The sequence below is a fragment of the Eptesicus fuscus genome, chromosome 4 (genome assembly GCF_027574615.1).
Source record: "Eptesicus fuscus isolate TK198812 chromosome 4, DD_ASM_mEF_20220401, whole genome shotgun sequence".
Taxonomy (NCBI): domain Eukaryota; kingdom Metazoa; phylum Chordata; class Mammalia; order Chiroptera; family Vespertilionidae; genus Eptesicus; species Eptesicus fuscus.
In genome coordinates this window covers 56,969,400-57,041,488 of record NC_072476.1, presented here as the reverse complement: position 1 = coordinate 57,041,488, position 72,089 = coordinate 56,969,400, and the positions used below count along the sequence as shown (strand labels likewise).

At 39.4% G+C, this 72,089-nt stretch overlaps 1 long non-coding RNA gene across 1 annotated transcript; it reads right to left on the bottom strand.

Annotated features, from left to right (window-relative positions):
* Positions 1-12,890: 12,890 nt before the first annotated feature.
* LOC114232614 (uncharacterized) lies at positions 12,891-70,818 on the bottom strand. Its single transcript, XR_003618700.2, has 5 exons — positions 70,722-70,818; positions 68,409-68,498; positions 65,954-66,022; positions 40,434-40,603; positions 12,891-13,176 (listed from the first exon to the last, which is right to left on the bottom strand). It is a non-coding gene; the product is annotated as an uncharacterized LOC114232614 (long non-coding RNA).
* Between the last annotated feature and the right edge of the window lie 1,271 nt (positions 70,819-72,089).

Sequence of the window (72,089 nt, the reverse complement as noted above, 5' to 3'; positions counted from 1 at the left end):
GTCCCTCTCCCACGCTATGATTACTAACATTTGGCTTTTAGCTCTTCAGACTTTTTATTTCTTACTTATAAGGATATGTATATGCATGTAGATGTATGTAAAAGCACATGTTACTAAGTAACATACTCATAAATACTTTACAAAATTTGACCACATTGTACCTAAAATTTTCACTGTAAATAGCACTAAAAAAATATCCTAGACATATTGTTATAGAAAAATATGTAAACTTACCTCATTTAACAGCTACATAATGCTATATAATAAAGAGGTAACATGCAAATTGACCATCACTCCAACACACAAGATGGCCACCCCCATGTGGTCAAAGATGGCCACCCCCATGTGGACACAAGATGGCCACCACAAGATGGCCAGCAGGGGAGGACAGTTGTGGGTGATCAGGCCAGCGGGGGAGGGCAGTTGGGAGGGACCAGGCCTGCAAGGGAGGACAGTTAGGGGTGACCATGTGGGCAGGGGAGGGCAGTTGGGGACAATCGGGCCAGCAGGGGAGCAGTTAGGTGTCGATCAGGCTGACAGGGGGAGTGGCTAGGGGGTGATCAGGCTGGCAGGCAGAAGCGGGGCAGGCAGGCAGGCAGGCAGGCAGGCAGTGAGCAGTTGGGAGCCAGCAGTCCTGGATTGTGAGAGGGATGTCCGACTGCCCATTTAGGTGGGATCGGGCCTAAATGGGCAGTTGGACATCCCTCGAGGGGTCCCAGATTGGAGAGGGTGCAGGCTGGGCTGAAGAACACCCTCCTTCCATGCCCCCCCACCCCCATGCACAAATTTCGTCCACCAGGCCTCTAGTATTATATAGTGTTTTTAAACATTCTTCTACTGATTGTTTGATCCTAAATCTTGCCATTACAAATGCTGTGTATTTATAGATAGATAATCTTTGTGCATAGTTGCATATTACTCTAGGATCAAATCCCAGAACAAAAAATAAAATAAATAAAAATGTGTGTCAAAGGGTTTATGCCTTTTAAATTTTCCACGGGTGCTCCCCAATAGTCCTCAGTTCCTACCAGCAGGAGTGTGTGAGAGTACCTCCTCTTCCTCCATACTTATTGCTGAATATACCAATCTTTACAATTTATACTAAAACTGGTAGAGAGGAATTTTATTTTGTTTTGGTAGGTTTTCCTCTAACTTAGTGGTTTAACATTTAATCATATGTTGAGTAATCTTTTATATTTTCTTTTCTATGAATTGCCTGTTCAAATTTTGCCTCCTATTATCATTATTGCATCTGCATCTATTTGCATTTATCTTCTATTATTATTTTATAGATATTGTTTATATATTATGAGCCCTTTTCTTGCTAAAGATGTTATAAATATTTTCTGAGTCTGCTTTTTGTCAAATTTATTTAAGGTATATTTCATCCCGAAATTTTTAAATTCATTGTCTTTAAGCATATAGATTTTCTGAGTTTTGTAGTTTTATATCTTGTTTAGGAAGACCATTTTTAATTTTAAAAAAGTATAAAATATTTCTTATATTTTCTATGTTTTTTAAAGTTCACATTTTTTTATGCACCTGTTGTTTGTGTGTGTAATGAGTTACACAGGCATCTAAATCTATTTTATTTAAAATATATTGCTCATTATAGTAGGTTTTTAAGACTGAGAAACATTTTCTAGGACAAGTTTCCTACAATTATTTTCCACTTTTAAAATCAAATTTTATTTCACCTCTCGAGATCCTACCCTCCAAACACACACACACAGACACACACACACACACACACACACACATACACACCACCCTATAGATTAATTCTAAATGCAATTTTTAAAAATGCTTATATCAAATGAGGGTAACTTAATATATTTATAATATTAAGTCCTCTCTTTCAAAATTTGGTAGATTTTCCTATTAACTAAATTTTTATTTTATGCCTATCATAATTTCTTCAAATAGGTCAGATATATTGACAAGAGATGTTAGTGTATTCAAGCTGTCTCATAATATTATCAGAAATGGGGAAGGCGGCCGAAACCGGTTTGGCTCAGTGGATAGAGCGTCGGCCTGCGGACTCAAGGGTCCCAGGTTCGATTCCAGTCAAAGGCACGTACCTTGGTTGCGGCACATCCCCAGTAGGGAGTGTGCAGTAGGCAGCTGATCGATGTTTCTCTCTCATCGATGTTTCTAACTCTCTATCCCTCTCCCTTCCTCTCTGTAAGAAATCAATAAAATATATTAAAAAAAAAAAAAGAAATGGGGAAGGCGGCTTGGAAACTTAAAAACAGAAATTACGCAGAAAATGTCTATAGCATTGACTATCAGGCCTGAGAATTTTTAAAAGTATGACTGTTGAAAGATTTTCTTTAATAATTAGATAGAAAAATGCAACTACTTAATGCTAAGAGAAGGAAAGTGAAAATTACAGGGAGTAAGTTACAGCCGTGTTGAGTTAATAAAACTCTTAACCAATTGCTATGGATAGTTACTTTCAGTTTTTAAGTAACAACCCACATAGTGTTCCGTTGCCCCTCACATATATGCTATGACTGTCCACATGGAAACCACCACCTGGGTGTAAAGTCTCCTGGCACCCACTCAGGACCAAAAGTAGATACTTCTATTCAGTTCATCCTACTGACCCCTAGTTCCAACTTCTGCACAGAGCACCAACTAATAAACTAATTTTTCGAACACCTGGAACCGATTTGGTCTTCTAATTACTTACAATGTTTTAGGCATTTAGCTTTCGGTTTCCAGGAATCGAAAGAGTGAAGAAAGGTTTGACTACAGAAAGGTACTAGTAACCAGGCATGAGAAGCCAATGGGCTTGCTGAGTAGCAGTACCTGGGGAGCCCTGAAAACACACACCTCTCTTCACATAGACAATTCCCATACACAAAAAATTACCTGTTTTGTGTGATTTTCACAAAAGTTTTCACAAGGGATTATGTTCATCATTCTAAGAAGGAAAATGTGCTTTAAATTATTCAGTATTTTCTTCTCCACTAAACCTTGTCAGGAAGACATGTTAGTCACCATATCAGATGTTTCATCCAATGCGATCGCATGAGTTTTTTAGAAACCTAAACAAAGTAAATATTTGCACAAATAAAAATCTTATATTGGCTTTCTTTTTTTAAAATCTTATATTGGTTTTACATATTTTATATACAAAAGACAAACTGTGGTATATCCACACAATGGAATATTATTCAGTGATAAAAAGGAATGCATTGTCAAGCCATGGGAATGCATATTACAAAGTGAAAGAAGGCACTCATACTGTATGATTCCAACTATATAACATTCTGGAAAAGGAAAAACTATAGATATAGTAAAAAGATCAGTGGTTGCCAGGAGTGTGGGGGCAGGGGGGGCAGGGGGGGCAGGAATGATTAATAATGAGAAGCATGAGATCTTTAGGGCAGTGTCACTCTTCTGTATGATACTATAATGGTGGATGCAGGGCATTATGCATTTGTCCAAACCTAACAAATGTACAACACAAAGAGTGAATTCCTAGGTAAACTATGAATTTCAGTTAATAACAACCTCTAAATGGTGGCTCTTCAATTATAACAAATATACCACACTAATGCAAGATATTAATAAGGGAAACTCTGGGTGTGTGTGTGTGTGTGTGTGTGTGTGTGTGTGTGTGTGTGTGTGTGTGTGTGTTGGGGGGTGGAAGGCCAGGGGCAGAGTAATATGGGAACTCTCTATGCTTTTTTGGCCCAATTTTTATGTAGCTCTAAAACTACTCTAAAAAGTAAAGTCTATTGATTTAGAAAATTTCAAAAATAAAAAGGAAGACAGCCTGAAGGTGAAGTGCTACATTCCCTCAAGCACATTGTGCACTAGAATTTGTGATAAATAAATTCATAACCATATTTAGTATTCTTCAATTGAATGGACTGATGACCTATTTTCTACCAAGTTTTCTACAGTAATTTATTAAATAATTCCCTTTTGATTCTATTTTGAAGGGAAAAAAAAAAAAAAAAAAACAGAGGAAAATTGTGTCTGAATGAACTCACAAAATTGGCCAAAGTTTGGGAAGCTCTGAAGGGACAGGAGCAGGAAATAGATTGTGCTTGTGAAGAGATGCCTTAAATTGTGTTTAGGTTGTTTCTCACTTTAGGCTTGTTGGTGTAAGCTTTGTTCCATTTATATCATAAATGTCAAACCAGGTTGTCCAGTTCAAAGTCTGCTTGATGCAGCCCCAACACCCAGGCAGACCGCATATAGGTAATCTCTTTGCCTCTCAAGGCTGAGAGCTGGAATCTGGATGGTAATGACTGGTCTCAGGCAAGTCTGAGCTGGTGTCAGAAAAAGGGGTTGGGATCCCAGAGTGCATCTTTATATAAATAAACTTCACAGGAGATGTGAGCCAGGGATAAGATACTGGAAATGAACTTCAGCATAGGTTTCATTTCATTTAAGAGAGCTGTCAAGCTAGGGATTGAGTCTATGCAGTACCGAGACGTATGCTCCCAAAAATGTCCCCTGCTCCAAACCACTCAAAAATAATGAGGAGAATCTTCTTCCCATACATTCCTGCAAGCAGCAGAGCTCCAAAAGAATGGCTGCTTTTAAAAATACATTTTCCCATTCACACCGATTCTATGTGGTAAAAGGCTATATTCCAGAGGCTTTTATCTTCATAATATCACCCTGTGTGCAATTTCCTAGCTGGGGTAATAAAACAGACAAAATATTTTTTTAATTAGCAAGGAAAGCTGTACTATTTTTCTGTGCTAAAAATCAATTTTTAATTTAACTCTTGTAGTATTTTGCTCTCTTATCTAAGTTGTTGTTTTTTTTTTTATATGAAATGGCTTTGCAAATGGTAGAATTGTGCTGTCTCAGCACTTGGGACATGTGCTTCAAGGGGATGGAAATTAAGATGACCAGATATTGTCATCATTATAATAGCAGTGACACTTAGATTTCTGTCCATTAACGTGGGGAACCTCTCTATTGGATCGTAAATTAGGGTTGCTGTTTTTTAAAAATTCCTGAAAATATTAGACCCAATGTATTCTGTTACAATCATATATACAAAGATTCACACAATTTTAAGGGGCACTCAGATTTTTTTTCAATCATATCCAGAGTGAACTTAATTCCTCTGTACATCCAAAATAAATACTTTTTTAAAAATTCCAGACTTAAAAAAAAATCTCAGACTCTTAAGTGTTGGCACAGATTTCAGGGGTTAGTTTAAATCTGAGCAGTTCCCTCTAAACCAGAGTTTCTTACCTTTGGCGACACTATTGACATTTTAGCTGGGTAACTCTATGTTGTGGGGGCTGTCCTGTGCATGGTAGGATGTTTATTTAGCAGAAATCCCCACTTGATGCCATTAGCATTCCCCCACTAGTGTTACAACCAAAAATGTCGCCACACATTGCAGAATTTCCCCTGAGGTGGGGTGATCACTGGAGTGGAGAACTGCTGTTCTAAAGCTTCCCCGAGTGCTTTTTATCCAGAATCTACTTGAACACACCTAAGTGATGGGGACATTGCTATCAAGTGAGGGGTCCAATTAAGCATTTGTAACTTTAAGTTGCACTCAAATCAAAGTGACTGACATGTTTGGATCACAGCCCTTGCTTATTCAGTACCATCTACTGCCACCTGGAATCAAACCACTTATCTTTCAAGACTCAGATCAAAAGTCCTGTCTTCACTGAAGCCCTTCCTGACCTCTCCTCAAATATGACAGTGACCCTCTGTGCCAAGTGTCTCTCCTGAGTCCCCTTCTCCCCTCCTTTCTTCCACTTTCTCTCCTTCTTTCATTTATTTAAAAAAGGAATAAACTCCCGCTATGTGCCAAACACTCTTCTAGATTCTAAAGTAGTAAACACAACAGACCCCCCAAAAATCCCTGCCTCATAGATTTTGCCGTCTATAATATGAAGATAGAGAATGACAATTATTAAGATGTCATAAAATAAAATAGGACAAAATAAAATAGGAAATGAGATCACCGAAACGCTGTAGAGAGTCATAGAGGTCTCACGGAGCAGGTGCTGTTTTGAGAAAAGACAGGAAGGAGGTGTGGGGTGAGTCACACAACGATGGGTCGGAAATCATGCCCGCCTGAAGGAAGCCTAGATGGATGCAACTGGAAGGCTTCCCTGTGTTCCTCTCCTCATGTTTGTAAAGTCTTTACAAACATGAGGAGAGACAAAGGGATGAGTTTTGATTATCTTTACACCTCTTGGGATATACTCAATGCTTAACCCTTTGCACTCGCTTGCTTTTTTTCTCAATTCCTTTATTCTAATGCTAACTGTGTCGAGTCACACTCGACATCCGAGTGCAAAAGGTTAATATATTTTTTCAGTTAACACAGACATTTCTAAGTACATATTTATTCCAAAAAGACATATCCTAACTGTAAGAATAGGAAGGTGCTACTCAATTCAGACTTCTTTAATTTGGGACTGTATCAAAATGTCATAACATGTGATATGAAATGCTTATGGAATTCATTAGCTCTCTATTTGTGTATCTCTATCATCTATCTCTATAGCAATTTACCTAAAGCAAACTTATGTATAACAAACCAAAATGGCATATGATAGGATTCTGGTATCAAGTGTGAGGATTTGGGTGGGGGGTTCTACTTAAAACTGATGAGGACTCTCAATCAGCTGTTACCACGCATGGTCTTTCTTCTGGCCCAGGCTTCTCTTCCTCCTGGGCCACTCTGCTCTGCTGTGAGATTTTGCATCTTGCCACTTAGAGCATGAACTGACCTGATGTGGGCTGTTTCTTCTTTGTTTTGAGGGACTTTTGACCATTTGTGGGAAATCCTCAGCCTCTTCCACTGTGGTTTGTTCACTCTAGAAATTGGTAACCTTTCTGAGGTGATTCGCTCTGTATGGGTGCACACAAATCCCGCTCCACCCTGAGACTGGCTTTCCTTCCCTCTCTGGGATCCTGTGAGACTCTACTCTGCTTTCAGTGCTCCAACCTGGGCGTTGCTGTTGTCCATCCACCTGCCCCATGACAATGCGAGGGGAATCATATACTGTGCCTTCTGGTCAGGAAGAGGAAGTTCCTGGATGTTGGCTGAGACAGAGGCTGTAACTCCAGCATCCTTGCTGTCAGCACAATATCCATCCTTCCCTGCTGTAGCATCCCAGGGGTTTGTATTCCCAGTGAGTTAGGATCCCAGCAGGAAACGGATGCCACAGGGCCTGGAATAATTTGCAATGACTCTAATAAAGGAACTACTTGCAAAAATACAGTCAGAGAGTAAGGGAATCAGAAAGAGGAGCGTATACAAAAAGTCTAATAGCATGGGCCAGAGGAGAGAGCAGTTACTGTCGCTTAGAGGACTGACTGATAGGCCTATAGCCTTTAGTCACATGGCCAGCCTGTCCTAATAACCTGCAGGGAGGAGACAGGGAGAATACATAGTCCAACCCCACTCTTCATCCCTCCCTCCCTCCTGTCTTTGCTACAAGATCTCGGGAGCCTATTGATGCAGTGCACACAGACTGCAGCACCTGGAGCACAGCAGTACAGAGGGATGGAGTGTGACCAACAAATGGAAAATATCCACACATATGTCACAGCATTTCACCCCCTTATCCTCTGGTCAACATTCACATCTCGCAGATGTATTTTCCCAATTCAAAATATTCATAAAATAGTGAATATTATAAACTATTGAAACTAAGATCTTAATAATCAATCATTTAGTTAGAAAAACCTCCAAGCACATGAAGAAATTGAATGCTTGTCCATTGTACTGTGCCAGATCTAAGACATGAAACCAGACTCCTAATCTTCAATCCAATGTGAAATGATTTCATTTCAGAGGGAAACATGAATTTAAATGGCAAATGCAACATAGGCTTTCACTTTCATGCAATATGTGATGTGTGTGTGTGTGTGTGTGTGTGCATGTGTGTGACTTCGTGTGTGTGAGATAGATGATAGGTAGAGAGAGAGAGATAAATAAATATATATACACCAAAGCTAGAGTGGTTGGAAAGCATAGATAACATGTCAGTAGGTGCCACCAAAATATACAGGCAGATTTCAAAAGTTTAGTCCAGTTCTATTTAATTCATCCCAGGTACTAGACTTGACAATATCACATAATGATTTCAGGAAATAGAGGTATTTTTGTTTGTTCATATCTTTGAATATCATTATACTTCAATTTCAATACATGCTCCAATAATTTTCTCTCTTCATAACTTTTAAAGCAATAGTATTATCACATCCTTATTTCTAGCCCATCAAAAAATTTTTTGATTTGAATATAATTGCATATAACCTTTAAAAGTCTGCATTGTTTGCAGAACTGCAATAGGTCTTATTTGCAACTATTGGAGAACTATTGTTGCTATGTAAATACACTTTTTAGATAACTTAAAAATTGTCATATTAAGCAATGTGTTTTTATAAGTTTAAATGCTTGGCATGGAAGCATTTATAAACAATATTGAAACGTACCTTGTCTATTTAAAAAACACTTTAAACAGTATTACTTTTACTTGGCAACCTACAGATGTTACTATAAATATGTTATTGAACTAAACTATAATGAGATTCTCCTTGAAGTAGAAGGGGAAGGGCCATTTTTCTCTATATGAAAATAGTATTGTGCTTTGTGAGTGCTCATTTCTACTCTCTGAAATCAACAAAAATATTTTAAGATTTGGTGCTTCCTTAAGCACTTCCAGGCCATGAGCTATCAAGTCTTAGGATCAAGCTACCTGATTCTTGTGTCATCTTCACAAATTAATTTCACCCAATCCAATTATGCATTTGTTCAACAATATTTATTGAATGTCATCTAAGGAAACTTCAAGGATACAAATTGACTTGACATAATGAGTTTTCTAACAAAATTATCCATAGATAAAATAAACTGACTCAAAATATAGTAAATTTCCCATCATTGAAGTACAGGGGTGGGCAAAAATAGGTTTACCATTGTGAGTAAAAGAAACACAAAGATTAATCTATATTATATTATATTATATTATATTATATTATTTGCATATTTCCATATGAATAACTGTAAACCTACTTTTGCCCACCCCATATTTAAGTACATGCTAGCAGACCATCAGAAGGGATGTTGAAACATATTTTTAGTATCAAAAACGTGTATTATCAGAGGCAAATTTGTGATATTTGCCAAAGGTGAGATGCTCTATTTCTAGCTATAATTGTCACAAGGTCTATTCTTTCTTATTGCTGTAGCTTTAGCTCACTATACAATCTTTTACATTGGAATTATGCCTAAAATAGAACGCTGAAATTGTTTATTTCTTGGTTTTCAGTTATTTCAAGGAGGAATGGTTTACAAGTTACCACTGTGTTCATAATAAAAGTAATAATACATGTTATTTCTTTAAGAAATGTTTCATATTCCCTTACTCAATAAGTCTTAATTAGTTTATTCAATATTCAATATCACACACAAAAAAAAGAATCATGAAAATAATGTGTTGCCCGGCTGGCATGGTTCAGTGGTTGAACATCAACCTATGAACTAGAAGGTCACAATTTGATTCCGGGTCAGGACACGTGCCTGGGTTGCAGGCTCCATCCCCAGTAGGGTGCGTGCAGGAGGCAGCTGATCAATGATTCTCTCCCTCTCTAAAATCAACAAAAATATTTTTAAAAATAATAATGTGTTTTTCCTTGATTCAAACTTAAACTCTCCAAGAATCCTCCAATTCATCAAATCACAGTTCAGAACTTCCATCAAACCTTGACTCTCTAGAAGTAGGCCTTTAACCTCCATTGTCTCTGCTTGTTGAACAATGCAACTTCCTTTCCCACAGTTTCCTTATTCAATATCTTGTCAAAGTTGATAGATACATGTCTAGCCCTAAGAGTGAAAATAAGGCATCATTTAAAATTGGAGCTTGACTTAATATAAGAAGCTATGAAACCACATGTTGAACTCAGAATAAAATCTTCCACTTCATAAATATTTATGGATTATCTATCCTACCCCAGGAACACTTCTAGCATAGAAGATGCATCATGAACAAAATAGGCAAAAAGTTATTCTCTTGATGAGTCTGAATTTCAGTGTTAAGGAAGGGGGTCAGAAAAAAAAAGGGTACTCATTTTTAGTGTGTATTATCCTATATAATAATAGACAAATATGCAAATTGACCATACCTCCGACACACCCAGAAGCCATGCCCACAAGCCACGCCCACCATCTAATCAGAGCGAGTATGCAAATTAACCCAAACCAAGATGGCTACAGCCACAGAGAGCAAGGTTCCCTAGGTAACAGAGGAAGCCAAGCTTTCTGCCAGCCGTTGCAGGCCTAAGCCTCCACTCAAGCTACAAAGTTTCAATTATAGAAGGTAAACAAATTCAAACAAATGGCAGCAGAATGGAGCTTGAGAGCAGGCCAGGGTTGCTGCTGGCAACAGGGGAAACAAAGCTTTCTGCACACCCTGGCCGGGCCCACCCGCTTAAGGCAACAAAGTTTCAATTATAACCCCAACACAAATGGATTCAGGCCTCAGAGGGAGCCCCAGGCTTGGCTCTGCTCCAGGCTACAAAGTTTCAGTTGTAGAAGGAAAATAAATTCCAGATACCAGGGTCTCCGCTTGCGTCCCAGGGGGCGTGGCCCACCTGCAAACCACCACAGGCCCCTCGCTCAGGCCGCCCCATGCCCCAAGGGAACCCCACCTTGATCAGGGACACCCTTCAGGGCAAACCAGCTGGCCCCCACCCATGTACCAGGCCTCTATCCTATCTAATAAAAGAGAACTATGCAGATTGATCATCACTGCAACACACAATATAGCTGCCCCCATGTGGTCAAAGATCCTGCCCCCATGTGGACACAAGATGGCTACCACAAGATGGCCAGCAGGAGAGGGCAGTTGGGAGGCACCCGGCCTGCAAGGGAGGGCAGTTGGGAGGCACCCTGCCTGCAAGGGAGGGCAGTTGAGAGGGACCAGGCTTGCAAGGGAGGGCAGTTGAGAGGGATCAGGCCTGCAAGGAAGGGTAGTTGGAGGTGATCAACCCTGCAGGAGAGGGCAGTTAGGGGTGACCAGGCCAGCAGAGGAGGGAAGTTGGGGGCAAACAGGCTGGCAGCAGAGTGGTTAGGGGGTGATCAGGCTGGCAGGCAGAAGCAGTTAGGGGCAATCAGGAAGGCAGACAGGCAAGCAGTTGGGAGCCAGCAGTCCTGGATTATGAGAGGGATGTCCGACTGCCCGTTTAGGCCCGATCCCTGGGATCGGGCCTAAACGGGCAGTCGGACATCCTTTGAGGGGTCCGAGATTGGAGAGGGTACAGGCTGGGCTGAGGGACAACCCTCCTCCGTGCACAAATTTCGTGCACCGGGCCTCTAGTATACTAATAATTGCTAGAGGGAAAAACATAAAGCTGAGAAAGAGAATAAGTATGTGTGTATGCGTGTATGTGTTCATGTTTAGGAGTATGGCAAATTTTAGTCTGCCTGGCCAGGGTAGATCTCACCCAAAGAATGACTTTTGAGTAGAGACTGATTAAATGAATGAGGTAGCCTTGCTGGATATCTGGGAAAGACGAGTTTGAGCATAAAGACTGTGTGAAGCCCCTGAGACAGGCCTGCCTGGAAGAATATTTGAAGAAGAGCGAGGAGGTCAGGGTGACTGGAGCACAGGTATTAAGGGAGCATGGTAGGACACGTGGTCGGATCATGTAAAGCTTCATAGGTCAGAGTATGAACATTTGCTTTTACACAGTGTGAGATAAGCCGCTGGGGACTTAGGAGTGGAGGAAAGACATAATCTGGTTTATGTTTTCATAGAATCACTCTGACTACTCTATTGAAAACAGACTAAAGGGGTATGAAAGGGAAGAAAGGATACTAGTCAGTGCATACAGTAATGACTCATGGACTGGATAATGGTACTTGGATCCAGAGGATGGCAATGGAGGTGGTGAGAAGTGGTAGAATTATTCCAGACATATTTTAAAAGCACTGCTGACAGATCCAATGTGAAGGATGAGTGCTACTGAGGGTTCAAAGAAGACACCAAGATTTTTGACTGGAGCAAGTATAAGGATAGAGTTGTCATTAACTGAGAGAATACATTGAGACCTAAACTTAATTCGGTTGACATTAAATTGTCAGGCCCCAAGATCCTACCAAACTGAGAATAACTCAAAATACATGTCAGCATGCTATCTGTTTTATTTTATTTAAAAAGTTGCAGTGTAGACTCTTTGAATACAGAGGGTAGTACATATTCAACAGCAAGAAGTAGAGAAGACAATGGCTACAGGGAGGATTTGAAAAGAAGCAATATGACTAGTTACTTTTAATCACTAACTGTAATTTTAAACATTGCCACTTACGCATACTAACACATTTGGTTAAAATTAGCGATATTATTTCCAGTTATTTCCCCATCGGTTGGACTTTTTCTACTGTCCATTTCTCAGTATTCCATAACTGCCTAGCAACTATTAACAAAATACACTTTACTGAATCTTTGCATGTGCTCTAGATCATATTATGGAAAGAAAAAAAAAAAACCCATCCCACTATGCAATTCTTGGCCTACACTGAAGGTTAACTCTGAGGAGATCTCATAACTAAAACAGTCACTTTTCTGATTGTATGACTTATGACAAACCTTTTAAATTGTACATATAAAGTAAAGTAAAATCACTTGCAGAGTGGCTTAGACTGTAATTCGGTAGCTGCAAAGTATTGAGAAGCGTTGGGTGAAAAGGTACGTTGGGAGAGCAACTTGCGCTCCTTTTATCCCACTGCCTAAATTAAGCTCTGCAGCAGCGCCTGGTGCTGCTTCCTATTTCCTGTCTCTGGTGAAGATTTATCGCAGTGAATCTGCTGAGATAATCCCTGGAATAATCATAGTCGTTATGAAGCAATTTCATGATTCCTTTTTGTTGCCGACAAACATATGAGTCTTTAATTGACAAAAGGAGAGTAACACATTTCTCCTAGATCCCCTCAGCACAGCCTGTTCTGATTGGGGGGAGGGAATGTTCCAAATGTTCCATGATGTCATGCTTCACTGGAACACAATGCTGGAAACACTGAGGTGCAGGGCTCTTCCCCGTCCCAGGAGATCTGCCTTCTTCCGTTCACGGCTCTCGCCTGGCTGATACACTACTGGTTATTGGTGATACACTTGGGATCACGGTGACCTCTCTCCACCTCCTCCAGCAGATGCAGCCGGGCTGTGACAAAACAAAATATCAAATACAGGGGTTTAATTCCATTTGGCTTACAAATCAGCTGGGTATGAACGACTTCAAAAGATTCTCTAGCCTGAAACTTGTCTCTGAAATAAACGCCTCCATGTGTTGTCACTGGTGAAGGGGTCGTGCTGCTCTCAGTGAGATTAATTTCTATTGCATCCTTCATTCATAACTTTCTCCACCAACTACCTGGGGCCTGAAGGCAGTCTGGGTGCAGGCAACATGAGATTAAATCCAGAGATTATAGTTTATATAGAAAGCATTATAGTATTTTATACACTTTCAGTTTGACCTGCACAGTAGCTCTTTGCTCTCGTTAGAACATATATTATGGCTGGCCGGCATGGCTCAGTGGTTGAGCATCCACCTATGAACAGGTTTGTTTCCCGATCAGGGCCCATGCCCGGGATGCGAGCTCCAGGGTAGGGCATGCAAGAGGCAGCTGATCGATGATTCTATCATTAATGTTTCTATCTCCCTCTCCTTTCCTCTCTGAAATCAATAAAAAATATTTTTTTAAAAGAACATACGTTATGATCCCTATTTGACAAATGAAGAAACAGAGTCACTGCAGGTTCTTTGCAGAGTAACTACTGGTAGAAACAAGGCCTCCTGAATTTTGTATGTATTTTAAGTTAAGTGGTTAAAGGACTCACCCAGGACTCAAACTGCACCCCTTTGCCTTCACTGGGTAAGTTCTTACTTTTTACTGGAATTGGAAACAATTCGGTTTCAGTAGCTTAGTTCTGGTTCCCTGGGAAACAGACCCTGAGGCAGATACACTTGCCAAGGTTAGATGAGGAGTGCCCTCGGGCAGGGAGGGAGAGAAAGGAGAGTTGGTGTAGGAAGAAGTTGAATTTAAAGGCTGTTTCTACAGGGAGTTTTCATGCTCCTTCTTCAAAGCTGTCCCCAGTTGAGGCAACAGGGTTGGGACTTCATGCTGCCCCATCTACCAGTCGTGGGATGTAGCATGATCCATAGCAGTAGTCGGCCTTGGGCCAGGAAACTCCCTTTAGCTGGTATTCGGCTGTGAACAGCCAGCAGCCAGTCACTTTAGAAGTGAGTGAGCTTCCCAGAGGTGGAGGCCTAGGTGATGCACCACAACCTCCATACAACCTGTCAACAGAGGCTGAGTTGTGACACTGAAAGAAACTAAGCTCAGAATGCCAGTGACTTAACACAGCACCCGTTGGTTTCTTGCTCACAAGACACACCCAGTGAACATCAGGTAACTCTCCTGGGCACCTGGGCTCAGGGCAGTGACTTCCGGTGTCTCCACCGTTTCCACCTGTGCCCTCCACAGTAACACAGGGGCTTTTCACGGTCCCTGCCTGAAAGTGACATGTCAGTCCTGCTCACAGCATATAGGCCAGACTCAGTCCCACGGCTCTGCAAGAGGGACTGGGAAGTGTGTGTTTCCTTTTGCCCAGGAGGGAGAGGAGAATCGGATCACTATCTCCACATAATCTTTTGGGATCCCAGGATAAATTGCATTAAAACATTAGCCAATCGATGAATGTGCACTTTGTGATCACATTTTATGCAACAACGCTACATTAGGAGCTTTGTCAAGCAGTGTAGCACAACAGCAAAGCATTAAAAGTCCAGACGGGAGAACAGAAGATCACATCTGCAAAATAAAAGACACTTATTCGAGGCAGTATATAATTGAGAGTTAAACTGTGACTTGTGATGCTAAATGCTGCGCGAAAATAGGGAGGAGATGTCACAGAGGGCAGATGTCAAAAGAAACGTCATGCAAAAGATAAAAATTGAGTTGGGCCCTGCAAATTAAAACCCTGTAATTGCCTCCACAATTAGAATAAGGTATATACCTCATGAACACTCTAAGAACACTGTAGATGGTCCTTCTTTTCAAAAGTCTCACGTTCTCAAAAATATGCTGCCATAATTAGAGAAAAGTAACTCCTTAGCATGACGGAGGGTTGGTGAGTAATGAAACAGCCTCTCATAAACTAAGAAACAATCTGTGGAGTAGCAAAAATCAGTCAGGTGCAAATGTGCCCAGAGCCGGAAGCACTGTGCTAGCATTGCCTGCTGAACCACATTCCTGCTATTTCAAGACCTAACCTAAACTGTTAACTTCATGGATGCCTGAATGCTCCTCCCAACGCCACCTGACTTCACTACTTGAGTAATTCCTGACATTGCTCTAATTCCTCCGTTCCACTCCCCGAAGGATAACCAAAAGAATGAAGCAATTTGATCCATGGCCTTTTAAAAGATTCAACTCAGAATATGTAGTAAAATCTTACCCACTCCTTTTTGTTGAAGAGAATATAATCCTAACATATAAAAACCCAGGGTCCATAACGTCCAAAACGACTGAAGCCTCGACCGAACGCCAGGCTAGGGAGCTGCGGGGGCATGGCTGGCCTTCAAACCGTCGGCGGCCCTAGCCTGAGGAGGCCTCCTAGCTAAGGACGCCAGAGTCTGATCTGGACCTAGGGTCGCACTCTCCCCATGAGCAACTCAGAAGCCGCCAGTGTCTAACTGCCAGTTTCTGGGAGGTTGGAGTACATCCACTGTCCACCAAAAAGTAGGACCATCGAACCATTCACAGTGCAGGCACCAGTCCGTGGCTGACGGGGTAGAGGCCAGACCAAAACAAAACAGCAGAAACACCCTGCTCACCTCAGCAGGTGCAGCTGCAGTCCACACACGCCTGGGGAGTGTAGAAAGCGATACCTTCTCCTGGGGCCTGTGCTGGCACCGCCACCTTGCTCATCCTCAAGCCCCCCTGAGTCCTGACAGTGAAGTGTGTAGGGCATCCTGCAGGAGTTGTGCCGTTCTGGGTGCTTTTGCCCAAAGACACACTTTGGGATGAATTCAGAGCCACATCTCACTTCCCATGAGACTGGAAGAACCATGTAAAAGGAATTCGACAAAAGCTTTCCACATCTCTGTTTATTCTTTTGAATCCATAAAACAACCTTAAAAAAGGCATTCGGGCCACCTAAGAGAGAATGCACTTTCTGGCCAGAGCATGCAGGATTCTTTTGCCCAAAAGGTTAAAGGAAGCAGAGAGCTGGCACAGTGGAAATGGCCCTGGTGCCCTATGAGGAGACCAGGGGATGGGGTTGCAGAAATTCCACAAGCCTCTTGCCACCGTCTCCTTTGCAAACCACACCATCCAGATCCACCAGGACTGGAGGCAACTGGGAGTCGCAGCTGTGGTTTGGGACGTGGTAAGCAAATCCTGGGGGGCCTCTGAAAACATCTGCAATTGATTATAAGACTGGTCTTTATTTAAAAAGAAATAAAAGTACAGCTTTGTTGAGATATAATTCATATACTGTATATGTCCCCTAAAGTGTACAATGAACTGGTTTTTTAAAGTAAATTCAGAGTGGTACAACCATCACCATGCTCAATTTTTAAATATTTTCATGACCCCATCCCCTCCAAAAAAACTTCTACCCACTAGAATCACTTTCCTGATCATCTTCCCCAAAATAGATTGCATTTTAAGGGTGGGTAAAGGAAAGTTGAGGGAAGTTAAAATACTGCACAAAGGATATTGTAAAATCACAAAACCCAAAGTGAAGATCATGTGTTTTCTTTTTTTTTTTTTTTAATTGATTTCAGAGAGAAAGGGAGAGGGAGAGAGAGAGAGAAACATCAATGATAAGAATCACTGATCAGCTGCCTCCCACAGGCCCCCTACTGGGGATCAAGCCCACAACCTAGGCATGTGCCCCTGACCAGAATCAAACCTGGGACCCTTCAGTCCACAGGCCGATGCTCTCTCCATTAAGCCAAAGCGGCCAGGTCCATGTGTTTTCTTTAAGTTCTGTGTGGTTGTAATGGTCCCCAAATCTATACTAATAAAAGGGTAATATGCTAATTAGAGTGGATGTCTTCTGGACGTCCTTCCAGACAAAGCCACAGTGGCTTCGAAGGACTGAGGCTCAGGCCGGCAGTGGCAGCATCATCGGGGTAATGGGGGCGGTACCTTCCCCTGATCCGCCTAGTCATCTCTCGCAGAGGAAGGCCAGACTGGGGACTGAGGCAGAGGCAGTTAGGGGCAATAAGGCCAGCAGGGGGCAAGGTAGGGGCAATCAGGGCGATCAGGGCGATCAGGTCGTCAGGGGGGCAAGGGAGGGGCGATCAGGTTGGCAGGCAGAGGGGTTAGGGGCAATTAGGCAGGCAGGCAGGTGAGCAGTTAGGAGCCAGCAGTCCTGGATTGCAAGAAGGTGCAGGCCGGGCTGAGGAACCACCCCCTCCGTGCATGAATTTTGTGCACCGGGCCTCTAGTCCTATATAATAAAGAGGTAATATGCAAATTGACCCTCATACCCTCATGTCACAAGATGGACACCCCCACCTTGTCACAAGATGGCCTCCCCATGTCATCACAAGATGGCTGCCACAAGATGGCAGCCCCCATGTCATCACAAGATGGCTGCCCCCACATTGTCACAAGATGGCTGGCAGGGGAAGGAAGTTGGGAGGGACCAGGCCTACAGGGGAGGGCAGTTGTGGGGGACCAGACCTACAGGGGAGGGCAGTTAGGGGTGACCAGGCCTGCAGGGGAGGGCAGTTGGGGGTGATCAGGCTGGCAGGGGAGCAGTTAGGTGTCAATCATGCTGGCAGGGGAGTGGTTAGGTATCAATCAGGCCGGCAGGGGAGCGGTTAGGGGGCTATCAGGCTGGCAGGCAGAGTGGTTAGGGGCAATCAGGCACACAGGCAGGTGAGTGATTAGGAGCCCTGGATTGTGAGAGGGATGTCAGACTGCCAGTTTAGGCCCGAACCCTGTGGGCAGTCGGACATCCCCCAAGGGGTCCCAGATTGGAGAGGGTGCAGGCTGGGCCGAGGGACACCCCCCTCCAGTGCACGAATTTTGTGCACTGGGCCTCTAGTGTAGTATATGCCTGCTGTATTTTAGCTATGTCACGTGTTCTCTGACTTAATCTTCACAATCCCTGAGGGTGAACAATTTTATCCCAATTTTATATATGATGACATTGAGGTTTATTGAGGTTAAATCACTTTCCCTAAGGTTAGAGTTGGTTAAATTGCTTGCCCAGAGTGCAACCCATATCTGTCTGATTTTACAGTCTATCTTTTCTTCACCATAAAATCCCAAGTAAAGTCAATAATTCTCTCAAAGTCGGCCTACCACAGGATCCTAGCTTCATTCCGGAATTTTTTTTATAAGCTGAACCCCATTTTGAATGTTAAACTAATTTAATTACTAAAGTTCCTAATAGAGAATTTCCTCATGTGGCTGCACCATATGGCAGTTCTAGGCCACGGACTCTCAGAAACCACACTATGGAAGCTCGAACATAATTCATTCTGTGGTTGTCAACATTTATTGCACATTGGCAATCTGTAAAAAATTAAGCTAAGACCACCCAATTTGTGGGGCTGGGGCTTCAGCTGTTTCTAACCTGGGCCGTACTCACACCAGTGACCATAAGGTAGAACATGCGAAGCCCCATTCTCACCCTGCTGGACAATGCTGTTTCTTTTCAACATTTTGAAAACTACATGCTTCAAAGCATCTGCCCACATTACTATGCAACAGCAGTTTTCAATGGACCATGCTCAAGATGAATGGAACTCAGGATATGTCCATCACATTTAGCTAGGCACTTGAGATTAATGAGACCAGATGTTCCTGGAGTCACAGGGAAAGAACAATGGAATGTTGCTCTGTTCTTCCTATTGACTTTTCCCCCCATCACGTTTGCTGAAACAAACTGCATAATTTTATCTAGTACAGAAGCGAAGCTACTCCGAATAATTCAGAAAGTGTTACATCCTGGTTGCTAGGTAACTATCTAGACAGTCTGGGGCCCCAGCGGGAAATTCCAATACTTTGTTTTATCAGTATCTTTATCAATAAACAAAAGAACAAATAAATAAAAATGAGCAATCAACACAAATAAAATAATTTGGGGGAAGAAATGACCCATCTGACACCAAAAGGGTGTAATTTTAGAAGCTCCATATTTGGTAGGGGTTAGAGTAAGAACTGAAAACAAAACTGCAGAGGAATTTGAATTTTGAGCTAAAATGGAAAATAATTCAAATCCACAGCACCGATTTTGCTACTTAGAGAGCTGCCTTGGTAAACGCCCCCGTATGTGGCCTTGCCTTTGAGAAGATGGCCGATCTCGAAATTCCCAGTGACTGGCATCTCACTCCTAGAGCCCCAGTTCCATCCAATGCAAAGCAGCACCCAAAAGGGCTGAGTCGGGGAAGCTATCAACACTGGCCTTCCAGTCCTCTGCACAGCTCAGAAGCCAAAGGGGAGTGGGTGAGCAGGAAATGCAATCACCCCTCTCACCACACTGATCAGAATGCCCTCTGTGGCAATCACCTGGCAGCTGCTGGGAAAAGAGCATTCAATCTAAATGTAAAATAGAACATACTCCTGACTGTCAGGCTTCAGCCCACTGAGGAGAAACATGTCATCTTCTTACCTTTCCCTTCCCGGGAAATGAATCAGGGTGTTCTGCTTCGAAACTCATCAGCACACCCCTGTTTTCACTTTCCCCACAAATAGATAAGAAGTCTGTAATTTGGACTGAGAACGAACACCCTGCGGGCATGATGATTTGTGTCAGATAATGCAATTGGTTCCGGCAGTGTGATGTGAGATCACAAGCAATGCGAACAATCTCTCTGCAACATAAAATGTCTTTAGGCCCGGCTCTCTTCATCACCAGCATACAGAAAAACAGCTCATGCACAAAACTCTAACCACAGTAACCAGCTCGAACGACACTGTCCGCTCGTTGATGGCATTATTGTGATCAAAATGGAGAAAGTGGGCCCAAGAAGGGGCTATATTTTCAGTGCGAATAAGTTCTGGAGGATTACTAGGTACTTAGGGAAACGGAATCTGCAATTCAGGGGTCAGCTTCTCTGCTCAACCCTACAACAATGCTAGGAAATTCATCTACTTTTTTCTGCAAACTTACATTTTTATCTAAAATGTTGCTTTCCCATATCATGAGATTCAAACCACTAGAGACTTTTTATAGTCTCTCTCTTCTCAATAAATGGTATTTCATTTGAGGAACTCTTCTGCCTAGTGCGGACGCTTCCTTCAGTGGAGCTCCACTGGTGTGACAAGCCTGGACCCTCTGCCTTCCTTTGAGAAACACTGACTGGTATGGCTGAGAAGGATAAACCAGGTGCTCAGCTCCGCTCCTCCCCTCTCCTGGGGCTCAGTAGCCTGCAGAGAGGGGGCTGCTGTCTTCTGTCAGTGCGTCTGCTTGCACTCTTAGCTGCACCAGACCCTTTAAGTACAGAGGACTAACTTGAACAAAAGACTCATCCCCCAGCTCACACGCTTTCCCATGGGCAGAAGGAATTCTCTGTGGTGCCCTCAGGCTCAGGCACATCAAATGACTAGTGAAAGCTGTCATGTCCTGGGGTCCAGTATTAGGAAATTCATTTGTTTTTCACACAAAGATACATCTTACACCTTACCTTTATCAGCAATATAGGTGATATTTGGATTTTTCATCTGCCTTATTCCTTGCTTTATTTCTCAATGTGTTAACCTACTAGGGAAGAAGGGTACTTTTTATTGAAACTCATAAATCTCAAAAGTTATACCTTTGGAAAAAAAAAACTATAAAAATGCTAGATGATGAATCCAGTCTTTTGGTTAGTGATACGTTGTTATATGTGGTCACATACATTAGGTCTCTATTTGCTTTGCTTTGCTCTGCTGCACTTCAGACCATCACATTGAGAAAACCATATGCATTGGTTATATGCAATGACTTATAAATAGGATGACTATTTAATTCAAATCAGAAAACATTTGAAAGTTAAGGGAGTGGGAGGTGGGACAGTTAATAATGGCACTGGGACAAATGGTGTACACCAGGAATATTCCAGGAAATAGGATCTACTGGACTCTGCTTTTATTTTCAACTTTCCAACTAGAGATTCTATGGATTTTCCACCATTTGTCCTTTTTGCCTTATTTTTTTTCCTCCTCCTAATGAAGTTCTAATGCAGCTGCCTAGCTTAAATGAGAAGCGCTATTAGCAAAGTTTTTAATTAACGCTGTTTCAAGTGTATGAAAGTATCTGAACCATGACTGTGCCCACACATCTGTTTATATCCCAATCTTTTCTCTGTGGAAGTTCCATAAAAGTGAATATTTTGTTGGTAAGGAGGAGCATTTGAAGGTTGGAGGCCCCGTGAGACATCATGATAATTGAGGCCTGGATTGCTTCGTGATCAGCATTATCTGGAAAGGGGCCTCAGCTCCCCACTCCATTTTGAAGTTGACAACCATCGTGTGTGGTATTGAGAACATCTGTTCCATGACTCTCAAAAAGAGAACATCATGAATCACTGCTCCCCAAAAGATTTTCATTTTGCTGGAAGTTGAGTTTAATTTTACTTGAGGTCTTAAAAGTCTCAAAAGATGTATTAGAAAGTAGACAGTGTTTTATAGCACAAGAGTGACATGAGTTTCCCTGTTATTTCACAAGAGGAAAGGCAATGGGGTTTTCCAGGGCCGTGGCATCTTATTTCATTCTCCCTGCCCTCTCAGAAGACTCAATAATACCTGACTTGAAGAGAAAAAAAAGCCAATGACTGACTTTAAACATGTTTTTACAAATGTTTTTCCTCTATATGTGGACACAGTCACATACTTGATTTTTGATTGAGGTTAATAGACACACACACCAAACAGGCTTATATTGCTGTTTGTACTCCAACCAGCAATGTGTGAGAGTTCAAGTTGCTTCATATCCTCACCAGTACTTTTTATTATTCTTTATTTTAGCCATTCTAGTGAGTATGTAGTGGTATTTTATTCCACAAAATTTTAATTTTCCTGATGACTAATGATGCCAACCATCTTTCTATGATTATTGGCTAAAAAATATCACTCATTTTCTAAAGTGTCTATTCAAATATTTTTCAGACTTTTAATTTAGTTGTTTTTATTAAAGAGTTATGAGTTCTTATATATTTTGTGTATGAGACTTTTATCAACTATGTTTTGCAATATTTCCCCAGTCTATGGGGAAAATGGTTATGGCTTATCATTTTATTTAGTTTATGGTGCTTTTTAGAGTATAACTTTTAGATTTTGATGAAATCTATGACCTGTCTGTGACCTTCTATAAAAGATATAGCCATAGGGACAGAAAACACAGATCAGTGTTGCCAGAGGCTATGGATAGTGGGGGGAATTGACTGCAAATGGATATGAAGTGACTTATGAAAGTGGTGAAAATGCTCTATAAGTGGATTATGGTGATGGTTACACAACTACATACTGAAGAGGGGTGGCGATTTTTATTTTATGTAAAGCATACCTCTATAAAAATAATTTTAAAGTAAAATAAAATGCCTGTTTGAAATTCTCACATTCTAATAGAATCATCTTCTCAGGTGTGCCTCACAATTCTGCATTTATTTTTCCCCCTCACACTTGAGAACAAAAAACAGCTTTAAAAAAAAAAAAATGGGAGTGTGGTGGGTATATAATATCACAGTCTCAGTACTGCCTCACAAACCCAGGACCACAGGAAAGAAACAAGGTCTGCAACAGAGAATGCAGCTTAAAGAAATTGAGTAAAAGAAAAGGAGAGAGAGAAAGAAGGAAAAGAGGACATGTGGACATATAAGTTAGCCATTGCAATATATGATCATATTACACGTTTTCTCACAATTCCTTCCAATACTCATTCAACCAACTCAGATATTTCAATAGGATAAACTCCATTGTGTTTTCTTCTCAGACCCAATACTCCTCAGGGCTGTCATTTATGCAATAAAGAATTTTTATATTTTATCTAAAGAAAATATTAGATGTTAGCCAGAATAGTGCATCTTTATTTCCTGTTAGAGGCATTGTTTCTCTTGTTTAGTGCCAGCCTTAGACAGACTGAATTTCAACAAATATAATTTTGTACAAACTGTCACTTCAGGGTCTAAAAGGATTTCTCTATTAGAAAGCAATTTCTAATCTGAAGATTACAGTTTATATTGCTTATATCCTTTCCTTGCTAGAATACAGAGGTATCCAGGGCAATAGAGTAGCTATATTTTATATATTGATTAAACCTATCATATTGGTTACCAGTTTCTCATTTATACTCTACCACAGCTAGACTAAAACTTGGAAGAGATCAGCCAGTATTCTTATATAAACTTTTAAATGACAGCAATAATATACTAGAGGCCCGATGCACGGATTTGTGCGCCGGTGGGATCCCTCAGCCTGGCCTGCGGGGATCGGGTCAAAACCGCCTCTCTGACATTCCATGAGGGGTCCAGGATTGCAAGAGGGCACAGGCCAGGCCGAGGGACCCCACCGGTGCACGGATCCGTGCATCAGGCCTCTAGTATGCAATAAGATCTTTGGCCCTAACCCAGTGATAGCGAACCTATGACACGCGTGTCAGCACTGACATGCGTAGCCATTTCTAATGACATGCGGCCGCATGCCGAGGATGAAACATTTGCTGCTCCTGAGGATGAAACATTTGCGACTAGAGTCTTGGAGTTAGTTTTTTCCTCAGAGTGACACACTACCCGAGTTATGCTCAGTTTTTTGGCGAAGTTTGACACACCAAGCTCAAAAGGTTGCCCATCACTGCCCTAACCAGTTTGGCTCAGTGGGTAGAGCGTCGGCCTGCGCACTGAAGGGTCCCAGGTTTGAGTCCTGGTCAAAGGCATGTACCTTGGTTGCAGGCACATCCCCAGTGGGGAGTGTGCAGGAGGCAGCTGATCGATGTTTCTCTCTCATCGATGTTTCTAACTCTCTATCCCTTTCCCTTCCTCTCTGTAAAAAAATCAATAAAATATATATATTTTTTAAAAAGATCTTTGGTTAATCTCTTCCCACTCCTCCCCTCCTTCCCTCTGAGATTCATCAGTTTGTTCCATGTTTCCATGACTGTGCATTGAGCATCTGCCCCCTGGTGGTGTACATCTTAGCTACCAGTGGAACAGTCAAATGGTCACTTAGGCTTTTATATATATAGACTTTATTTATATAGATATGAAAACACAAATTGTACAGATTGCGCTAATATTTTGTTGTGTGGTGTGTTTTTTTCCCTTAATACTCAATGGGCCTAACGGTATTTTACCAACCTATCACCAAGAATAAAATCTATGGACATGGATGGTTGTTTACATTAATATTTCAGGCAATTACACATGTAGATGCTACACTTATAAGCTTGCCTATCAAACTTAATTTTACTCAGTGGAGTAACTAAGGATCACAAACACTCTTTTTTCACTTGGATAGCTATCTTAGATAATTCCACACTTCCACATGGAATGAGAAAGTATTTGATAAACCTGTGGCACTAAATATAAATAGATTTTTTTGTCTAAAAACTATACACCAAGCATCGGAGTAACTCTTGGTATCGGTCCCTTTCATTTCTTGCATTTTTCTTCATATTAAAGCTCATAGCTCCCATGCTCCCCTAATCCTCCTACTATTCATGACAGTAAACATGATAATAGGTTGGGAGTACTTTGTAGAGTACTATTCTGTTAGAGGAAGAACTGAAAAACATATTAATTTAAACACAAAAGAACATTGGACCGGGTGTTGAAAAACTTTCTTCAAGAGCTCATTCTGCCCTGAACTGACTAAGGAAATTGGGGCTGCTTACATAAGCGGAATGTTCACTTTTTTAATCTTAAAAATGTGGAATTTTAATCTTTGAAACTGTGGAATTTGGATTATTGTAGTTCCTTGTGGCCCCAACATTCTAAGATACTAATATTTTTATATTACCAAATTATAGGCACTGTGTAAGTAAAAAGTATTTTCTCAAAATGTGTTTGCTGAAATAAGGCTTAACTATGCCATGTTAACCGGTAACATATATTATTCATTAATAAGACACACTTATCTTAACTCTGTTCCCACTTCTCCACCATGTTCATTACAGCATGGCCCAAAGGACGCCCAGGGCTCAATATGAAGTGGAGCCCACCTGGTCAAGACCTTACATTCTGAATATCCCACCTAACGTCGTTCCTTTCTGTTTTGAATCCCTCTAACAACTTGTTTAGTACTTTGAATTCTAATTTTCTAAGGATATATTTTCCACAAGTAGAACTGATTCTTATAAAAATACAGGGAAAATATTATTTGTTTCTTTTGAAATAACATTTTAAGATTCAATATTTTAAAATGGTATATTAACAAATCATTTTACAACTTGATTTAGAAATTTAAAGTAGCAGGGGACTGTTTTGGGGGTGTCAGGACCAGGGGGATTTGCCTGCATCGTCCAATGAACAACTATCACCTGTGACTCTGAAACACAACTTGGGCTGGCTCTAAATATTGAGTCTGAAAGATAATACAGTAGTTCACCGGATATCTTGAATTGCTGAGAGCCATAGGCTTAATGAGACTATCTCCCTCATCTCACATGTCTCTTTCAGTGTAGTATCAATGTGGTAGGGACCCTTTCTTCCCCAAGCGATAGGATGTACAGGTGGCCCATATAATATTTTACAGCCACTCCTGATCCTTTCCAGGAAGGTCAAAATGAATTTTTAAAAAAGAGTTTGGGATCAAGAGACCAAACTAACTGCAGGCAAATAGTAGAAATTGGGGGTAGCCATGTTATAAATATAACCTGCTTATCTTCCAGAATAGAAGAGCATGGGGTGATAGATGGACAGCCAGAGTGTGAACAGGACCACTTGGCTGTTCATCAGCAAGTGAGTGAGTTAGACCTGAGACAAAGAGTTACAGGAGGCCATGGCCTTCTGCAAATTGCTGAAGATGAAAGAAAGAGATCTGCATGGATTTTTTGGGGGGGGAAATTTAGTTAGATATGTAAAAAAAGACGAAATGACATAATAGTGTTGGGAAAAATATATAACTTTTCTCCACGCAACTCTAAAGATGTGTCATCAAACACATGACTCTTAATCCACCAAAAATAAGCTGGAAATAAATAATTTCAGCAAGGAAAATAGGATTACTGAATTTAAAATAGCTATCAGGAAATTGTTTTTGTTATCTCCAAACTAAATGCTGAGTGACACAAACGTAGAGTGAATGAAAAGATATTAAGTGTGCAATCAAATGGAAATGCTATAGTTTCGCAGAGGATTCTTGTTGGCATTTCTCTTCCCCAACCTGCATTTGATCAACTGGAATTGTGTTGTTTTTTTAAATAATGTATTGCAATGAATGCCCTCCTGCACATAATCAAGGTCCCCATCATCTTCCTTACTTTCACCTTTCTTATTTCATGCAGAGCACACCCATGTGGTCTGCTTAATAGTAGTACCCATCTCATTCTTCCACTGGTCTTTTCTAATCACAGTCCTCACTCTTTATGAGTAAGAGGCCATAATATTCCCATTTCCTCAACTGTCGTCTTCATCAAGCAAGGCACAACCCCTTGACATTTTTGAAGCCTTTTTTTCTTAAAATTCCAAAAGGCAAAAAAAAAAAAAGTAAATTAGGAGTTATAACAAATCTTTAAAATCCTAGTAGTAGTCTGTGGCCTCCATGTAAATGGGAATGGGGAGGTGGGCCAAGGGGAATGACACTACTGAAGCTGGTACAGCACATCTGGTGGCCTCATGGCATTAGTCACTAACTGTCTGAGGCCTTAAAATAATTCACAATTTAAAAGCAATGTCTTCATTGAATGAACTTTGTGAAAAGTTGAATAGGATTGATTAATAAAATTCTGATGTATAATCTTTCAAATTAGTTAATTGAATGTGTGGGGTTGATTACCCATACATATAAGCATTTGGTTAGAAAAACAAGTCACACCCTACAGGCTTCAGGATTCTACCCACTACCTATTTCTAGGATGGTGGAAAGACTTTCCTGACATGCCCCAGAACAAAATCTAGGCAGTACCAGAGCCTGGATTTGTCTTTATAGCAGCTGTGAAAAGAATGGATATTCACATTTAACCTTTCTGGACCCTGAATTCTGGTTGCAATTTTACAACCAGATTTGCTCATCTGTAATGCAATCATCTTTGACCCAAGCATTTCTCAGCCTTCTCACTTCCCTCTGCACCAACTTTATTTACCAATTATCTCATCTTCCTGCAGTTACTGAGTCACAGCTTCTCACATTTAACAGCCTGACACATAATTTGGGAAGTTAGAAATAATTAGGACAACTCTAGAGGCCAGGTTTTAGAATTTATGGTTATTTTAGACAGCTTGTAACAAGTCTGTAAAATTTGAGAATACCTAGTTGAGACTGAATCAAAATCAGCAAAAAGCAAAAAATATATGCCTCTTAGCAATGATAGCTTAATTCAAGTCCTACAGTATTTGATATCATTACAATTAAAATGACTTCCATTGTTATTAGTATAGGGGCTTATAATCAAAATTAGTTAATTTCATCAATTAAGGAATATCTTGTCCTACTTTTTTTTAAGGGAAAAGCTAAATATTTGTGAAATCTCCAAGATAGCATTCTATGCTAGATTTCTCCAGAGCCAGATTGCCGTGTGTGAATATTGACTCCATATTTTACTAGCTGAGCAACTTTAGTTCATTATCTAATCTGTACATTCTTTGCATTCCTTGTCTGTAAAATGGGAATAATAAGAGTGTTTACAATACAAATTTTCCAGGGGGTTGGAAGAGTTAATATGTATAGAGAATTAGAAGAATACTTGGTTCATACCATACATTCAATAAATATTAGTATCAGTGTCAGTATTTGGAAACAGACAGTACTGTATTTTCATACTTGAAATGGCAAAATAATGTAAGAAGCTGGTAAATGAAAGGAATTCTGTTATCAGTATGAATGAGTTTAGAAAATCGTGTATGTAAATGTCTAATCCATAGAAATAGCTAAAACATATAGCCTGGGATTTAACAAATGGCAGGCATGTTATTGTTCAGGAAGTCAGCATTTTGCAAATATGTAAACTCAATTTCTCTGTATGTAAGACATTTTGACTTCCATATTATCTAATCATCCAAAAGAAAGCTGATGAGTTTTCAGTCCAATGCCTGTCTACTTTTTAAACAATAAATAGGAACTGGTGGTCTCTCTATCATCCCTTTTCAACTGTCTTGTCCTGTCTTCTATTCTTCCTGAAATGAATTTCCACAGCAAAGTGTAACCTCTGCTTGGGCAGCAAGGCTCTCACATTTTGGACCTTTAATACTCTTAGAAATTATCAGGGACTCCAAAGAATTTTTGTTGGTATCTGTCCTATATATTAAAAGGCTAATATGCAAATCAACCAAAAGGCAGAACAACTGGTTGCTATGATGCGCATTGACCACCAGAGGGCAGATGCTCAATGCAGGAGCTGCCCCCTGATGGTCAGTGCTCTCCCACAGGGGGAGCACCGCTCAGCCAGAAGCAGGGCTCATGGATGGAGAGCACAGCAGCAGTAGCGGGAGCCTCTCCCACCTCCGGGTCAGTGCTAAGGACCCTTTGGGGGATGTCCGCCTGACAGCGGCAGGCAGATATCCCCCGAGAGGTCCTGGACTGTGAGAAGGTCCAGACAGGGCTGAAGGACAGCCCCCTAGCCCCCCACCCCCACTGCACGAATGTCGTGCACTGGGCCTCTAATATCTATAAAAGCCTAAGTGACCGGACGACCAGCCGGCAGCTATGACACACACTGACCTCCAGGGGGCAGATGCTCAATGCAGGAGCTGCCCCCTGATGGTCAGTGTACTCCCACAGCAGGAGCACCTCTCAGCCAGAAGCCAGGCTCACAGCTGGCAAGCGCAGCTGTGGCAGTGCAAGCCTCTCCCACCTCTGCGGCAGCGCTACTGAGTCACAGCAGTGGCAGGCACAGTGGGGCCAGGATAATCGGGAGTGGCGCTGCAACTGGCCCCAGCTCGGGCTCCTCCCCGGCCGCCTGCCGCTTCACACACTGCTATATCTCTTGGGGCTATATCTCTTGGGGGATGTCAGACTGGATTGCCCTGAAACTGACAGTCTGACATTCCCTGAGGGGTCACGGATTGCAAGAGGGCGCAGGCCAGGCTGAGGGACCCCACCGGTGCACGAATCCATGCACCAGGCCTCTAGTGGATTATATCTATCAATATTTACTATCATTTAAATTAAATTGAGAAATAAAAAAATGTGTTTATTCTTTATTTAAAGATAACCATAATAAGCCCATTACATATTACTACTGGGTGGGGCAAAAGAAGGTTTAAAGCTGTTCGTGGGAAAAATTATACAGTAATTAATCCTATATAATAAAAGAGAAACATGTACCTCCGCTACGCTCACCAGCCAATCAGGAGTGAGTATGCAAATTAACCTGACAAAGATGGCAGGATAATTTGCATACACAGGCGCCAGGCAGAGAGCAGAGCGGGAGAGCTGGCAGTTTGGAGGACTTGGCAGAGCAGGAGGCCGTGGGATGGGAGACAGAACAGGAAGGGAAAACTCAGAGTGCAGGGAGTACCAGGAATGCTGGGAATCGTAGTTCTGGTGGCAGACGGATCTCCTAGACCAGTGGTCCGCAAACTCATTAGTCAACAGAGCCAAATATCAACAGTACAACGATTGAAATTTCTTTTGAGAGCCAAATTTTTTAAACTTAAACTTCTTCTAACGCCACTTCTTCAAAATAGACTCACCCAGGCCATGGTATTTTGTGGAAGAGCCACACTCAAGGGGACAAAGAGCTGCATGTGGCTCACAAGCCGCAGTTTGCTGACCACGGTCCTAGACACTAGAGCAAAGTGAGCCTGGAGCAAGTTACTGTTGCAGTGGGGGATGGAGATGCAAAGGTGAGAGTAATAAGTGAAATCCGAGTGTCTAGGAAAAATTAAAGGGAAGATATCCTAAAACTTCCAGGAAATCTCCACCAATAAAGCAAAGCAAAAAAAAAAGCCTCTATTATTTTGTGAGCAACAAACCAAACTAGGTTGGGATCTCAGACAATTCACTCATATGATTGCAAAGACAGACAGAAACTCCCGGATTGGAGAGGGCTCCCCTGAGGGCTCCCAGATTGGAAAGGATGCAGGTCAGGCTGAGGTACCCACCCACCCCCATGCACAAATCTTCGTGCACCGGGCCCCTAGTATATAATAATACAAGAGTAAACTCCTTTGCATACTCACAACTGTAAAACTATCTTTGCCCCCACCCATATATATAGCATATTTTTATTAAAAATAACTATATTTCCAAAGCAAAACTATGTAGTGAGAAATATGTTTCTAGTCTGTTAAACAGAAAGAAGACAGCTGGATTCTCCTATCTGTTTTATGCATTCATTATGTTACAACATCAATAGCTATATAGCCTCTGAAAAACTCCAGGGTACACTTGTGTGAATATAAACAGGGCAAATAATATCTTAGTACTATAATGAACTCACAGATCACCTGAAAATGTTTTATGAATCTCTAAGGTCCCCTGAACTCCACTTTAAAAACCGCAGTTCTTTCCCTGGCCTGTGGGGCTCAGTGGTAGATCATTGACTTGTGCACCTAAGGATCATGGGTTGGATTCCTGGTCAAGGACAAGTATGTACTGGGTTGCAGGTTCATTCCCTGCCCAGGTCAGGACACTCACAGGAGGCAACCAATCAATGTGTCTTTCTCACATTGATGTTTTTTCTCTCCTTTCTCTCCCACTCCCTCCCTTCCACTCTCTCTAAAAAAAATAAAAAAATAAATGGAAAAAATATCTTCAGGTGAAGATTAACACACACACACACACACACACACACACAAAACAACAACAAAAAACACAGTCCTTGAGAATTCATTCAATATCTACCAAATATTTACTATGCAGTGCTGTATACTGTGGGCTTTACAAGAAAAAAATGAGATATACCAAACCTCTTTTAAATAGTTATATCCTGGCTAAATATACATATTGAAAGCAAACAACATTTTAAAGCCATGTTTTTTCTTCTTTCCTGCACTGCACTATGCTAATAAGTTAAATAGATTATATACCATAAAATTAGGTATAAACACATAATAATTCAGAAAAAGAACTTGAATTTGGCCCAGATTAATTAATAAGACATAAATGAGAATTAAATATCATGAAGGAGATTTCAAACAGGTGGCATAAATTGGTATATTCGGGGTACTTTTAAGAGAACCAAATGGTTGGAGAGGAAAATGTAGATAGAAGTGAAAGGTAAGATTAGATTGGCACTTAACTGTGGAAAGATTTGAATTTTACAATGAGGATATGTGGGTCTTTTTATGTAAGTAATAGGAATCAAAAAATACTTTTGAGCAATGGAGTAACATGAAGAAATGGATGGTGTAGATAAGAAAGAGAATTGGAAAGTGGTAGAACAATTTGGAAAGAGACGGGATAATGTAGGCACTGCACACTCATTGATAAACATTTTAAGGAATTTTAGATTTAATGGAATAAACCTAGATTATATATTCCCCTATCAACTCACTCTTCTTTATCAGCCTCACTGACCAAGCCCTCTCTGACCCTACCAAGTCAATAAATACTGGAAAGCGATTATCACAAATATCCACATAAATTCTGAATGGCAACAGCTTGCAGAATCCATATACTGCCTCATAATTCGGTCCTCAGTGTTTTGTCATTGTCCAGAAAACCCATAGCAAATTATGGCTTTCGTCCTTACCAGGAAACATTTTCTGAGCCAGCCAGTCTTTTGGGGGCTTGCAATGTCATCGGCTATAATTGGCACCACCTGCTGGCTTCTAGGGCATGCACACTATCATTAAGGAAAATCTAGGTGACCATTATGGTTTCCATGGCAGCCAATACATTTTGAATCCAAAGAACAAATGGGAAATGGGGAATTAATGTGAGCAGTCATCACTTTGGTCTATGTTCTGTGATCTTTTCAGTAACAAAATTATTATTGTTTTGATTATTATTAGCTATCACTTATTGAATGCTTACTGTGGGTCAGCTATTTTCCTAAGCAAAGAAAACCAGAACTATCTTTTTCTCTTTTAAAATGTTTTTCCAGACTTAGTGCCTTGTGAGGGTTTATTTTTAATAGACATACATATATTCCATTAGTTGTAACTCAATACATGCTACTCCTAACTGCAAGAGAATCTGGAAAAGTACATTTTCTAGTCTTTCAGCTTTTTTAGTAGAGAAGATCAGGGAATAGGTGGCTGTGAAGGACCAATCACAGAGTCTGTCATAGCACTCACTGTGGGGCAGCGTTATGACTTTCATGGGCCTCAGTACTTTTGCTTTTGTGGATTTCTTCTATTAAAAAATAAAATATTAAATATATGCACATAAATATACATGTATGTGTATAGAATTCTATTTTGTGACTATGTGGGTATAAAGATGAAAATATTTATATTAATATTAATATGTATGTAAAATAATTTCAACCTAAAGCTTACTTTCTTTCTTGACATTAAAGAAATTACAATTTTTTGCAGCTCCTAAAAGCATTGTCGGTCATAAACCCACCTCTACTTAATGTTGGATGTGCATGTATGGCCCCCAGGCTCCAATCTCTTCCTCCTTCTCCTCTATCAACTCCACTACTTACCTTGACCCATATTCCTGCTTTCCCCCTAGCAGAGATGGTTTACCTCCAACTGTGGACTTGATATCTAGCTTTGGTCTAGGAATAATTCAGTCCTGTCTAAAAGGAACCCTTGCTCAATAATCAGATGTTTTTCTCCTTGCCCCATTCATTTCAATACTAGTTCCATTTCTGGTAGTTAGTTTCATATTCCTTAGAAAAATCTCTGATCCTGGGCCCAGATACAACTCTGTTATGATTATTGGGTGATGCTTTGTTTCAATGAACCATAGCCCCAGTCTTTCCGATTAGAACCTGTTTTGCTCTTTCTGTTCCCTCTATTAACAAACTTGACTCTCCTGTCCCTGCACCCATGACCTCTGTTAGTAGACTTTTATTATTTTCATATCTGCCCAACCACGTTTCCAAATATTGCCTAAATCCAGATTTTTCTGCTTATCCACTTGTTTGAAAAACTGCTAAATGAAAAAGTATATTGGTTACTTTGGTTTAAATTTCAGAAAATAATTTATTGGCTAAAGTGAAGGGGTGGATTTCACATTCGGTTAGCTAGTTCCAGGGACCTAAAGAATTTTATCTACATACCGCCTTTCTTTATTTTTTTAATATATTTTTATTGATTTCAGAGAGGAAGGGAGAGGGAGAGAGAGATAGAAACATCAATGATGAGAGAGAATCATTGATTGGCTGCCCCACACTCAGGATTGAGCCCACAACCCAGGCATGTACCCTAACCAGGAAATGAACTGTGACCTCCAGGTTCATAGGTCGATGCTCAATCACTGAGCCGTGCTGCCAGGCCATACTGCCTTTCTTTTTGGCCCTTGGCTTTGTCTCTTCTGTGTTGATTTTATTCTAAGGCAGGCTCTTTCCACAAATTACCAAGGATTTATAATCCACCAATGTAGCAAACGAGGCAAAAAAATTCATACCAAAATCCAGGGCACTTGCATTTGCTGACCAGGGTCCCAGCGCCATCCCTAAATCAGTCAGCATCTTGATGTGTGTGTAGCACTTACAGTGTCCAAGCCTGGGTCTCAAGCCCACTCTTGGAGGCAGGATAAAGGTAGGCTCCCTGCAACTTCATCGATTGGGTGTGTGGATGAAATGGTTCCAGAAAGGAATATCTGGGAGATGCAGTTACCAGTAGAAAGAACTTTCATTAAGCAAACACATAAACTGAAAAATAGATGTTTATTCAGTTATTTATTCTTTTTTCACTTTTTACCTGGTTAGCAACCTATTGCTTAACACTGTATTCTACCTATCTGGTTAGATGTTCTTTTATAACTTGCAGGACTATCTACCTCTAGGATTTTCTCAGTCCTAGGGGAGCAGGTCCTGTTCTCTTCAAGTCTCTACCATACCATCATGATCTTACTCTGGTTTTATTATGAGATAGAAAACCTGTAAATCTTCCTATTGTTTATCATTGAAGAAACCATCTGTAGGAATGCCACACATTCGTGGCATGATCCGCATGGTAATCCTGGTCAATAACCAGTGAGAGATTACAAGCATTTATTATGAATGATAGAGATCAGTGTGAAAACCAGATAGTAAACACTTTGTGGGAAAGATAAAGCTTATCTCTGGCACCAACCATCAGAATCCACGCAGGATGGCAGCCAGTGAGCACAATTTCTGTAACTTTGAAAGCTAAGTTATAAAAGAGATGGGGGCGGCGGGGAGGCGCACCATAACTTAAGTGATGACATTTTTCAATAAGTAGAACATCAAAAATTAAACTGGAGTCATATATGTGATATATTTATAGAAGTTATAGTGCAACCATGGAATTTTTTACGAATCAGTTATTACTTTTTATACAATATATTGGGCTTATTTTTTATCCTGCAACCAAGTCTGGGGTTCATGACTCAAGAGTCATACCAATGGTTTTACGTGGCTATACGACATGCCCTCCACCTTTAAGGTACACAGAGGAATTGGCCAAGCTGTTTCAGAGATAGTCTCAACAAGGAAAGTAGGAGCACAGTGCTTCTCCCTCAGAGGATTTACAGGTCAAAGATGAGTAGCAGATCAGCCCCAGTCATACACATATTGCACAGAAATGTATTCTTAAAGACATAAGTAAAATTAATAATATCAGTGTCTATGAAAAGGAAAACCTCTTTCTGCATATGCATCTTCTCTCACACACGTCATCAGGCAGAAAGAAACATAAAGGAAGAAAAAACAAGTAAAGCACCAAGACATCAATGCACTCCATATTTTTAAATTAGACAAAGCCCTAGTAATAACAATTGAGGAAAAGCTAACAGCTGATGCCTGGAGTATTGATTCCAATAATAGTATGTTCATTTTTAAGAGAGCATTGAATACTTTCCATCATTAACAAATAAAGCTTAAAGTCAGGAAATGTAATAATTTTACTGTCCGCTTATACACTATGATTGTGTATTGTAAATTCAGGCTTACAGCCCAAATTTGCCATGAATTTGAATTTCAGTCACCCCAAAATCGTTTCATTAAACATACTAATTTTCAAATATATGAGGTGACTCAGAGCTAACATTAATGAATGTCTATTTATAAAATACTTGTAAATGTTTTGGTACTTTGGAAGAACTACACATCAAAACATACAAAAACTACCTACAAATTTGAAATGCATAGCTTACAATGACCATGTAACATTTATTCATGATTCATCTGGTTATGAGTGAGAGGTTTGCAGATGTTATGGTATTTATGGAAATTTGCTCTGGACAATTGAAGAAATATTTCTTGGGCTTTGTTTGTGATCCCAAGTTACAAATTAAAATGCTTTCCATATTATCTGTTCTATTGCCCTTTATTGTTTTCTGACCATAGCCAACGTTTGGACAGGAGAGGGGCTAGTCTAGGACTTTCATCTTAGACAATAAGTCTGATCCTCACAATAACCTTATGACGTAGGGCTGTGTTCCAATTTTACCGATGAGGTAACTGAGTTTTAGAGAGGATAAATACCTCGACCTCGGTTAACACAGTCCTAAGTGGCAGAAGCGAGTTGAACTCCAAGTTTGAATTTGTGTGCTTAACCATGCTTTTATGGTATCTCATTACGGCCTTGAATCCACCCGTGCCCTGAAAGCTGTTCATCAAATTTGGTAACTACTGAGCAAGACCTTAAGGGAATATCACATAACACAAGTCCATTTTGATAAGAAGATGAAGTAAAAGGGATGAGGTCCAGTCTACAACGGAGAGGCAGTTCCAGGGTCCTGCTCTATTCTGGGCTTCCGGCTTCCACAATACCTCAATTTTCAGGGACAAAGACAGAGGGACAGAGGAAAAAAAGGCGATATACATAGGGATGATAAAAGTGGAGGGCACACTGATGATATCTTCACCTCCTTAATTTTTTTTCCTTTTTATTCCTTCATTGCTTAATCAAATAAACAAAGACTTATGTTCCTACCATGCTCCAGGCACCTGACCTCCTAAAATCATACTGTAGTAAGAAAGACAGGCCTGTAAAAAGATACTTGTAATAGAGTGATAAATTACACACACACACACACACACACACACACACACACACACACACACATCTTGGATAAAAAGAAGAAGTACTGTATATACTTGGCACTGTGGGAGTTCAAAAAAAGAAGTGGTTAAATCTTAAGCAGTTAAGGAAACTTCTAACAGGAGATGATAAAGAGGAAAAGTTGAAACGAATCTGCACAGAGTTAAATGAACATGAGCCAGCATGGTGTATTTGGGAACCATTATCCGTTTATTATATCTGGAGTGCAGAGTAGGTTTGGCCTGGTGGCAAGAAATGAATTTGGAAGCATGGAAGACCTTGAGTGTCCCTAAAATGACTTTAGACTTTATCCTATAAACACTGAGGATCTGTTGAATGGTTTTAAACAGTGACATAATAGGATACATTTTGCACATTGAAAATCATTTTAACAGAAGAAGCATTTGAGGGAGAGAGACCAATTAATTTGTTGTGGTAATCATAGTATGGGATAATAAGAAATAAAATTAAAATAGCACAACATGGGCGGGGTGCGAGGGAGAGTGGTCATATATGCCAATGAGGTGAAAGAGAATTGCAAAGAGATAGATTGGATATTGAGAGTGTGGTAAATTAATAAGTCTAGTATAATTTTTAAGAATTAGGGTTAGAAAACTGTGGGCACAGTGAGGGCCTTAACCGTAATAATAGAGAGGTTACCTTTCTAGTTCTGGACAAATACAATAACTTGGTAATTGAAATAAAATACAATCAACCTTAATCATCCTTTGTATCTTGGCAGAAGTGCACATTCCAAAGAAAATAAAAGAATAATAAATTCACAGTGATAATAAAATTTACTTTATAATACATAAAGCCCCATTTTATATCAGAAACAAGATATTATATGTCCTATACTGATTTTTAGACCATCGTTACCCGACTTATGATGGTTCAACTTTGATTTTTCAACTTTACAATGGTGCTAAAACAATAGCATTCAGTAGAAACCATACTTCAGATTTTGAATTTTGATCTTTTCTCAGGCTAGAGCCGTAGTTGGCAAACTGCGGCTCGCGAGCCACATGCGGCTCTTTGGCCCCTTGAGTGTGGCTCTTCCACAAAATACCATGGCCTGGGCGAGTCTATTTTGAAGAAGTGGCATTAGAAGAAGTTTAAGTTTAAAAAATTTGGCTCTCAAAAGAAATTTCAGTCGTTGTACTGTTGATATTTGGTTGTGTTGACTAATGAGTTTGCCGACCACTGGGCTAGGGAAATGTGCTGTGATACTCTTGTGATCCTGGCAATGGCAGAGAGCTGCAGCTCCCAGTCAGACACATGATCAGGAGGATAAACAGCTGACACTCCGCAGTGTACTGTGCTGTCAGAGTGTCAGCTGTTTTTTTTGTGTGTGTTTGTTTTTTTTTTGATATTGTATTTGGAACATGTTTAAGGTGGGCTAGACTATGTTATGATGTTTGATAGGTTAGGTATATTAAATGCATTTTCGACTTACAATATTTTTAAATCATGATGGGTTATCTGGGTTTAATCCCATCTTAATTCCAGGAACATTTCTACTAGGGAAAATAAGAATAGCCATCTTGCATTGCTCTAAGGATTAGCCATGTTGTGTGTAATAAAATGCTTAGTTATTATAAAGTGTATTATAAAAACCATGCATCATGAGGATATCATAATGCCAGATGACATCTGGAACATTAGTGGGGAGAAGAATATTCACCTGTTTATGTTCATTTTGTAATAGACATGGCTGAGACTGAGGCACTGGAATATAAGTTTCATGAAGAGACAGAAACTTTGTCTGTCTTATTCATCAATGTGCCCAGGACATTCCAGGTAAGTAATAGATGCTCTATCCATTTCTGAACTGAACACACGCTAGTCCCTAGAAGAGGTACATACATTATGACTTCCTAGCATTCTTCTTGTTCTTTGTTTCCTTTGATTCAATGTTGAATGTAAGTACTAAATCTCAGAAAAACAAGATAAACTTCAAAAACATAATTTTGTAAACTTCTTATTATCATGTCATAACCTAACATTCATATTTAAAATGCATAAATTGCATTTAATAAATTTTGAAAGTGTTTTAAAATAGTGAAGAAAACATGTCTAATAAATATTTAATCTATGTGAAAACAATTACAAGAAAAACTTCTCTATAAAACAAACTCATGCCAAATTGAGAACAGATTTGTTGTGGTGGGAAGTGTAATATAATGTACCAAGTAGGTTTTGTACTTTGCATCATTTTGTTGCAAAATAATTCAAGCAAAATTGTTGCCTGAACTTCTACTCCCACAACATGAGGATGATTTAGAATCCTTTCGTCAGGACTTGAGCCCAGTTCATCTACACTAAATAAGGACATCTTCATGTAGCTGCAACCTAATTCCTCATCCTTAATGCCCAAAATATTATTGATTATTTTTATGTTTCAAAATTCTGTGGCCACAAAGGGAATTTAGCTACATATGAGGACATGGCTATAGCATGGCCAATAGATATCCATAAGTTTCTGATATGCAAGAACTGTTTTCCTGTTTGTACTCCCATGCTTTGAACATTGTTTGAAATATACCTATGTTCAATACATCAATGAAGAATAAATTAGGCAAGAGTAAATTAAGTAAATCCTATGCAATGATTGTTAATGGTTGCTGAAAAATTGGATCAAAAGCTGTTGAGACACTGTACAATATATCACAGTCCCCTTTACCTGTGGTTTTGCTTTCTGAGGTTTCAGTTACCCACAGTCAACAGTGGTCCAAAAATATTAAATAGAAAATTTCAGAAATAAACAATTCATACGTTTTAAATTACACGTCGTTCTGAGTAGCTGGATGAAATCTTGCACCATTCTCTTCAGTCCCACCCAAAACATGAATCATCCGTTTGTCCAGAGTATCCACATCATGTATGCTATCCATCTCTTAGTCACTAAGTAGCTGTCTTGGTTATCAGGTTGACTGTCGTGATATCTCAGTGCTTGTGTTCAAGTAACCCTTTTAATAGCCTAGTGCTACAATGCCTATGTCATTCACATCACTTTATCTCATCACATAGGCACTGTATCATCTCACAGCAGCACTAGAAGAAGGATGAATATAGTCCAGTGGACTAGAGTTCAGACCCAAGGCAGCAGCACTAATCAGCTGAGGAGAATTAGGTTGAGCTGTCAGGAAAATCCCAGAAAGGAGGAAGCCACCAAAAGGGAGAACAAAATCTGTATAAAAATGTTTGTTCAAATTATTGACTGACAGTTGAGCTGCTTATATATAAGACTAGAGGCCTGGTGCATGAAATTCGTGCACTTGGGGGGAGGCGGGGGGATCTCTCAGCCCGGCCTGTGCCCTCTCGCAGTCTGAGAGCCCTCAGGGGATGTCCGACTGACAGCGTAGGCCCGCTCCCCAGCAGTCAGACATCCTTAGAGCTGCCACAGAGGCGGGAGAGGCTCCCACCACTGCCACTGCATTCGCCAGCCGTGAGCCCAGCTCAGGGCTTCTGGCTGAGCAGTGTTTCCCCTGTGGGAGCACACTGACCACCAGGGGGCAGCTCCTACATTGAGCGTCTGGCCCCTGGTGGCCAGTGTGCATCATAGCGACCGATCATTCCACCGTTCGGTCAATTTGCATATTAGCATTTTATTATATAGGATAAGGCTCAGAACCTAGAAGAAAGCAATAGCTAAAAGTCAGCCACCCAGTTCAGGCCTCATAATTTGGTTTTAAGTCCTATCTAGTAGAAGAAGCTTGGTAACAGTCTCAGCCTTTCCATTAAAATCCCCAAAGGGCTACACCTTAGGAATGAATCCTCACTAAGGACATTGCCCCAGAACTAAGAACAAAACTAAAAGAAGCCCACACTACAGAGCAGAAAACCTGCCATCCACAGGTCGAGATGATCGCTCAGTAATTTAACTGCCCAGCAAAACAAAAGTCCAGATAGCAAAATCTGGAGTTGCTACAACATATCAATCATAATATCCAATAGTAAAATAATACAAGACATGTAAAGAAGCAAGAAAATCTGACCAATAATAAAGAGAAAAGAAACTTCACAACTGGCCCAGCTGCTTGAATTAGCAGGCAAAAACTTTAAAACATCTGTTACAAATATGTTAAAAGATTTGTAGGAAAAGATGACAGAATGGAGAATCTTGGCAGAGAACTGGAAAGAGTAAAAAAATTAAAAACTTATTTTTAAAAAGGAATTATTTAACTTACCAATCAATCAACCAATAAATAAATATATATAGCACATGCATCCGAGTGGCCATGTGTGGCTGCCATGCACAGGCAGGGCTGGGAAGAGAAGTTGCTGCTATTCTTCAGCCAGAGCAGCTCTGTTCCCCCTCTTCCTGCCTGGCAGGCCTGGTCTTGAACAGGACTCTACTCTGGAACAAATCCAAGCAGATAATAGCTTATGAGTTCCAGACCAGGCAGGTGGCTTTCATGCTTTCATAAGTGATTAAAATTAAATATTAACCATAGCACTGACAAATTATAACAATAGATTTTTACATCCTTATATTACTTTATATTTAGCAAAGGCTACCACATACATCTTCCCGATGTTCCTGGGGTCATGTTTAATATGAGTGCCATGGTCTCTATAAAATAACTGTGTCCCTCAGATATGAAGGTCTCAAATGATATTCATGTCTTTAGTGTCCTAAAAGGATTGCTAGACAATTAATTGGTAAAAAGCCCAACCTTCATTACAAAGACCAGCATTAGCTCTGAGCTTGGGGACCCTGAACATATGGGGGTACCAGGTGATATACTTACTTTGCAATTACCCAAAAGTGCATGGTTGAAAGGTAATTGGCAATCCCCCAGGCACTAGATGTTGATTTACTTCAGTTTCAACTGTAGAATATGGCCTATACCAGCTCTGATCTCAGAATGCATCATTGAAAGAATAAATCATTATAAACTGACCTATAAATGCCACATATCTGAATCTGAATTCTATAATTTTCCAGAATTTCTAAGATTGTCTCTAAAAAAAACATTAAAAATTATTAAATGCTTTATATCAAGCCAGTCTTTAAATTTCAATGTTTCATTTGCAAAAAAACAACAACATGCAGTTCACAACTTAATACCCCCAATGATGCCTTGCCTTGCCATTTAGAAGATGGGAGGGCATTCTGAGTTAGATTTTTAAAAAATTCATCCTTATTGTTGAAAGTATTACAGATATCCCCTTTTTCCCCCCATTGACCGCCTCCACCCACACTTGCTCTGTCCCAGGTCTTCGTGCATTATTGTCTGTGTCCATGGGTTATGCATATCCTATATAATAAAAGCTTAATATGCTATGTGTCTAGTCATCTGGTTGTCCATTCAACCAATCAAAGTGTAATCTACCTAATAAAAGAGTAACATGCTAATTGACCATACCTTCATGATGCCCACTAGCCAATCAGGAGTGAGTATGCAAATTAACCCAACAAAGGTGGCAGGTTAATTTGCATACACAGGTGCCAAGTGGCTGGGGGCAGGGCAGGATGCTTGCATCATTGCCATGGCCACGATGCATGCCTTCCGCACCACCCCAGCCGCTCTGGGCCTCTGGGCAGTGTGGGAAGGCAGAAAGGTGGCTCTGGGCCAGAGCAGAAAGGCGGCTCCGACCAGAGCAAAGGCGCTGCTGGCAGCCAGGGGAAGGAAGGCCCATTCTTGCACGAATCTTCATGCAGCAGGCTTCTAGTATGCTAATGATATGCTAAGGCCGCTCAACCGCTCGCTATGACATGCACTGACCACCAGGGGGCAGACAGTCGACCGGTCAACCAGTCGCTATGACGTGCACTGATCACCAGGGGGCAGACACTCTGACTGGTAAGTTAGCTTGCTGCTGGGATCTGGCCAATCAGGACTGAGCGAGATGGGCTAGACATGCCCTGGAGCTCTCCGGTGTCCCTCCCTAGCCCCCATTTTGCACCTGTGGGGTCTCTCGGCCTGGCCTGTGCCCTATAGCAATCCAAGACCCCTCAGGGGATGTCAGAGAGCCAGTTTCAGCCCGATCCATTGGCCAGGCTGAGGGACCTCACTGGTGCACGAATTCGTGCACCAGACCTCTAGTATACATATAAATTCTTTTGTTATTTTCTTCCTGCACTCCCCCCTCAACCCTTCCCTCTAAGATTCATCAGTCTTTTCCACACTTCCATGTCTCTGGATCTATTTTGTTTGTCAGTTTGTTTTATTAGATTCCACATATAAGTAAGTGCATATGATATTTATCTTTCTCTGACTGGCTTATTTCACTTAGCATAATACTCTCCAGGTTCTCATAACTTTGAGGCAGCATGGAGGGACCTGAGTTAGATTTTTGACAGCAAGTGAAAGGCAAAAAGTTATAGACTGATCAGGTAGTTTAGATTGAATCCAGAGGCAATCAAAATTAAATGTCCTCTTCCAAATAGCACTTAAATTCCTCACTGAAAGGCCCAGTTAGATCTCTTCATGACAGGTCAGTCCATAGGAACTCTGGGTTTATTTGGTCTATATTAAAATTATCAAGACGGTTGCGATGGTGCAAAAAAAAAAAAAGTATATTATGATTTCCCCCAAAACATATGACAAAAACAGGACATTTTGGCTATGTCCTCCTTATCAAGGGAAAGAGTCATACTTCTGGGTTGTTTATAAAACCATGAAATATGAATATCCTGAGAATATTTGTGAATAATAGTTTAAAATATTTTCTCTAAGTTGTCACTTGAAAAGAATTAATAAAAGTTATTCATCATTTCCTTGTAGGCTATATTCCAATTAAAAAATTTAATTTCAATATTCAAGCTCACAGAATAAATATTATACCCTTAAGTTCAATGTTGATGGAATCTGGAGAAAACCTGCTAACACTTTATCTAACCTCATAGCAGATTTACTGGCTTAAAATTCAGCATATAAAGCCATCTAAAACTTGCTATCTTTTTTAAAAAAATGTTTCATTTATTAAAAAGTTAATGCAAAATTCTGCTTAATGCTGACCCTGATATATAGAAATGTACAATTTATTGCTATGTTTACACAGTGCCAAATAAATTATTAATTTCATTTCTAAAAATTAGTCAGGAAATTTTATTAATTATCTCACTTGTCTTATATCTAGGATAAGATTTCATTCCTCTACCCTAATTAGTGTGAGCCTTACTGGAGAGCTCTAAATTAAATTATTTTCTAAAACAAAGAAAAGGGCAGAAAATCATTTCCCTTCAGCTTCTAAGGAAGTTATTGGCCCTTCAGGATGAACCTTGTGGTAGCCATAAATTTAATGTGCACTTAGGTCTAGAAGTTGCAAGCAGTCTCTCAAGTTACTCAAGATAGAATAGGCATTCTGTCAGAGTCAAAAACTACTGCCGTTAGAAACCCATTACGACTGCGGCTTAAGTGGCCATTTTTATCCAACTCTTCTGTTTGCCTTGCAAACTTCTACACTGGTCTGCAGGCAAGATGACAATATTTTTAAATCAAGGGACAGAAAATTTATCAGGTAATTTCAGAGCAGCAACAATTAACTGAATTAGTTTCCAAAATGAATGGCAAAAAAAAAGTACTGTGTTCTGAAACAGAGAAGTGATCTACAATATATAACAGTAAAATCATTTCTTTTGTTTTCTTTGTTCAAAGGTTCAATGCAGAAGTGTAGCATTCCCAAGTTTTCCTCTCACACAACAGTATAATACTTAAAAAATGTACGCCATGAAGGGGTGGTCTTTTCATGTTAGGAATGGCTCAGACGAATTACAACTGAGAAAAATAATACGCAATAAAAACCACATTAGAGAGTGACCAAAAGAGCATTGCCATAAAAAGATCCTGCTTTTTTGTATGACATTCGCAACTGGCTAGATATAGTTGATTGGTTCTCTTTGTAATAGACCAGATGTCAGTCAGGATGCATCTTTCATTCCACATCCTGTGCCCAGGTTGAAATGAGATGAGGCTTGTCTGCCCCAGGCTAGACAAAGAGTGACTGTGTAAGAGGTAAGGCAGGATCCACATAAACTAATGACCACAGAATGATTGTTCCTATCTCTTTGGGTCTGTGTTGTTTTCAAAAAGAAAAATATATAATTAGGTGGTAAAGGGGGAGGAGGAAAGATGTAAGATCTAAAAATGATCTCAGCTGCATTAAGTCATGTTTGAAGGGTTAAATCCAAGAAGGGATAGGCCACAGATCAGGCAGAGAACAGAAGGTAAGAAAGGACTCTTGCCTGGCCAGCATGGCTCAGTGATTGAATATTGAACTATGAACCAGGAGGTCACGGTTCGATTCCCGGTCAGGGCACATGCCCGGGTTGTGGACTCCATCCCCACTGTGGGAGGTGCAGGAGGCAGCAGATCAGTGATTCTCTCTCATCATTAATGTTTCTCTCTCTCTCCCACTTCCTTCCTCTCTGAAATCAATAAAATTATATTTAAAAAAAGAAAAGAAAAATAAAGTACTCTGACTGAGAGATTACTAGGCCCTGGAAATTTGAGAAACACTATTTAGAAGCTCACATCTTCCAGAAAATTGGAATTCAACCCAAAGGGCAATAGTTGGCAATAAAATAACAATAATCATACCTAACATGTGGGTAGCTCTGTATACATTTAATTTCATTTTAATACCTACTGTGATATGATTCTGTAGGCTAATAGATCCCCACTGTAACATTGAGGAAACTGAAGCTCAGGGAGATGGAATGATGGCTGGGGGACATAGAGCTGGTAAGCAAAAGGCTCAAAAACAGAACTGCTGTTTCCAAGGTCGTATTCAATGCCCCATAAGATAGCTGCCTCTACAGCAGGAAAGAAATGACTCAAAACATTCTTTCTTCTCCTTTTCAATCAAATTCACTTCAGCTCAATAACTATGCATCAAACACCTACTATATTTCAAACACCATGTTATACACTAGGAATATATTAAGAAACCACAGTCTCTTCCTTCTTTCAAAGACCTTCAAATTAATTCTGGGAAGGAGAAGATATAGAAAAATAAATAGAAAATAAGTATGGATATAGATATAAATACTAAAATATGTATGAAATATACACATACATATTAAATATAGAGATTTATTTTTATAAAATTTACATACTTAGGAAACCCCACTAATTCTGGGATAATTGTAAATAAGCTTGACATAGATTTCCCAAACTTACCAGGTACTAATAATAATAACAATAAGAGCAAATATTACTATATACTAACTGTTAACTCATTTAATCCTCACCCAAAAAAAACCCCTTAGACAGATAACATTAGACCTATGTTATAAGTGAGGAGGTAAAATAATTTGACTGAGATCATATGGCTAATAAACTGCACAGTCAGAATTACAAGGACGGAAAGATGGTCTCACAGATGAAAGTGGCTTATAAAATATTAAACCCCAAATATCCATGAGCTTCTAAAGTTTTATTAATTTCTCTTCTCTTACTAAATCAGCAAAGAAGGTAAATAGGTGTACCCTTGTATTTTTAAAAAATTGAATGTCTACCAGGCTTCAATTTGCTTCTAAAAAATCAGTCACATTTCTTTTCTTCTCTTTAAGCAACCATGCTTTGTAACTTAGAATCAACATTCTGACCTATGATCTCAACTAAGTAAACCACAATTGGTGACTATGGTGCTATCTGTGGGCAAGAAAATTCTAAGCAATAAGCAAACCCAGTACTGGATAATAACAATGGTGCCCAAATTAGAGACATTACAAGAAAGTTGTCAGGAGAGCAATAGAGTATGGATCAACTTATCCAAGAAGTGAGTGCTACTCTTTTGTTAGATATGATCTTTGGAGTACCTCCTCTTACTTCTTTACTTCCCATATATCCTTAAAATACATCCTATAACTTTGAAGAACATAAGGGTATTTCTGTCCTTGAAACCTGGAGTCATCCAATTAACACAACCTTGAGAAAATTATTCCAGTAAAATAGACCAAATTTTTCTCAAGAATATAATCACCATTTCTTTTAGGCTAAGAGTTCTTTTTTTCTTAGTGAATCTACACAGCTATATACACTGAGTGGCCAGATTATTATGATCTCTGAACACATAATAATCTGGCCACTCAGTGTATATCCTACGTAATAAAAAGCTAATATGCAAATTGTCCCCTCCACCAGGAGTTCGACCAGGAATTCGACCAGCAGGTAGACCGGCCAACTGCCCATATTCCCCTCCCCCTGGCCAGGCTGGCCGGACCCCACCCATGCATGAATTCATGCACCGGGCCTCTTATTATGCGTTCAGAGATCATAATAATCTGGCCAGTCAGTGTATATTAGAATACATATACAGTATTACATACTTCACTAGAGTACCCATCATCATTCTTTCATTTTTAAAAATAAATTAAGACATTCTTCAAAATAATAGAAAATAAATTATCCCTCATTTAAGAGAATGATAATCCAATTCTTATAAATTCTGGAAAGCATAAACCAGAGATTAAAATCCAGTCACTGGTAGACCCTAATTTTTTTCATTTCTTCTGTCACTGCCACATAATTTTACTTTTCAATACTGGACCCATATGCCTAACAAACGTGACCTTACTCAGTGCTGCAAAGATGCGTTTGATAGTGTAGATTCCTGCAGAGGCCACAGAAATGTCCCTGGGAATCCCTAGCTTCTACCTCTTTGGTTTACATGCACAATCTAACAGTTGTTCAGGAAAGACATCAGTTGAACCAGGAAGTTGAGTCAACAGGTTTCTAGTACATTTGCCTTTACATGGCTGAAATGCAAAGGGGCTACTTAAGTGATTCTTTACAAAACAGTGTTCCAAGATGACGTGCAGTTTTTATTTAGAGAGAAAGGGGCCTTGTTCTTCTTGCCTACCCAGGTTTTACCTAGCCAAAATTCTGTTACCTGAGGCTGTTCCTGTGATAAAGGGGTCATTGTTACTATTGTGGTACTACACTTGATATTCTATACTTGACTCACTGAACTCACAATTACAGACATTTCCATTGGGGGGGAGGGGGGAATAGGAAGTTAATGCCATATAATTTATTTCCAATTCTGGTCAACATGTGATAACAGGGGACTAGATTTACCCTGTCACCTGAAACAATAAGAAAACTGGACAAATTTCATTAACAAATAGTTTTCAAAACACTGGACATCAGGCAGTGGAAGAGGTATGGGAAGCAAATAAGATAATCCCTATGATTATCTTTGAGAGAGTTTCCAGGCCTTGGCACAGAGAGGAGTAACTAAGGTGGTGCCGAGAGGACTCCCAGAGCTGAGCATGCGGGACTGAGAACCTAGGGAGACCAAGGAGGCTAGCGTTTGCAGGGCACAGTATCTGAGAGGACAGAGAAATGTAGAGGGTGCTCCATAAATCCGTGCTTTTCTCTGTTTCATTTTGGATAGTTTCTATTGCTCTATCTTCAAACTCTCTAATCATTTCTTCTGCAATGTTTCATCTGCTGTTCCTATATTTTTCATAGCAGGCATTCTAGTTCTCATTTCTAGAAGCTAGATTTCAGTCCTTTTTATATATTTCATGCTTCTACTTACATTTTTTAAAGTGGACTACAATGGTAAACACTATTTTAATGTACTTGCCTGATAATTCTAACAATTGTGTCAGTCCTAGAATGATTTTGACTGTTTTTCCCCCCTCATTTTGGATCATATTTTTGAGCTTCTTTATATGCCTGGTAATATATTTCAATGTAGGTCAGACATTGTAATTTTTCCTTATTGAATAGGATTATTTTGTATTCCTACAGATATTCTGAGTCTTCTTAGGGCACAGGAAACTCACTTGGAAATCGTTTTATTTTTAAAATTTAATAGATGAAATAAGTGGATGGGCAGTCTAGAGCTAATCATTTCTTATTACTGAGGCAAGACCATTTTGAGCATTCTAATAATTGTCCCATGAATTATAAGTTTTTCCATTCTGACTGATAAGAAAAAGCACTATTTTAAGCCCTGCATGGGCAATAGGTACTACTCCCTCTAATACTTTCTAGTGGTGTTTTTTTTTTTCCTTGATCTTGGGCTGTCTCTGGACAGGCATATACTAACCAATAAATATAAACACTCTTTAGAATATATAACAGATTTCAGAGTCTCTACAGTATAATATTCATAACGCCTAAGATATACAATCCAAAATTACTCCACATATGAAGAACCAGAAAAATGTGACCAAGTCTCAAAGGGTCCAACCTTGAGATAACCCAATGTTGTAATTATCACACACACACAAAAGACTTAACGCGACTATTATAATTACACTCAGTGAGATAAAGGGAAATATAATCACATATGAAATAAAGATGAGAAATAGAAATATGAGAAACATAAAAGAGGAGATGGAAATTTTGGAATTGAAAAAATACAATAGGTAAAAATTTTAAATTCACTGGAAGAAGCGTATAGCAAAGTAAAGATGACAAGAAATAATGCTGTCTGGGGATTTGAACTTCTTGAATTTATAAATTTATATCTTTACCTAATTTGGGAAAATTTTAGACATTTTTTCTTTGAATTTTCTTTTACTTTACCTCTTTCTTCACCTTCTGTGACTTTTTTTAAAACTGCCTCACAGAATCCTGAGGCTCTTTTATTTTTATAATGTTTTTTCCTGGTTATTAGAAAATACTTCTTTTAATTATTTTCATGTCCACAAATTAAAGATAAAGGGGGAATTTTTTGAAAGCTGAAGAGAGGAAGAAACAATAACACAGGCTTTCTTTTCTCTATTATGTGTTCTTGGCACTTTTGTTGAAGATTATCTGCCTATGTACATGTGGTTTTATTTCTGGGCTCTCAATTCTGTTCCAGTGATCTGTGTGTCTGTTTGTCTGCCAATACCATGCTGTTTTGATTATCATAGCTCTGTAGTATAATTTGAAGTCAGGGAGTGTGATACCTCTGGCTTCATTCTTTTTTCTCAGGATCGCTTTGGTTATTTGAGGTCTTTTGTGGTTCCATACAAATCTGAAGACTTTTTGTTCGAAAAATGACATTGGGATTTTGATGAAAATTACATTAAATCTATATATTGCTTTGGATAATTTTAACTATGTTGACTCTTCTAATTCATGAACATGGAATATCTTTCAATTTGTGTTTTTCTCAATCTATTTTAATAATGCTTTGTAGCTTTCAGTATATAGGTCTTTCACATCCTTTGTTAAGTTTATTCTTAGGTATTTTCTTCTTTTGGTTGCAATATGAAATACTGCCATTGCAACAACATGGATGGGAATTGAGAACATTATGCTAAGTGAAATAAGTCAGTCAGAAAAAGCTAAGAACCGTATGATTTCTCTCATATGTGAGATATAAAACTGAAACTGAATGGACACAGACAACAGTGTGGTGATTACCAGAGGGAAGGGAGTGGGAGGGGGGTTGTAGGGTGGGGATAGAAGGAGCATAATATATAGTCACAGAAATGGTTTGAATTTAGGTGGTGGGCACACAGTGCAATATACAGATCTTGTATCATAGAAATGTATACTTGAAACTTATATGATCCTATTAACCAATGTCACCCCAATAAATATTTTTTTAAAAGAAACAATAGCCCTAGCCGGTTTGGCTCAGTGGATAGAGCATCGGCCTGCGGACTGAAGGGTCCCAGGTTCGATTCTGGCCAAGGGCACATGCCTGGGTTGTGGGCTCGATTCCCAGTAGGGGGCGTGCAGGAGGCAGCCAATCAATGGTTCTCTCTCAACATAGATGTTTCTATCTCTCTATCCTTCTACCTTCCTCTCTGAAATCAATAAAAATATATTTAAAAGTTAACAAAAGAGAAACAGTAGTCCATACAGGCAACAAAGACTTGAATTACTGCAAGCTTTCATCAGAAAGCCTGAAAGCTGAAGACAGGAAGCAACATGTTTAATGTCCTGAAAGAACAAAACTGGAACTCAGAATTCTACATCAAGTGAAAATATCCTTCAAGAATGACAGTAAAAACATTTTCAGATCAAGAAAACTAAGAAACTTTCTCTTTACCAGACCTATTAGAAATGCTAAACAAAGTTAAAGAAAATTATGCAAGAGGGAAATTGCACCTTCAGTACCAAACATAGATCACTGGAAATATTTATTGTTGGTAAAATAAACCTCAATAATTGTTTTCAAAAATTAAAAAGCAAAATTGAGCTAATTTCTGCACCAATTAGAAATATAGCAAAAATTTAGAGGAATGAAGTAGAAATATGTCAACAGTTTTGTACCAAAATAACCCAATGAGATAGAATCTAAGAATAGATTCTACTAGTATGCTTTCTTTGATTCATTTCATTGCTTCTCAAAGCAAATTTGTTCCTTCAGTGGTTTGAAATGATTGCTACATCCAGCTGGACTGTAGATGCATTCCATCTTGGAGAAGTTATCAAACTCCAGTAGAATTTAGTCACAGGAGAAGAATTAGAGAAAAGCTGTGGGATTTTGAAGCTGCTGCACAAATTAGTGAAAGTTAATGGAAGAACTGAAAAATTAAAATGTTGTAAAATCACTTGAGAAAAAAAAACAAAAAAACGTCTTTAAGCTCTTGTGGATCAAAACTATAGAAATCCGACTTTGCAAACAAAGAAAAGCCTATGAGGTTAACTGATGAAAAATTGAAAATGAAATGAACTGAGGATGTGATCAACAAAGCACCATGAAGACAGTGAAACTGGACCTAGTTTTTGTGATGAAATTACTGCTTAGTTAAAAAAAGCAAAAGCTAAGTCGTTTGACATTTCAGAGATTTCTGCTGGAAATAATATTAAGTGTTATTTCCAAATGAAACTGCCTAGCATTTCTGAATAGGAATGACATACTTCCATTGTGTTTTAATTCTGATAGCCATTTGATTCCATGCATCAGTGTGGAACAAATATTTCTAATCTCTTGTTCATTTACAATCCCCACACCTCCCAAACAAACACAAATAAGTTGCTGTGAAGCAGGCTCTCACAATGTTGCATATGTATTGCTGTGGAAGTTAGTTGTTCTTATGTGTCTCTCCTTTGTTATGATGAGCTCTTAAAGAGAGGAGCAATTCCTCATTTACCTCTGAGTTGCCAGCCCCTGGCATAGTGCCTACTACATCAGAGATGTTCAATAAGTTGCTTTCAAATAAAATGATTTCTGCACCTATTTATGCAGGACTGGCTACATAATTTGAGAGCCCACTGCATAATAGGAAACCCCTTATTCCAAAAATGATTAAGAATTTCAAGACAGCTGTTGCAGAGCAACAAATAAGCCCAAGTCCCTTCTGAGCATGGAGCCCTGTGCAAGTCCCGTAGGTGCCTTGCCCATTAAGCCCATTCTACTTTATTCTGCCCATTAACCACAGGCGTTTACTTCTGCTTCTGGTAGGAAGTCATTTAGGAAAAAAAACCCTCTAGTTTATATTTTAAAAACCACCACCAATAACAACATAATCACAAGGATACAAGAAAGACAAAAAGCACTAGCTTTTGGCCTATTACCTACAACATAATGAAAAGCAGAGTTTCCACATAAGGTTAAAGGTGTAAAACAGTGAAAATTGCAGTGAGGTGGCAAGAATAAATGGTCAACATCATTAGCAAGCTTTGTAGCTTTTTTCTTTCTAAATCTACCTATTTACAAAAACGTCACAGTTCACCAGAATATTTGATTAGCTCAAACATTTTCAAATAATTTAAGTTCTCTATAGTCACATGCAGTATTCTATGTCATATATTTAGAGTATAATAAAATGTCACTGATACTCAACACATTTATGATTTCTTGCATGATTCACAAAGCCCTTCAGGCTCTTCCAAGGTCATTGTTATGAGATATCTTTTTCCCTTGACCCTTAGGTGCAGAGAATTGAATTAATCAGGCTCCATAGTTCATGACATGTTATTAACATTGGGCTATAAAAAAGACCTCTTTTGTTTTATTTATTTAGTTCCTTTTATTCCCTTACCTGCCTCACATTCACTATTCTGTCTCCAGGCAGCCATTCCATTCTGTTCAATGCATTTTTTGTTTGCACATCTTGTTATAGAAATGTGATTTTTAAATTTGTTTTGAATGAATGAATTCAAATAATGAATTTAAATATATAGATTCATTTAGATAAATAATTTTGTATGTTATTTAAATTCTTATTTATTTCACTAAGCACTGTTTTGAAGATTCATCTATATTTGCTACATGAACAAAATGCATTATTTCTAACCAGTACCTAGTATTCTGGGGTGTACACTCACCACATTCTATTATCTGTTCTCCCAGTGATGGACATCCATGTTGGCTCTACTCCCACCACCACAAATAATGCAGCAGTCAACATCCTTATACATGTCCCTTAATGGATCTGTGTGAGATGTTCCTGGGATTTTATATATATTGAGAAGTGGAATAGTTTAGACATAAGGTATGAGAAAATTTATTTAGAGAAAGTCAGCTCAGACCACTCTTCTGAATAGCTGCATCAACTTTATTTCCCACTAGGAATAAACATGGATTATTCTACCCCTATGACCCTGTTAATAGTTGGCATTACCTAGCTTTCTAATTATTACCAGGAGTATAGGTATAAAATGATAGCTCATCATTCTTTTGACATGCATTTTCAGCACTTCAGATGAATTTGAGCATCTTTTTTTGTTAACTTCTTGAGTTTCCTCTTTAAAAACTGCTTTTTAAATTGTATGCCATTTTTCATTGGGGTTTCTGTCCTCTTCTTGTTAATTTGCAAAAATTCCTTTTATATTCTAGATATAACCCTTTGTCACTTTGAGATATTACAAAAATATTCCCCCTTCTACCATTCTGTTATCTGTGCATTATCTTTTTCTATGATGTCCTTCATTGAACAGATAACTTATTCTGATAAATATATGATCAGTTTAGAAGTTTAGTTCCTAAATCACAAAAATATTCTCTTGCATTTTTTCCATCACTTTTCCATCCTATTTTTCACATATATTTAATTAGGTCGATGTAGTACATAACAACAATCTATACAAAACCAGTTTTTCTAACACTACCAATAAACAATTTATTCTTTTCAATTGATTTGTGCTGCAACATCAAAATATCACTGTGCTAGTTAAATGCTAAAATGTACAAAAGTTAAATGCTAAAGTTGTCTATTACATATCAGATAAAATAATATATTGTTTTATGATTTGGTTTTGACAAGGTAGGAAGAAATTTTTACTTTGTAAAAGGAAAATTTGTATGACAATTTAAGATATTCAAATTTAAAGGTGGTAGCCACAAGAAAATTGATGTCTCTGTAACAGGAGGTGTTTAAGCAGAGGTTGAATGTCCACCCAAAGGAACCCATATAATGTGCTGTTAATAACTTGGTTTTCAGTCCTCTCATATGCAAAATCAGAGGACCAGGCTGTCTACTATCTAGAGTCTTACATGAGATTAAGTTAAGCAATTCTATGCATCTAAATTTCCTTCTAGTTTAAAAGGAACAGTGATTTTTTTTTATGTTGTCTTTTTTCCTTTATAAAACATTCATATAATTGTATCAAATGCCTTTGCCCTGGAACCTTATGAAGTAATTAGTATATATCTTCACACATAAAATACTCAAAAAACCTTGACTACAGCTTCTGTGTAAATGAGATGAATTATCCCCTATATTGTTATGCATCGAGATTACCTTTTTCCACCTTTGCAACCTCCTTGACTAATTTCTTCAAATAAATAATGCATTTCCTGCAAAGTTTTCCAAAGAATTTCATAACTGTCCTTGAAGACATAAAAAGTGAAGGTCTCCCTCCTTCACTCCCTCCCTTCCTGCCAAATTACTAAAGAGTACTTTACACATATAGGGAAGGAAAAAAAAATTTGTCTTCTACCCATTTTAGGTTTTTCAGCTAGGACCCTGTAAATTAGATTGGCCAAAGACAGAGTAACAAGAAAAAAAAAAAGTTTATTAATATGTGTGTCACACAGGGGAGCACCCAAAGGACGCATATACCACCTTAGGCTAAACAAAGGAAAAGGGTGTTGTGTCTTCAGAGAGGCGAAGGCCCATCATGAGAATGTGACCAGGAGAAGCATGGTAAACAAAGGTTTGTGTAATAAGTTTGTTACGTAGATTTAAGTCCCACCTTCTTGGTAAGAGTATTCCTCTTCCTGCAGCTGGGGAGAAGGAGACATCTTTACAAATGGAAATTTCCTTTACAGAAGGAAAACTTGTTCCCTGATTTTAAGAGGTTTACCTGCTTCTCAATGGTCTTTAGTTCAAAATAATCCATATATCTAAAAGCATATCGTGAGATGGTACATTCTGGTATCTGTCACACATCAAGTACCCAATAAACATTTCTACGTTCTACTTCTTTTTAGTTGTGTGTGTGTGTGTTTAAACCTGACTACATGCAAAAATTCTGTGTATAGTGGTGGAGGAAAAAGTCAAATCTTAGTTTCAAATATTATTTCTGTGCCAGAAGAAAAGGAAAAGGTCTCTTTCAAAAGTTGATGTCATTAGCCTCAAAACCATGCCAAAGTCTTGCCCTGTCCTGCCTCTCCCAAAATAGTTCTTTACTATAAAATACTGAAAATTAGCATACAAATTAAACCTCACATTATTTTTGTCTCTGCCAGAGACCTTAGTGATACAGCTCAAGTTAGAGAAGTGTTCACAGGAAAGTGACATTTCCCGTCAGAAAGCAGGAAATTCTGAGGGCAGCGAGCCCATTACTAATGAGTAAGTGCATTTGCACAATAATTGTGTTGAGAAGGTTATATTATAGCAATATATTACTTTCCAGCACTATTTGAGCCTGGGTTATTACACTGCAATGAAATGACTGGAACAACAGTAAGATGCTATTTGATTTTCTAATTATTATTGAAGAATGCCTCCTGAGCCCAGCCTCGAAGGCTTTTCTTTTGAATCATCTGCAGCTCACGCTGCTTCTCATGCATTATACATTAAACCCATATGGTCGTTTGAGGTGGAGGGTCTCCAGAGGGGAGTTCCATACTTCTCTTCGCTGCGGGAGGGAGGAAGGTGGGCGAAACAAGAAAGAGGGAGGAAGGCTGGGACTAGTGAGATAGAAGGAAGGAACACCACTGGGCAAAGTTCAGAGTCAGGCAAAGGTGGGTCAAATTAATAAACATTAAAAAGAGATGGGAGCCACTTCAGAAGATTTGTTGTGTTTTGTTGCTAAGCTGAGAGACCTCCTGAACAAGGCTGCTCTCTGAATCTGTCAGTTCCTAATAAGCATCTCAGTCCTATCTTTTGTGAAGATGAGAAAGAGCTGGAGCTATTTGGCAAAATGGTGTACACAGTTGAAGCTTAATTTTAATGGGATTATGTTTAAAATATATATTTAAAGGCATCTATGCAATATAATACATACAAAATATTTCCTAGTTTTGAACAAATATATGTAATTTATTTTAAATTAATTTGTAGATATTTGTAGATATTTTCCAATATGCTCAGTACCTCCCCCCTTTTAGCAGAGATAATAGATTATTCATTCCTCAGAAATAAACCATAGAAAGAATTCCTTCAGCTATTCTCAACAGAGTAATGCATCTAAACTCTAATTTACTCAAATCTTGAAACTTATACCTATTTATTATTTGTTTTTATTTCTATGCCCTAAAATTATTGGCAGCAAAAATAGCACCAGGTGTTAGACCGGTGGAGTCAGACCAGACCTTTGTTCAGCAACCTGGGCCTCTAGTATCAAATAAAAATTGAAGCACTAACCACGTGTCAGGTCCTATCAGACAACCTATCTAATAAAAGAGCAATATGCAAATTGACCGTACCTCCGCTACAAAGCTGGCGGCCCCCATAGCACCAGGGTGGGACGCTAGCGTCCCATTCACAGGCCGCAGAGGGAGGAAGGGTTGCAGACAGAACACTGGGCTGCTGGGCTGGGGGCATGCTCAGAGCCGCCGCCCGCGCGGCTTGGGACACGCCCCTGGCCCAGCAGACAGAAGCCCAGCTGACAGAAAGCAGGCGGTGGGCTGGGGGTGAGCTCTGAGCTGCCGCAGCGTGACTTGGGACACACCATGCGGACAGACACTGGGCTGGGGAGCGATGCTGCGCAGCTTGGGACACGCCTCCGGACAAGCAGACAGAAGCCCAGCTGACAGAAAGCGGGGCCGCAGTGCGGCTTGGGGCATGCCCCCAGCCCAGTGGACAGAAGCCCTGCAGACACAATGCAGGGGGTCCTCTGTGCATGAGCTGCAGAGGAAACACCTTTTCTGAAGGCTCATTGGCTAAGCTCCCTGTAAGCTGCCTCTCACAGTGTTCTTGGTAACTTGAGTAATAAGAATCCAAGAAGGCGTTCTAAGGTTTTTCCACCACACTCCTGGAGGAAAAACTAAGGTGTGCTGCTGGAGGGCTAAGAAATGTCACATCCTGCCCTAGCCAGTTTGGCTCAGTGAATAGAGCCTTGGTCTGCCCACCACAGGGTCCAGGTTCGATTCTGATCAAGGGCATGTACCTAGGTTGCAGGCTCCTCCCTGGCCAGAGCCCAGGTCAGGGCTCATGCAGGAGGCAACCAATCAAAGTGTCCCTCTCACATTGATGTTTCTCTCTGTCTTTCCCTCTCTCTTCCCAGCTCTCTAAAAATCAATGGAAACATATCCTCAGGTGAGGATAAAAAAGAAAGAAAGAAAAGAAATGTCATATCCTATGAAAGACACATCTTGAAAGTGCCTAAAGAAAGCTGTCATTTTTTTCATGGTGAAGGGACTGGAGTCCGTGTTGATGAAAACACCTTGGCGGCTGTGACAGTAGCAGCAGCAGCGGGGTGATGGGGCTGGCGCCTTCCCCTGATCAGCCCAGTCACCTCCCGCAGAGGAAGGCCAGACTGCGGCTTAGGCCCGCTCCCCATCAGTAGAACATCTCCTGGGGGCTCCCAGTCTGTCAGAGGGGACAGGCTTGGCTGAAGGACCCCCTTCCCCCGCAGTGTACGAATTTCGTGCACCGGGCCTCTAGTCTCTATAATAAAGAGCCAGGGTGTAACTACCCATCAGGACCAAAGGCTGACCAACCCGAAGTCAGTGCTGGGTTGCCATGGGGACCCAGCGCTGACTACTGAGGCTGCAGGCCCAGTGACCCAGCAGTGACTGCTGAGGGGGCTTTGAATCAGGCCCAGAAAGAGACCTGAAGAGAGAAGCAGGGGCTGATCTGGAGTATCTGAGGCAGCTATTGACCAGCACTTGCCTCTCTCTTTCCCTTGGAGCCTGGCCAGCAGCCCCGCGTCCATTTCTTTCCAGGCCTCCACCAGGGCTGCTGATCAGCCCTGCCTTTCTGATCAGGCCCAATTGATAGGCCCAGAGACGATGACTGGCATAGAAACCAGCCAATCAAAACACCAATCTGGAAGTCAGTCCTGCAGTCAGCGCTGGGTGGCCATGGGGACCCAGCATTGACTACTGTGGCAGCAGGCCCGGTGACCCAGCAGTGACTGCTAAGGGGGCTGTGCATCAGGCTCAGAAAGAGGCCTGAAGAGAGAAGTAGGGGCTGATCTGTAGCCTCTGTGGCAGCTCTTGACCAGAACTTGCCTCTCTCTTTCCCTCCCAGCCTGGCCAGCAGCCCTGCGTCTTTCTCTCTAGGCCTCCACCGGGGCTGCTGATCCCCATGCCTTTCTGATCAGGCCCTGTTGATAGGCCCAGAGACACTGACTGGCATAGAAACTGGCCAATTAGAACCAAACCTGGGTCAACTGTGAGGAGGCAGTGGCTGCCTAGGAGACAGAGCTTTTGATGATGACTGGCATAGAAACTAACCAATTAGAACCAAATCTGGGTCAACTGTGAGGAGCCAATAGCTGCCTAGGAGGTGGAGCTTTTGACACTGACTGTCATAGAAACTGACCAATTAGAACCAAATTGGCCAGCAGAGGAGGGCAGTTGGAGGCAACCAGGCCAGCAAGGGGAGGGCAGTTGGGGGTGAGATCAGGCCTGCAAGGGAGGGCAGTTAGGGGTGATCAGGCAGGCAGAGGCAGTTAGGGGCCTGACCACCAGGAGCTGCCCCTGGTAGTCAATGCGCTCCCACAGTGGGAGCACTGCTCAGCTGACCAACAGGTACTAGACGCTGGACTCACAGCTGGTAAGCACAGTTGCGGCAGCACGAGCCTCGCCCACCTGTGCGGCAACACTACCAAATGGCAGCAGCAGCAGGCACAGCGGGGCCAGGATGAATGGGAGCAGTGCAGCGCTTGGCCTGGGCTCGGGCTCCTCCCTGGCCGCCTTCCGCTTCCCACACTACTACATCCCTCAGGGGATGTCGGATTGCCGGTTTTGGCCCAATCTCCAGATCAGGCCGAAACCAGCAGTCCGATGTCCCCTGAAGGGTTCTGGATTGTGAGAGGGCACAGGCCAGGCTGAGGGACCCCACTAGTGCACGAATCCATGCACTGGGCCTCTAGTTTATTTATATTACTCTTACTATTTTCACTTTATATATGAGAAAACTGAGGCTTGGTGCGCTTATATGACTCAGCTCTATAAAGTAAATGTTATAATTTAAATATTAATTATTATAAAATGCAAAATTTTACTTTTGTTCTTTCAACTGGAAACATGAATTAATGTAATTTCACTTTTAACTTGATTAGTCACATTGCCCACAGAAATAAATACAGCCTTGAAACTTATTTTTATGGTGCTTCCTTTCCCATAGGAGAAAAACAAAACTAAATAACAATAACAAATAAAAAAACATATGAAGTAAAATATTAATGACATTTCAGTCAATGGGGTGTTAAATGTGATCCCACTCATTTCAATTTATCAACACCTCTTTATAAGTTGGGCAACATTGTTTCTCATCTGCAAATGTTCATTTTCCAATTAAATAACTATCACTTAAAAACTCTGATGTAGTTTAGCAAGCACAAAGTTAAAGGAAGAGAAGTGTAAGAGAGGAAAATTTTTACTCTATTCTTCTAGGGTCTTTGGCTGGTCTAATAATGAAATTGACATAACACAGATTAACAGTGGAAAAAGAAATTTAATTTCATATATACAGGAGCCTCACATAGACATGGGATGCTCTCTGACAGTCAGGCAATTGAGCTTATAAGCTATCCGGAGCTAAGGAGAAGTGGGGAGGTGTCTGGGACAACAAAGGGTAGAAAGACAATTCACAAGAAGATGGGAAGAGTAAATGTTTAGTAAACAAATGTTGGCCATGCAGAGACAATGGCACACAGAGAAATTGGAACAAACAAGTGAGGCTGAGCTCTCCCAGCTTACTAAACCTAGCCCATACTCTTTGTAGTTATCTCTGATGACAGTTCTCTTCTTAAACCAGGTCCTCTATCTAAATTTGGGGAGACAGTTAAGGAGGAGGTAAAAAGCTCTTCCTGAGTCTTTTGGTCCTCGATTTTCTCCAGCTCGAAATAATCATAATCTATATACCAAAGTGGCACATTTTGGGGAGGCCTGTTCTTCCCCACTTTAGAAGCATGCAGATAGCTCTGAATAGATCCTCCATATTTATTCTGAAATAGAGCAGGATGCCAAGGTGATATTCCTTTCTACTGTTTCCATAAAGATGGTGTTTTCTCTTTAAAATTCTGGCTTCTTACCCCTGTGCTCTTACATAGTTGGGAACTCAAGTGGGAACTCAAGTGAGCTCCAGATCTCATTTTCTCACTGTCCTTGCTCAATGATGGACCAAGCCTCTTGCTCATGGCTGGTCTGTGATTCAATCTATACCTTGTACAACATCTATCCCTTATTAACCAGGATGAGGTATGAACCTGCTACTACAAATTATCAAGCATATAAATTATGGTATTTGCATAAAAACTAAAAATTAATCATTTAAAATGTTAAGCTATGTGACATGCAAAATCCTGAGCACTTTCTTTTTGAAATAATATAATGAGAAATTTGTTTGTTTCTGTTGAGGGCAAATAGTCCTCAGAAAATATTAGTTCAATTACAATCAGAAAAGGCAACATTTAAAAAAGAAGTATATAAATACTCACTGTTCCACTTTTTAAATTAGGAAACAAGAGCTTAAAACTCCATTTAGTAACTGTAATTATATGCAATTGTAGGGAACAAAAAAATAATTCTCCCTCTATGTTTATGAATTCTTGGCTGAGACACCCCCACCCTATAATAAAAAGACAGATTAACAAGAGAAAATAACTTAAGTTTATTAACATGGATACCTCATGTGCACATGGGAGATAGGGTAAAATCAGTAACTTCCTAATGTGGCCTAGCCCATAGCTTAAATATCATCCTCAGCCAAAGGCAAAATAAAGAAAAGGGTATGTGTTTGTTGGGCAGGGAGGGATGGGGTGAAGGCCAGTTGTGAGAGGTTACCAGAAAAGGCATGGGTAAACAAGGGTAAAGTTTGCTATGCAAATTTAAGTCTGTGCCTTCTCCATTGATAAGTCTCTTGTGATTCAGTCATCCTTTTGCTACACAGAGGCAGACACCCTTACAAATGGAGATTTCCTTTATAAACATTAATTTCTCTTACAAAAGGCTAATTTATACTGTTTACAGAGCTCATCTTATGTCTGCTGTTTCTCAAAATAATCAGCTCCAATAATCCTTATATCCAAGAGGCATATTTAGGGTGGCATATTCTACTACTCTTTACGATGTAGTTATTTGTTCGTCTGTGTTCTCCACTAGATTGACTCAAAACTAGAAAACATTTCATGTGTATTTACAATCTTCCCCCATTTCTACTACTGCTTCACAATGCCTGGTAAGTAGTAAAATTCAACACAATTTATTAGATGATGACTCAATAAACAGTTATATAAATGAATGAATGAATGAATGAATGAATAGAATGATAGGAAAGAGAGCTTCAGAAATTATTTTGCACAACAAATGGGAAAACTGATGGCTTTAGATGTAAAAATTAGATGTGAAGAGAAAAGGTCTGAGATCTGGTTAGTGGTAGAATCAGAACTGTGTCCCAGTTCTGCTCACCATGCTTCCCACTATTCCACACTTAACCCCTAAAGTACATCTACCCAACAGTGAAATACAGAGAAGGGATTAGTGAGTAGAAATGTGCATGCACAGATAGAAAGAAACTTAGACATGTGAAAGGACATGGAGTAGCACAAAAACACAGCAAAACAGACTCACAACCACACAGAACACAAAGAATCAAACACAGAGATGGGCTTCTATGATGTGGTATCTCCACCTTGTGGTGTTTTGTGTAATTCACCTGCAGACTTTTAATGTTCTGTTACATTTTCACAGCTTTAAACTCTTATTTTTTATTTATTAATTGATTTTAGAGAGGGAAAGAGGAAGGGAGAGAGAGGGAAAGAGAGAACCATTGGCTTGTAGATCCACTTATTCATGCATTCATTAGTTGCTTCTTACATGGGACCTAACTGGGGATCGAACCTGCAACCTTGGTGTATCAGGACAATGCTCTAACCAACTGAGCTACTTGGCCAGGGCACAACTTTAAACTTTAAAACATTGTTTACCAGTGGGTATGCACGCCAAGTTATCCATCAATAGGCAACCAGGTAAATGAATCATGGTGCTGGTTTATAATGGAATACTTCTGTTACATAAATTATATACTTATATTGATATGGACCAAACTTTACATTTAAATAGTGGTAAAAAAACAAAGTGAACAGGAGAATCACATGCTACTAAACAGGCAATAAAAAAAAGGAGGTATAGATATGTATAAACATGCTTGACAAGACTTGAATATCTCTGAATATGTATATACAAGAATTTGAAAACCGGTTGACTTTGGAGACGAAACTAGAGGACTAGAGATAAGAAGCAGGTGTTTGTTTTGATATATTCCCCTTGGCAATGTTTGAAATTCTCACTAGATACAAATATAATTTTCTAAAAAATAAAAATGGATTTAAAGAGCTAGTCTTTCCCATAAGCTAGTAGAATCCCCTTATTGACAGTTTTCTTACAAATTCTTCAAGTTTTGCCAGGAATTTTGAACAGCTATGGTCACAAACCAACAAAATAAAATTAAAGGAGATTATATTCTTGGTTAAAGACTCAATGAAACTATGCATTCTAATTCAGAGCACAGTGCATTATATCAAGTAAAGAATAAATCACAAAACCAGATGCTAATCAATAAGTTACAGAGAGGGGTTACTTTCATCCTCCTCTCTTCTACCCACCTCCTCTGAAGGTCTACCCACTACTTCTCAGATATACCAGGCCAAAAAGTACTTTTTTCCTGCCTATCACTTATTTTTTATTTTAAATATATATCATGAAACATGGACCTACCAACATGACTATTTTATGGTTTGATAATGTGAATTTGAGTAAACTCATGAGATTAATTGTGTTAGCCACTTTGCATTCAAGATGGCCGGTATAATAGCTCTTGAATGAAGACATTTCTGAAAGGGAGCAGCCAAAACAGTAAGAAAAGATTATATGGAAAGAAAGCATACCCTTGGATAGAAAAATAGGCTCGTTGATCTAAGTGTACTTTCTGAGGACTCCAAGCAGGAATGGCATAAACTGTCCCTAATTGCCTTAAATCCTCCTTGGGATAATGTGAAGATGTAAATAAACAAGTACTTATTTATTAGCTCCTTTTAATTATACTACTATTTTCTGTAAAAAGGGAAGCATGCCTTTAAGTCTCCATGACACAATGTGATTTGGCAATATAGAGACTCCACCCCTTAAGGGGGAGTGGCAAATCACATTGCAGAAAAAATTGTGTGGTGGGAATTACTGTTATAACCATAGTTGGAGAACCAATAAACTACATTCAGTTTCTTCCAGAACTGACATCATGCACTCACAGGCTGTAATTGTGTTATAATAGAAGGGCCACATGCTCAGGAGGCAAAAATTCTAGTCCTAGTTCTACATTTCAATAACTTCATAATTTGTTATAAGCTACTCTCTTAATTACATAATTTTCCTTGATTAAATTTCTGAAAATACTGATTTACACAATAATTTTTAAAATAAAAATAGCTAATAGAAAAATTTTAAATGGAACTACCTTATGACTTAGCAATTCCACTACTGGTAATATATCCGAAGAAACCTGAAACACTAATTCGGAAGAATATATACACTCTTATATTCCCTGCAGTGTTATTTACAATAGCCAAGTTTTGGAAGCAGTCTAAGTGCCATCAGTAGGTGAGTGAGTAAAAAAGATGCAGTGCATTTACACAATGGAATACTACTCAGCCATTAAAGAAGGAAATCTTCCTTTTTGTAATAGTATGGATGGACCTGGAGTATTATGCTAAGTCAGTGGTTGGCAAACTCATTAGTCAACAGAGCCAAATATCAACAGTACAACGATTGAAATTTCTTTTGAGAGCCAAATTTTTTTTTAAACTTCTTCTAACACCACTTCTTCAAAATAGACTCGCCCAGGCCGTGGTATTTTGTGGAAGAGCCACACTCAAGGGGCCAAAGAGCCTCATGTGGCTCGCGAGCCGCAGTTTGCCGACCATGGTGCCAAGTGAAATAAGCCAGCCAGAGAAAGACAAATACCATATGATTTCACTTATATGTGGAACCTAATGAACAAAATAAACAAAATAGAAATAGACTCATAGATACAGAAAACAGACTGACAGCTGTCAGAGGGGAGGGGCATTGGAGGTCTGGGTGAAAAAGGGAAGGAATTAAACACAAAAACACTCACAGGCACACACACCATAATGGTGATTACAAGATGGAAGTGGGCTTAGGGGAGGTAGAGGAGGGTAAAGGGGAGATAAATGCTGACAGAAAGAAACTTGACTTTGGATGGTGAACACACAATGCAATATACAGATGATGTAATATGGAATTGTACACCTGAAACCTATATAATTTTAGTAACCAATGTCACCCCAATAAATTCAATACAAATTTTTTAAAAAGCTAATATAAAATTTTCTCAAGGTTTTGTCCTTGATTAACCTCACTTTTTACTCTTTCAAGAGTAGTCTCACCTATACTATTGGCTTGATAATATCACTTCCATGCCAGTGAGTGACTCTCAAATCGACATTTATAACAATAAAGTGGTGCCTTAGCTCCATATCAGAATCCCAATATGGATGTCCTTCCAGCAAAACAAAAGCTATAAAAGACATTATTGGGAATATTGGGAAAATGCATATAGATTGTTTATTAGATAGCATCTTAATAATTTTAAGTTTCTTGAGAGTGGTAATTGTATTTTGGATAAGTAGGAGAATTGACTGGTTATTAGGATATATTGCCAAAATATTGAGGGGAGAAAAAGAGAGGTGGGGGGAGGTTATCAAATGGGCAAAATGGCAACAGATGGTGAACCTAGTGCAGAGTAGTTTATAGGTATGTATGGTACTATTCTTGCAACCTCTCTTTAGGTTTGAAATCTTCAAAAATAAAAAGATAGGAAAATAATAAGTTTATATCTTTTCTTTCTCCTCTAAGCATAATTGGCTCAAAAATGGTTTCTTCTTTAGTTTTTCTAGGTTTAATCAGTGACACTATCATCCTCCCAGCACCCAGCTTAGCATTTGAGGTTAGTTTATCTCTCACTCCTCATATTCAACCATTCTCTTCTTCTCACACAAATCTTGATGGCCATTTATATGAATTATTAAAGTTAACATACCTTAATATCACTTTTTTATTATTTTTTTCTCATCTTAGATTGCCTTTCTAACACATGAATCTAATCATATTCCTTTCTTCCTGAAAAAAAAAATGTTCCACTTATGCCTGAAAGAAGAAAACCTATACTCAGGCACCTCTTTCTATATTCCTCTGCCTTAATATGGGAACTGTACATAAATAGCCACCTATATTCAGAAGCATATTTTGCTTATTTCTGTGACAAATCTGCTTAGTGCTGATATACTGAATCAAGAACAATCATTGTATTTAGAAATATTTTTCTATCTGTTACTGAACATTTAAGAAATATTAAAACCTGAACTGAGAAAATCTATTCATGTGCCATGGCTGCCTTAGAAATTAGGACACTGTAAACAGTTCACAATCTAAATGGGAGGAGTCTGTGCAAAGATACAGATTTCTAATATGCTATGTGGGGTTAGAAAATGTTGCCTGGTAGCATCTTTAATCAAAGCTTAAAAAGATTGCCTAACAGAACCCAGCAGTCCTTGCTTCCTTTTTGTAAAAGCATGCCACTGTGAATTTGATTAACACCTTTCTCTAATCTCTGTGTTCAACCCAACCCCTTGTTTTATAAATTATTATTATTGGGCAGGGATTAGAATTGGTTTATTTATTTTCAGGTAAAGCAGATTCAGGGAGTAGAGTTTTTTGTCCTAATCACAGATTTTTTAAAACAAGTACGCCCACACATTCTTATGAACTTGGCAAGTCTTTTGCCTACAAATAGTGATGTTCTGATATGCAGTAAAATTATTTTACTCTGAAGTAACTTTAGATTGAGCCATTTATCTCAGAACATCAAGTGCTGTCTTAAAAGATAAAATGAATTATGGCTCAATTGCCTAGTTAATTTCCTAAAAATTGAGAGCCATTGTCAGGGAGGGTTATTCATGCACACACCCAATTCCCCTCAACTAGTCTCTAAGCTTCTTTTTAAGATTCCTACCACACTTAAAACACACACACACACACACACACACACACACACACACACACACAGCGCCTAGCCCAGCACCTAAATGCTCAGTATATATTTAATGAATGCATAAATCAAGTTCTCCACCTTGTTGATGGTTTTTTTTTTTTTTCCTTTAGTGTGTGCTAGATATTTTTATCTGAATTGCTGCGTTCAACTCTCCAGTTAACTTACCTTTCTGATTTGTGGAACTGGAGAGCTCTCAGGCAACTTCAGGGTTTGTAGTATGCTGCTCTTTATTTCCTAGATGAGAACATTGAGGTTAAAAGAAATTAAGACAGTTATCTAAAGTCATGCAATTAAAGAGTAGCAATTCTGGAACCAGCCTTAGTCCCAAATTCCAGTACTCCCTGCTGCACCACACTAAACTGCTTTCCATCAAAGCAACCTTAATGTATGGTTAAAACACAACCCTGTAAACCTTGGTATACCCACTTATTTTTGTGCAAAACCTGTCTTTTTGTCTCCAAATGAAGAAATATCAATATCTAAGACATATCTATAATAATAAGGGCATAATATGCTAATTAGACCAGATGTCCTTCTAGATGACCTTCCAGACTAAGCTGGGGCTGCGAGGGCCAAGGTGGCTGCCACGGTGGGGAGGGGGGGGGTGCGGGGGGGGGGCCGAGCCCCTTGCACAAATTTCTTGCATCAGGCCTCTAGTATTGAATAACCTGAGTATGCACAAAGAAATTCATTGATTGAAAGACACCAACAACCTTTGGCATTAATCACAATAAATAATGAAGGGAGAGAAAGTCCTTGAGATTTTTCCCAAGTTGATCCATGTGAAGATTTATGAGGCAAGTTTATTATCTTTAGGATTCCAACTGCAAAGATAGGAGATTAAGAAAAATATATACACTGAGTTTATCTAGTCACTCAGAAACCTTGATTGAGAGTCACCTTTGCTAGACTATGTGACTAGGTCAGGAAATAGGTTGGTATCTTCCAAAGTCTAACAGCCTGGTAAGGTGAAACGCTGCAGTGCTTATTCCCTGTGAAGCACATAACGACATTCATCACCGTCTGCACAAGGAGGAGTGATTTTTGGATAGTCACTTCTCAAATGCATAACAGCAGCTGAACATAAAAAATGTCGCTGTGTAGATAATTGATAAGCTCTATCCCCTTTCCCACCCCCACCCCCCAAAAAAGTGTTTAACTGAGAAGAGAGACAACTTAGAGAAGTCTGAAACAATCTTCTGCAACTGCTTATATAATCTCTATTTCCATCTCCAATGCATGCTATTTCTGATTTGGAGAAAAACAGATTATCCATAAAAATATTATTATACTGAAAAGCCTTCTTAGACTTTGAAATTTATATTCCCAAGTATCAGTAACTTTCAAAAATTTTTAAATGCTATTTGACAAGAGGTAATTTTATATTGTGACTCATGCACACACAAACATAAAACTGGAATCAAGTTTTATAACGTAGTATTTACTCTTATGATGTGCAACACATTAGGTATATTGTCTATTAAATATTATTTTATTTCACTTTAAAGGTGTTATTGTCGTAACACTCTAAATTGATTTTACAGCCTTTTATTGGGTCATGGCCTTTAGGTTTTTTTCATGCCATAAATATTAGGACAATGATAACAATAAGACCTGAGTGGTCCTTAGAAATATCCTTTTCTCCAGAAATTCCTTAAAAATTCCAAAAAATGGAAAATTTACACTTTAGTGGAACTATGAGGCTTATGGCAATAAAGATGAATGCAAATGAAATGAAAGTTAGTACAGGTATTTTATGTTTTTGTGTGTGGAATATTAGCTGTGATTCATAACTAGAATCAGGCAACTGTTTGTTAGTTACAGACACAAATATTGAGGGGTTTTCCCCCAGAGAGGTGAGTTCTTAAGATAAACAGAAGGTAGAGGAGACAGAGATAAGACAGGAGAGTAAGAGATGCAGTTGAACAAAGATAACAATATTTAATAACTAATCTCTGCTTCCCCAATCCCAGTAAATAGTGTCATCGGGCCAGGCCTGTAATTTAATTCAGTACCTGTCCTTATGGTAAAAAGTGAAATTTCTCCTTAGACAACATCTGCCTGCAATTTCAAAGCAGAAGCTAACAAACAACAAAATCACTGAAAGATAGAAATTATAAAAGAAGAATACTTTTCTTTATTGCTTAAAATTTGTACCTATAAATTCAAAGAACGATAAATAATTTCAACTATTTCATTTAATAATTGTCCCTATGTTACCAACATTGTGTAGAGAAAAGATTATTATGATGATCATGAATTAAACTTATCAATTTAGGTATGCCTAACTTCTACAATAACATTCAATAAATATTTCATTAATGAATGAATGAAAATCTAAATTAAAAATTTGCAAGTAATTTTTATATTACAGTCATCTTATAAAGTCATATCTGAAAAGATAAGTCAAGTTTCTCTAAATATATGTTTATTAGTTCATTCAGATTAACTATGTATGATTATTAAATTATTCAAATCATTTTCTTCATTCCAATGTCTTCTTGCCTCTACCAGCAGAACTTGTTTTATTGCACTTCACAGATGTTGCATTTTTTTACAAATTGAAGGCAAGCCCCTCCACCAGCAAAAAGATTACAACTTGCTCTATTGCAGTACTCACTTTATTGTGGTGGTCTGGAACTGAACCTGCAATAACTCCGAGGTATGCCTGTAGTTCATTCGACTCCCAATCACTAGATGAAATAATATTCTGAAAAAGCAATTATTTATTCTATTACTCTTCTGCCTCATATTTCAGTGTCTTAAGCTTCACGTTCAAGATCTTAAAATTGGCCATAAAGACCTCTCTAACCTGGACCTTGCCGATCTATCCCACCTAATTCCTCAGTTCTCCTCTTACTCAACATCGTAGATACATCTGTCCCATTGAATACAGATGGGTCTGCATCTCTGCCTTTGTTAATGTTCATCCCTCTTCCAAGAAAGGTTTCCCATTGCCTCAGCACCTATCAAATCCTACCCTTTACTTATAGCAATTCAAGTCTTAGCCAAACACTCTCTTCATGACTTTCTAGCCTAGGAATAAAAATGGAGATCATATTTGCATTAGCTATATATTTGCATAGCATGTCACTATAATTTAGCAACTTAAAACAACAATAAACATTACTATTTCTCTGTGTTTATGTGGGTTAGAAATTTAGAGGGGGTTGTGTGAGTGTTTCTGGCTCAGTCTCTCATGGTATTTCAGTCAGATGTTGGCCAGGCTATAGTCATCTGAAGATCTGACTGAGGACAGAAGATTTGCTTCCTAAGTGTTTCCTTCACATGGCTGGCAAATGCTGGCTTTCAATGGGAGACCTCAGTTACCCTCCCATAGGCCTCTCCACGGGGCTGTTTGAATGTCCTAAAACTTGGAGGCTAGCTTCCCCTGGGGTGATAATCCAAGAAACATCAATGCTTTCTATAACCTAGCTTAGAAGTCATACACCACCACTTCCACAGTATTCTACTGGTGATGTGGGTCAGCACTGATTTACTGTGTAGCGGTTCAAAGCAAGGACATGAATATCAGGAGCCAAGGAGTATTAGGAGGCATCGGGGAGGCTGGATATCACAGCATTGATTGTAATAAACAACCTCTTTAGGGCTCTGCCTCTATCTACTATTTGGAATCCCTAGAGTCCCTTAAATCTCCCTTAATATTTTCTGAAAATATCTCATGTGGATTCAAGCACAGAGTTCTTTCAAATACCATGCAATTACTGCCATTTTTTCTCTTTTGTTCCATTCCTGGCACTCAGTAGTGTAACCTGCTACCCAGGCTTCAGGCTTATAAAACACTTTTCTTCCAGGTCTGGCACAAACCCTGAATATGCACCATGAAGGTGTCCTGCTGGGCTAAAACCTCTGCTGTGCCAAACATGATGTGTTATTTAATGTTGCACACACCATAGAGACCACCTGTATGCCGGCTGCCTTTAGGGAGCCAGCACTGTGGAACTGTGTGCTCTCTGCATAGGTAGTGGAGAATTCCCAGTAAGTCTTTGTGTTATACACCATTGGGTATGGAATGGCCAGTGATTTCAGACTTTATAATGAAATACCTCTTTCACATATTACTTGGTTCTTCCTAGCACTCAACCTGAGACCTTTGGGGCTTAAGGACGAGCTGAGTGATAGACACCGTTCTATATTAAAAAATGAGTCTTCTTCAGTATTGATGATATTATTGGGCACAGATCTATGCCAGGTTGTCTTGTTCTTTTAATAGTTATTTCCCAGGAGGTTTGCTAGAAACATTAAAATCTGCCTTTGGTAGATCTCTATAACAAGAGTCCTAAAATGTGTTCAATTTAGGCTCAACTGGGATTGCTGCTACACTTCTCCTTATAACATCCTAGAAAGGTCTCTATCCCCAGAAATGGGCAATCTTTTTATGAGAATAAACTGAGCCTTTTCCTAGGCTTGCTTCTGAGGGATGATGAGATCTACACAATAAATACCCGGAAACCACCTGTGTAAAAACTTTTGGAAGTTCTGATGACAGAAGTATTGTAATCAACCTTGATTCAGAGCGTCTTTGTCAACCTCTTTGAAAAATTAATTATTTGTAGACTAGCCTTCTCCATTCCCTCATAGTACCATTTAGGGAGGCAGAGAAACTAATGATATAGTCCACGGGCTTTGAAGTCAGACAGACTGAGATTAAAAGCTCAGTTTGTCCACACAGTAGTTAAATAAACTTGGTCAAGTTAATAAGTATTATTTTCCTCATTTGATATCATACAGTTATTGTAAGAATTACATAAGACTATTTAGGTCTGTTTGACAAATATGTGCTTAAGAACATTAACTATTATCATTATCATCATGATCATTATTGATGCTGGCCCTTCCTTATCAAAGCTTCATGGCATTCTGGAAAAATCATCTTTTGTAGCCTGGGAATTCACAGTGAACTAAAGTATACCTGATTCTCCAGGCCATTCCATCAGCTATACCCTTTTTGTTCCCATGGTCAAATTTCACTTTTGGATCTTCAGGGCACAAATAATTGGAGAGGTGAATTTTAGCTCACCCCTTGTCTTTATTGTGGGTTCTAGAACCTTAACAATAGAGTTCTGCCTATGAATCAATTTCAAAGGCAGGTTACTAGGGTCCTTGGTCACATTCTCTGCTCTGCATTTTCTTTTTCAAAATAAATAATTGAGAGGGAGAAAGTCCTTGCCTTCATTCTACTATCTATCCTCAGAATTCATCAGTCAAAAAGACCTTAGAATTCAGTCACAACATCACTTTGAGAAGGGGGTATATTGGTTAAAATTTAGAACCTGAGTCCCACTCCAAATTTACTGAATCAGAATATAAGGAGGTGAAACTTAAGGAGATATATATATATATATATATATATATATATATATATTGTATTTTTCCATATATAAGAGGCTATTTTTTTTCTAAAATCATTAGACTAAAAATTGAGGGGCATCTTATACACTGAAGTCAGCTGAGGAGGGAGCCACATGGGTGCATAACCTTGTCAAACAGGCTTCCTCCAGTCACAAGCTTTATTGTTACTGAAGTCAGCTGATGACTAATTGGAGGTAGAGGTGGAGAGTGCACAGATGCAACAAGGACTGGAGCCTTCTGAGCCCATAAAGATGTCAAAAAAATAAAAAGATAAATACTGGTAAGCGATTGTCTTACTCTGCAAAATTCAAACTGAATGTAATCAGCTATGCAAAAGAGCATGGAAATAGAGCTGCAGAGAGACAATTTGAACCTCTTCCCACTGAGTGTATGATCAGACAGTGGAGAAAACAGGAAGAACAACTCCTTGAGATGCCAAAAAAGAAGAATGCCTTAAGAGGAAAGCCAGAAAAATGTTTAAAACATTGATTTCTCAATTTTGGGTTGGAAAAGTGGGGGGCGTCTTATACATGAGGGCATCTTATACACTGAAAAATATGGTATACTTCTGAGATGATTAAAATGCAGGGAGCTTGAGTCCAAACTTTGAGTGGCACCACCCTAATACACAAAAAGTTTGAGAACCAAGAAATCAAAACATCTTTAACCAAGCCCTATCCGTAAAGGGACAGAAAAGCAAGACTTAACATGACTCACCAAGTAGAACTGGACTTCTAAGATTTGACTTTTCCTGTTGTCACATGCCACATGGAAAAATGGTATGAAAAAGTTACAAAATTATTGACAGCTCCCATTCACAGTTCTATATATTTATTACATGCAATATTAGGAAAGGGATTAATGACCAAGCTGCTAGTTTGAGTGACCCTCAAAGTTACTCCTAGAATAGTGCCTTTGAAATGCTGGT